Consider the following 72,089-nt stretch of genomic DNA (forward strand, 5'->3'; position numbering starts at 1 on the left):
GAGGGAACTTCAACTGAGAAAATGTCCCCTATAAGACTGGCCTGTGCGGCATTTTCTTGATTAGTGATGGCCGTAGGAGGACCCAACCTATTGTGGGTGGTGCCACTCCTGGGCAGGTGTCTCAGGGATGGTATAAGAAGAAAGCACGAGGAACAAGCCACTGAGCAGCGACGTTCTAAGACTCCTGCTTCCAAGTTCCTGTGCCTTCCCCTCAGTGATGGGAGTGTGACCTAAGAGTGGAAGAGGAAATACATCCTTTTCTCCCTAAGTTGCTTTCGGTGATAGTGTCTTATCCCAACAATAGAAACTCTTAAGTCATCCTTTAAAAACATTTCTGTGTGCCAGGAGTGGTGGCGCACGCCTTTAATTCCAGCACTTGGAAGGCAGAAGCAGGTGAATCTGAGTTCGAGGCCAGCTTGGTCTAAAAATAAATAAATAAATGTGATAAATAAGTAAATAAATAAATAAAAGTGAGTTCCGGGACAGCCAAAGATACACAGAGAAACCCTGTCTCGAAAAACCAAACAAACAGCAAAGATATTTCTGTGGAAACACGCGAGCAAAGCTTGAAAACAATGACTGAGGCTGCTGTTCTATGGGTCTCCGCACGGCGACCCAAAGAACAGAGACCATCTTCTGGAATTTGGGTTTTCAGGGAGGGAGGCTAGGAAATGAGAGCGACGGAGGTATTCGGGGCACAAGACTCGCTGGGCATCCTGGCTTCACATCCCAGGAGTGCTCGCCGAAGCGCTGAAATCCGTGGCGAGCGCCAGTCTTCTGAGCTCTCCGTCGCGCGGCTGACCATGACACCGGATCTGATCGTTGTCAACTCTAACCAGTCCGTAAAAACTCACCTGCCGGCGGTCCGGGGGACCCTGCGACCGCAGAGTCACCACGAGACCTCGGCAGCCGGCGCGCGCCCTCCCGGATCGCTCTCCGCGCCGGGCGCGCTGGGAGGTGGAGGCTCCCTCTCCAGGCATGCGCGCTGGGGCCAGTGGCGCGACCCGTCAGGCACTGCGGTAGGCACCTCCGGGTCCTCTAGGACCCTATCCCCAGCATGGCGGCGCCCAGCGGAGTGGCCCCGGCAGTCCTCGGTGAGGGCGATGGCGGGGGTTTTGGCTCCTGGTTGGACGGACGGTTGGAGGCGCTGGGAGTGGACCGAGCCGTTTATGGCGCTTACATCCTTGGTGTCCTGAAGGAGGAGGAGGAGGAAGAGAAGCTGGACGCCCTGCAAGGTATCCTCTCTGCTTTCCTGGTGAGTAGAGTAGTCCGGGCACATTCCATCAACCTCACCGAGACATGGCATACTTCACAGCTCTGTTCTCCCGTTGCTGTCACGAAGGCTTAGTGGGTTTATCGGGGGAAGTGGGTTGCTGCTCCCCAGCCAGATTTGGGGATGCCTGAAGGTTGCAGGTGCATGGAGAGGAATGGGATTCCCGTTTTCCTGGCAGCAAGGCTCCCTGGGGTGCCTTTGGGTGTGCTGGATAGTGTTCTGAAGCCACTGAGATGTGTGAGTGTTAGTTTGAGCATAAACGTCAAACAGTTCCATTCCCGTCAGTTTGCAGTTTGCTCTTGAGATGTCTGCCCATTAGGGGGTAGTATTAGGCCTGTCCTGTGACAAAAGCCAGTAGGAAGTTCCCTCTTGGCTCCGGTTTCAGAGATGAGTCTTCAAGAGGTAAGCTGGTAGTGAAGATCTTTTCATGATAAGCAGTATTTGGAAATTCAGTAATTACTGATGGGTGTTGGGTGAGGCAGTTTGATGAGACAGGCAGGAAAAGCAGATAAAGCACTTAGCTTCTTAGAAGCAGATTCATGAACTGGGCGTGGTGGTGCACGCTTTTAATCTCAGCTCTCAGGAGGCAGAGGCAGGCAATCTTTGTGATCTATATATTGAGTTCAGGACAGCCAGAGCACAGAGAAACACTGTCTCAAAAATCCAAAAGCAGATTCATGCCACGGTGCTTGGGATGCATGCCTGTTATCCCAGCGCTGGGGAGGACAGCAAGTTGGAGGCCAACTTTGGGTTTACAAAATAAGACCCTATCTGGGTGTTGGCCCTAAAGCCCCACCAAGGAGGAGGTTGCCCCAAGAGACACTCTCAGCACGGTTAATGCAATAGCAAGAGAAATTTTTATTCTGCCACGGCAGAGGTCCCTCAGCCTCGAGAGGAGAAGGATCCCTGCTTTGTCTATTACAAGTTCTTTTAAAGAAAAAAAAAGTCACAGAATCAGGGAGGGGGTAGTACAGAATCAAAGGAAAAGTCCAGAAATCATTTGTCAACCATTTTGACTAGTTCATCCAACGGTCAGCTAACTCTAATTGATCAGTGCTATGGCGGTTACAAGCAGGAACACCTGCAGGTCGTCTCACCCCAGTTCCGGGGTCCGGGTCTATAGAAGAAAGATTACAATGGGGAGGGAAAGTACTCAGAACTCCAGTGCACTCGTGGTTGGTTACCTGGGTCCTGGTTCCCAGGAAGGGGGGTGCAGTAGTGCTAAGGTGCCCCAAAGTCTTTCACAGGCAGTGGTGATGTACGACTTTAATCCCAGCACTTGGGAGGCAGAGGCAGGCCTGTGAGTTCGAGACCAACCTGGTCTACAGAGCGAGTTCCAGGACAGGCTCCAAAGTTAGAGAAATGCTGTCTCCAAAAAAAAAAAAAAAAGAAAGAAAAGAAAAGAAAAAGAAAAGAAAAGAAAAAACAACAACAAAATGAGACCCCCGGAAAGCAAAACAGGCAGACTCACTCATGTAGAAATTTGTCCTTCAAAGCCGTGTTTATGTATCAAGTGGGCAAGATGCCCACTTTTCTAATCTGATCATTTGTGTAGAGTTCATCCCAACAGGGACAACTAATTAGATTGGATGCATAGATTAGATCCCCTACCTGTGTTGTCTGTGACTGTCCTGCAGTGTTTTCTTTTAATATAATTGCCTCAGGGGCTGGAGAGATGGCTCAGTGGGTAAGAGCACTTGACACTCTTACAAAGGACCCGAGTCCCATTCCCAGCACCCACAGGGTGGCTCACAATCATCTGTAATTCTAGTTTCAGGGAACCAGATGCCCTCTTCTGACCTCTCTGGGTAACAGGCACGCATGAGGTACACAGATATACATGCAGGCAAAATATCTATAGTATATAAAACAAAATAAATAAAAATCTAATAAATGAATAAATACTATCAGCTCTAAAGTAAAATTTGCTGTGTCTTCACTAAGTCCCACAGAAATTGTTGCCCTCACACAAGGTTTAGGGGAGCTCTTGAAAACTTAACTGTTACTATGGGAGTCTCCAGCTCATCAGAGCCTTTGCTTTGTGGTGTCTATCACAATGAGCAGGTTTGGAGAATGGGTTCATCTGTTTTCCTTAAAGTCAATATTCAAGGGGCTAGAGAGATGGCTCAGTGGTTAAGAGCATCGCCTGCTCTTCCAAAGGTCCTGAGTTCAATTCCCAGCAACCACATGGTGGCTCACAACCATCTGTAATGAGGCCTGGTACCCTCTTCTGGCCTGCAGGCATATACACAGACAGAATGTTGTATACATAATAAAAATAAATATTTTTAAAAAAAGTCAATATTCAAGAACTACTAAGAATCAGAGGGTGTTGTGAGCATAGATATAAATATGCATGTCCATCCTTTATATAGACAGATAGAAGGCAGAGTTTTGATTTTCATCCTGAAAAGTAATCTTTGGATAAGGGGCACATGCTGGAGACACACCCTGAAGTCCAGTCCATTGATGAGAACATGCTGGAAATAAAACACTGCAGCTGTCCCTGCTCCCACTGGCAAGAAACCTTGGTCTATAAATGGAAAAGAGCTAACGCAGCTTGGGAGGCAGCTTGGAGGTTCAGTGGGAATGCAGCACAGTAAGTTCTTTCCTTCGACCCTGAATTGCAGATTGTAAGAAGGAAGAATAAGAGGCAAGGACTTTGGGGTGTTATTTCCAACTGTGAGGTTTGTAAGGACTCCAGGAATAAGTGAGTTTGATACTTAGTATTTTCCATGGTGATGGTGATGGAGTCTGTGTCTGTTGCTAAGGAGAAGCAAGTGATTGTTCTAGACTCTTGTTAGAAGAGGCAGCATTATCAAGACAATTATTTGGTTCTTAGCTTCCTCTGTATAAACTGCAGAAGACAAAAATCACTTTAACCGTGATTTCCCCCCCTGCCAAATTCACATCTCATGTGTAATTTTCTCACCGTTTTCTGAAAGCCCACCTGTATATAAACTGTCTCTGGTCGAGTGCCAGGAATTGTAGCGGGGCAAGAGTCCTGGCATGAAGCAACTGAGAGCATCCTACAGAGAATATGGCTTCTGCAGAGAGTATTTTACATGCCTGGTTCTGTTTGACTGCTTGTAATGCCAGAGGCCCTTGTCTTTTGCAGAAATCTCATTCTTGGAGAAACAAAATGGATTCGCTGTTAGGGATTAGGACATTTGTTAGCAAGAACTTGAGGTAAGATCAAGATAGTATACAATCAGGAGTAAATAGAAACTCCTCCCCCCTTCCTGCATTTTCCTCACATGTGCTACTGGTGTTGAATGATTGACTCACATATCATATATGTATTTTTTTTAAATCCATGGAATTACTTTCTCCCTGACACTGCTTGAAGTGCTTGGGGGAATAAAATAAAAACCGCTGCCATTGTGGGAGTACTGGTCTAGAAAGAGAAAGGAGAGCCTTTGCCACTAAGTTGCTGTGATGATAGGTGATGAACTAAGACTGATGTAATCCAATCATCCCACAGCATAAACAAGGTCGCAGGCCTGGTGGGATCTAGGTCTGAAGGGGGGTGGAGGGTGGGGGTATGCTGTAAATGGTCAGGTGTGGAGGGAGAAGCTGCAGCTTCAGGTAAGATCATCAGGATGTCGTGTTTATGGGAGCTGAAATCTTTGGTGTCCTGACGACAAGTGTGTGTTAGTAACCTCAGCACTTGGGAGGTAACAGGAGGAGGATTGCTGAAGATTAAGGCCAGCCTGCACTACAGAGTGTGACCCTGTCTAAACACTAACAAAACACGTGGGTGTGATGATGCTTGCCTTTGATCCCAGCACTTGGAAAGATGGTGGTAAGAGAATCAAGACTTCATGGCTAACCTCAGCTACTTTTTTTTTCCAAGACAGGGTTTCTCTGTAGCTCTGGAGCCTGTCCTGGAACTAGCTCTTGTAGACCAGGTTGGTCTCGAACTCACAGAGATTCACCTGCCTCCGCCTCCTGAGTGCTAGGATTAAAGGCACGTGCCACCACCACCCGGCTAACCTCAGCTACTTAACAAGTTGGAGGCTAGCCTGGGCTACAAAAACTTAAAAAATACAGAACCAATGAGACAAAATAAAGATTTAGGCAAAGGAGATGCACTTTAGCAATCTGTAGCATGGAATGGAAGCTATCATGCATAACAATGTAATAATATATTGTGTGTTTCAAAGACTAGATATTAAGTGATTCCCTACAAAAAACTGGTAAGTAGTGAATTAGAGAAATTATTGGTTAGATTGATTTAACCATTCCTCAGTATGTACATATCAGGCCTGTGGTTTGGGTCAACAGGCAAAGGTACTTTCCGCCAAGCTTGATTCCTGAGACCCATGTGGTGGAAGGAGGGAACCATCTCCCGCAATGGACCTCGGACTCCATAGGAGTCAGAGCACATACACACTGTGCTATATACCACACACGCCATAAACACACACACTAAAAACAAAAAACTAATGGTAATATATTGTTTCCCAAGAATAGACAATATAAACAATTATCAATTTAAAAAACGAAACATTTTCTTCTTTAATAATGAAGAATGAGGACCGGGTGGTGGTGGTGCACTCTTTAATCCCAGCACTCAGAGGCAGAGGCAGGAGGATCTCTGTGAGTTCAAGGCCAGCTCGTCTGCAGAGCGAGTTCCAGATCAGGCTCCAAGTGCACAGTAAAACTTGTCCTGGAAAACAAAACAAAAAAAAAAAACAACAAAAAAAAGAAGACCGAGGAGGGCTACCCTAGGTTAGCAGCAGGCAGAGTGCACACTCCAGACCCAGAGGGTGTCAATTCTGGGACACTTAAAATTACTTGGATGAGTCAGGCACACGCCTTTAATCCCAGGGAGGCAGAGGCAGGCGGATCTCTGTGAATTTGAGGCCAACCTGGTCTACAAGAGCCTGTTCCAGGACAGGCTCCAAAGCTACAGAGAAACCCTGTCTCCAAACAAACAAACAAAAAACCAAAAACAGCAACAACAAAAATCCCCCAAAAATTACTCCGATGAGCACTCTTCTGGGGCCTAAGTCGTCCCAGGGTTTCTCCTCGTGCCCAGTGGGGAGAGCAGTGTTCTTGGCTTGCTGTTGGTTTTGAAGCCTTTTCAGGAAATTAACTGGTGTGCTTTTCCCACTAGGAAGAAGAGTCCCTCCTTGATATATGTAAGGAAATTGTAGAACGCTGGTCAGAAACGCAAAATGTCATCACCAAAGTGAAAAAAGAAGGTAGCATTGGCCTTTGTTTTTGAAAAATATTTATATTTCTCTGTATCCTGTGGTGGGTAGTGTGTGTGTGTGTGTGTGTTCCTGGGGTGTATGAGGGTCAGGACAACTTTCAGGATTTGGATCTGTCTTTCCATCTTGTGGGTTGTAAGGATCAAATTCAGACCATGAGGATGGCCTCTCCTCACCAAGCCATCTTGCTAGTCTCAGTTACTGTTTTGGGTCCAATTCCCAGGGCCTATTCCTATATAGTTGTTAAGGAACAAGAGTTTCATTTTCTTTCTTTTTTTTTTAAGATTTATTTATTTATTATATATACAATGTTCTGCCTGCATGCGTCCCTGCAAGGCCAGAAATTGGCACCAGATCTTATTGCAGGTGGTTGTGAGCCACCATGTGGTTGCTGGGAATTGAACTCAGGACCCCTGGAAGAACAATCAGTGCTCTTAACCTCTGAACCATCTCTCCAGCCCTGAGTTTCATTTTCTTTGAGAACTCACTCTTCCGAAGATAATTAGCAAACACTCAGAGGCTCACTTTAAGGTTTTACTAACCATGGATTTCCATTTGTGTCTTTCCAATCCACCCTGACCACAGTCATCTTCATTGTGGTGTAGGTGTGTGTTTCTTTCCTTGTGTTTTTGAAGCAAAGTCTCAATGTATAGCCCATGCTTGCCTGGAACTTTTTTTTTTCTTTTTTTTTTTTTTTGAGACAAGGTTTATCTGTGTATGTAACCTTGGCTATCCTGGAACTCACTCTAGACCAGGCTGGCCTTGAGCTCAGAAATCCACTTGCCTCTGCCCCAAGTACTGAGATTAAAGGTGTGCACCAGTTCGCCTGGAACTCTTCATGTAGCCCCTGCTTGCCTTGAATTGCTAACTCTTTTGCCTCCGCCTCCTACATGCTACAGGTATGCATCACAATCCCTGAATCTTTCTGGTCTTTATTTTCCTCCCATCCTATGCCCCTAGTAGATTTGTATCACACAGACAGGGTCAGCTATAGTCTTCCAAACTCAAGCTGACAATAGTCCTAAAAGCCAGAGCCTTCACCCGCTGAGCCATGGCACTGGCTCATCCACTTTTTTCATATTCTCATTACATAGCATAATTTATGGTTGAGGCTCTGCTTCATTTGACTGAATCCTTCACCCTTGAAAATGAAAGAGGAGCCGGGCGGTTGTGGTGCACAACTTTAATCCCAGCACTCGGGAGGCAGAGGCAGGCGGATCTCTGTGAGTTCGAGGCCAACCTGGTCTAGAAGAGCTAGTTCCAGGACAGGCTCCAAAGCTACAGAGAAGCCCTGTCTCTAAAAAAACCAAAAAAAGGGCTGGAGAGATGGTTCAGAGGTTAAGAGCATTGTCTGCTCCTCCAAAGGTCCTGAGTTCAATTCCCAGCAACCACATGGTGGCTCACAACCATCTGTAATGGGGTCTGGTGTCCTCTTCTGGCCTGTAGGCATACACACAGACAGAATATTGTATACATAATAAATAAATATTAAAAAAACGAGAGAGAGAGAGAGAGAGAGAGAGAGAAATGGGCTTATATGTTCATTAGGATGATAAATTAGCTACAGAGAACTCAAAGTATAGAAGCTAAACTTGAGTAGAATCTAATCTAAATTATACACTGTTAAGGCAGATTGATCTCTGTGAGTTCAAGGCCAACCTGGTCTTCAGAGTGAGTTCTAGGACATCCAAAGCTACACAGAGAAACCCTGTCTTAGGGGGGAAAAAAAATTGTACACATTTACAGTGTACAGTCTTGAATATACAATAGGATCACATGATTTACTTGGTTTGGGCCCCAGGTATTTGTGTTTTGTTTTGCCTTTGGTTTGTTTTGTTGTAATTAAAGGCATGGTATTAAGGGCTGGGGAGATGGCTCAGTGGTTAAGAGCACTGGCTGCTCTTCTAGAGGAGCCGGGTTCAATTTCCAGCACCCACATGGCAGCTCACAACTGTCTGTTAACTCCAGTTTGAGGGAATCCGACATCCTCACACAGACATACATGCAGGTAAACCATCAATGCACATAAAATAAGTAATATTTTTTAAAAGGCACGGAATTGGAAGCTGTTTTTTTAAGATCAGTTTCTTCTATTTTACTGTGTATATGTGTGGGTGTGCGCGTGTGAGTGGAGGGGCCCACAGAGGCATTGGATCTCCTCAGGCTGCAGCTACAGGTGCCTATAAGACATCTTATTTGGGTGCTGGGAACTGCACTCAGGTCCTCTGCACTCTTCAGCACTGAGCCATCTCTAGCCCAGGCATTGATGTTCTTAAAAAAGTTCCTCTAGGCAGGTGAGATGGGTCAATAAGTAAAAGGTGCCTAGTACACAAGCCTGGGGTCCCGGAAAAGAGAGAACTGGCTCCCCACAGTCGTTCTCTAGACCTCAGTGCACACGCAACCCCAGTAAGTAAACGTAATCCAAATCATGCTTGAGAAGCCCTGAAGCCTGGATAGCTTTGCCTTGTCTCTGGATGACTTTGCGTCCTCAGAGACCAGCACCGACTGGGGGGAGTGGTTAGTGATTTGGGGACTTGTCTTCACCCATATGCTTCTTTCGTGTCTCCCTCTGCCTTGCAGATGAGGTTCAGGCCATTGCCACCTTGATTGAGAAGCAAGCACAGATCGTGGTGAAGCCCAGGATGGTTTCAGAAGAGGAAAAGCAGAGGAAAGCTGCCCTGCTGGCCCAGTATGCTGATGTGACAGACGAAGAGGAATATCCTTTTTGAAGACTCAGCACCATTTTCCGATGCTCATGCTAAGAATGTCGAACAGTCTGTGTCACCCCTAAGAAGTTCCAACCCCCATCTCTAGCTTAGTTTTCACTTTCAAACGGCAGTAATCCTGAGCCTTTGTTGTTGGGCTGGGCAATGGCAGCTCTCTGTGAGTTCAAGGCCAACCTGGTGTACAGAATAAGTTCTAGGACAGCCAAGGCTATGCAAAGAAACCCTGTGTCAAAAGACAAAACAAAACCCCAACAACAAAATGATGTTAAAATAATTGACGTGGGACTTATATTTTCAATGCATAATTGATATACTCAAGAAAAGTTCAGTGTAAGACAAATAATGCCTTTAATGGACTGTCGCTATTATTCCTAGAGTAAGAAGCTGCTGTGGTTCCTTGCACCTGGTGACACTGCATTGGTTACTTTTCTTACTGCTGTCACCAAATACAAAGAAGAAATGAGGCGATGGCTATTTTGGCTTACAGTTTGAACTGATGCCTTCCATCATGGCGGGGAAGGCATGGCGGCGGGGAAGCTATGGTGGCAGGAGCAGGCGGCACCTGGTCACCTTGCAGCCACAGTCAGGAGAGGCAGAGAGAAATCAGTGTTGCTGTGAACCAGTCTTTCCTTTTATCCAGTCTGGGACTGCAGCCCAGGGAATGGTTGTCTTCTGCGTCACAGACATCCCAGAGGTTTGTGTCTGCGATGACCCCAACTCCTGTCATCTGACAGCCAAGATGACCCATCACGGATACTTTTGTGCACAGCACCACACTTCCTTTTTTCCAAAAATAACCTTTTTTGGACATAGAGTCTCATTGTGTAGATCAGGCTAGCCTCAAACTCAGAAAGATCCACCTAACTCCACCTTCTGCCACTGAGCTTCCGAGGTGTGCATCATTCACACCTGCCTTCCAAAAAAGGCTTTCGAAATACGAGATCTCTCTCCTGAGGTTAAAACACAGATTTCTGGTTGTTTCCTGAGTTTCTGATCTAAAGTAGGCTCAAGATAAGAGTCCATGGCTGTGGACTTCTTGAAAGTTCCTAGAGGCTCCGAGAGTTGCAGTGTTTGTACACATGTGTGCATGCCTGTTCTCATGCTGCCCAGGTGGCACTGAACTCCTAATCTTGGTGCCTCCACCTCCCGAATGTTGGAACTGTGCTGTCTCAGTCTGTCTCACCCCTGCTTATGGGTAATGTTAATGTAGGGTCTTCCAGATCACCTGACCTTTCCTTTTAGCCTCTAGGAGTGGGTCTTGTAGAAGCTTGAGACATCTTCCCCCCCACCCCAAGTTAGGGTTTTTAGAAATGGCTGTCTGGGGTTTACCTTCACTCCTATGACCCCCATCCTCACTGCATTCTGCTTGTTTCTCTTACCCATGTCTGTTGGCTGGTTTTCAAACTCAATTTGGGATGTGTGAGACCTTTTTTTCAATCTGGTTTTCCTTAACGTCACTCACCGAAGCAGATGAGAAAGATGATCCGGGTACTTTGACAGCAAACATCGGTTCTGACAAATGTATCCTTTTCTTTGTTCATTCCTTGTTGTTCTCCAAGGTCCTTCTGGAGAGCAGTTGTCATTTTACTGTCACTGCTGTAGGTTCCCTCTTATCTCCAGGGATTTCATGTCTTGCCAGTATTGGGACCCCCATGCCCAGCCCTGGTAGTCAACTTACATACACTGTAACACAGAAAACAAGTTAACACATGCTAGGTGCTAGTCTCCAGCTTGCTAGGATGACTTTGAATTCCTAGTCTCTGGTTCCACCTCCAAGTATGTCATTAAAAGCATGTGTCACACCCACCAAAGGGGGTGGCAGGATGTTCTGTTTGTTTGTGAGATGGGGTCATACTATGTAGTCCTGACTGGCCTGGAACTCTCGAGTGCTATGCTTCAAGGAATGCACCACCACACCTGGCTTGTTGCTGCGTTTTAGTTTTGGTTTTTGAGACAGAGTCTTTCTGTGTTGTCTTGGATGGTCTGGAACTCGCTTTGTAGACCAGCCTGGCCATGACCTGTCAGAGATTTCCCGTCTCTGCCTCCCCAAGTACTGGGATTAAGTCGTGGGCCACCACACTGGATCTCACTTGGCTTGGTTTTTGTTTTTTTGAGACAAGAGTTTCTTTTAGCCCATGCTAAACTCAAACTGGCTCTATCAGAGGCTGTTCTTGAATTGCCTTTTTCTCTTGTAGGGCATGAGCCACCACACCTAGCTAGAAGGATTTCCAAGAGAAAAATAAAAAGCTAAATTCCCCAGAGCTATTATAGGAGGGGCTGCTTGTTGGTTCCCAGCCGCCCAGCTAGCTTAGACCTGAAATAATCACACAGAAACTGCATTAATTAAATCACTGCTTGGCCCATTAGCTCTAGCTTCTTATTGACTAGCTCTTACATATTAATTTAACCCATTTTTATTAATCTGTATATTGCAGCATGTCTGTGGCTTACCGGGTAAAGTTCCCAGCATCTATCTCCAGAGGCTCCATGGCTTCTCTCTGACTCCACCCGTCTGTCTCCCAGCGTTCAGTTTAGTTTTTCCTGCCTACCTAAGTTCTGCCCTGCTATAGGTGCAAAGCAGCTTCTTTATTCATTAATGGTAATCACAGCATACAGAGGGGACTCCCACGTCACAGAGCTCTGTTGCCCAGGACTAGGGAGGGGAAATTAAAATGTTTAAATTTTATCTTTACTTTCAAAGACCTCGTCATTGGAAGGAGAACATAAGATTCTAAATATTTGAAGCTCAAAATATGATCAGTATTGAAATGCGTGTTGAGGAAGGTCTTCACTAGCAGGTCACTCTGAGATGTTCCTAAGAAGGTAAATTTAGAAATTCACCTCCCAGGTGAGGACTTATAATGAGCTATCAGATATTGTCTCAGGGGTTCAGTTTTGGTGTGAGGGTTTGACCCCAAGGCCCTGGGTATGCTTAGATAAGTGCTTTGTCGCTGAGACTTTTGTAGCCTAATCTAGAAAAAAGTCATGTTTCAAGAGTATAAAGGAGATTGCCTGGAATGTTTTATCTTTCTAGTGCCTGCATGTATGTATGTGTACCATCCATGTGTGTGCTTGTTGCCCCCAGAGGCCAAAAGAGTGCATCAGATTTCCTAGAACTGGAGTTACAGATGGTTGTGAACCACTTGTGGATTCTGGGAATGGAACCCCAGTCCTCTGGAAGAGCAACCAGTGCTCTTAACTGCTGAGCCATCTCTCCAGTTCTTGATACTTTGTTTTTAAAGTTAAAAGAAGTAAGGAATAAAATTTTTGGCTGTTTTCTCACTTTTGTCATGTCTCATAAGTTCAGTGTTGAAAATATAACATGTTTTTCTCTTAAATGCTAATCTAGAAAAGGTCAAATTAACAAAATTCAGTAAGAATAAACCTTAATTACTTGAAAGCATTTTAATAGTGCCACATGCGTAAGCATTTTCCAGCCAGTGATACTCTCTTTATTGACTTACCCTGGGCTCAGCAGCCAAACAGTATTCTGGAATACTGTTTGGACTTAGCTTGGAGTGAAATTTTATTTTAAATGAATTGACGTTATTTGTAAGTATAAACTTTATTTGTATTTTATAGACCCTTTGTTAATGAAGTACATTTTTATAAAATATTTCAAAGTTCAGGTTTAGTTGTCCAAATGAGATTTTGTTGTTGTTGTTTTGTTTTGGTTTGGTTTTTTGAGACAGGGTTTCTCTGTGAAACAGCTCTGACTATCCTGAAACTCAGTTTTATGTGTATTGGTATTTTGCCATGGGTGTCAGGTTCCCTGGAACTGGAATTATAGACAGTTGTGAGCCACCATGTGGTTGCTGAGAATTGAACCCAGGTCCTCTGGAAGAGCAGTCAGTGCTCTTAACCACTGAGTCATATTTCCAGCCCCCATGGAACTCATTTTGTAGACCAAAGAATCCACCTGCCTCTGCCTCCTGAGTGCTGGGATTAAAGGCATGTGCTACCACGACCCAGCCCAAATGAGATCTTTTTTAATCCTTTAGAAGTTCCCATCAAACCAAGGATTCTTTTTTTCCCCCTAACATATGAGTGTTTGCCTGCACACACACCTCATGTCTAGTGCCCACAGAGGCCAGAAGAGGGCACTAAATCCCCTGGAACTGGAGTTGTGTATGGGAATGAGCCACTGTCTGGGACTGAACCTCTGCTAGAGCAAGTGCTTATGATCACTGAACCCAAATCAAAGATCCTTTTTTTTTTTTTTTGTACTAGGAATGCCCTGAGTGCATTTAGGACTCGGTGTGTAGAGAAGGGACATCCAGACTGAGAACCTGCAGGATTGTTGCTTGTGGAATGTGTACCTTAATCCCTTAACTCACTGGTAGTTCTGTTCAGAAACACCAATGTGGAAGATGTTCTCAATGCTCGGAAATTGGAACGAGACTCGCTTCGGGATGAGTCCCAAAGGAAGAAGGAACAGGACAAGCTGCAGCGGGAGAAGGACAAGCTAGCCAAGCAGGAGCGCAAGGAGAAGGAAAAGAAAAGGACACAGAGAGGGGAACGCAAGCGATAACCTCAGCCCACTCCGTTCCTTCCACCCAGGAATTGATTGTGTGTCTGTCTATTTAAGAGACTGAGACTAATGCATTTCCCAAAATTTCCTGAGGCTTTCCCCCGTGTTTACATGTTCAAAAGGAAAATCACAATCACTTGTAATTACAGAATGTGCCATGTTTTGGTAGTGTGGGCAATCAATTATAGTATCTTTACCAAAGATCTGGAATTAGGGTAACCTTTCTATTTTAGTACTGAAATCCTGTGCTCTTCTGGCTTGTTTTTAAAAAAGGTCTTCCCTCACTTTGTATATTAGCCAGATTCAGAAAGCCAACATCCTGAAGGAAACATGACCATTCCTTCTGAGATTTAAAAAAAAAAAGTGTAAATTGCTCCTGAGGCAATATTTGCCTCAAAATGTAGTGGGTTTTTTATTTGAAATTTAATTTTAATTTTAAATTTGAATTTTAAATTCTGTAGTCTAGACTGACCTTGAGCTTGAATTTCTCAGTTTTAGGATTATGGGCATAGATGGCTACACCTGGCTTGTAGTAGCAGTATTTTATGGCTGAAGTAACTAATGAAGAGCCCTATCTAGATCCAGATTGTATATGACATCAAATAGGAAAGTGGAAGGTGGGTATTTGGGGTGTGATAGATCTAAGAATTTTTTTATTTATTTTTTGATGTGTCAACTTGGGCTCAAGCTGTAGCTGTGTTGAGTGCCTACTTCGCATATAAGGCCCTGGGACTGATCCCCAGTACTGAAGAAAAACTTAACCTATGGGAGAATCAAATATCTTTTAAACTAGAGAGCTACATACTTTTCAAATAGTCCGTGGCTTTAAGAAGGATGTGTCAGTTTGGGGTATAAGGTTATCACTGTTAGCTAGATAAATCATGAATTCCCTTGAATCCCCTCTTGATTTTAATCTTGATTTATTCTGCAGGCATGTCCAGCCTTTTGATGTTGTGGCATGACTTTTTTTAAAACTTGCAAAAAAAAATCATGTTTTTAAAGTAAGTTTATGATTTTGTATTAGGCTGAATTTACAGCTATCCTAGCCACAGGTTGTACACACCTGCAACATGGGTATTAAGACCTAATAATTCCTGGTTTAGAGAAACTGAAGGAATTACTCCTTTAGAGAGAAACACTGGAAATTTTGCTAACAACAAGATATTTAAGTATATATAGTTGGTGGTTAACAAACTTATGAGTGGAAAAACTGGGAGAGTCAAGGGTGAGCAGAAACTCTCCAATTCTACTTCTGCCACAGCTGCATCCAGCTGTAAACAAGGTCCTTCTTTACTTTGGGCAACAGCTGTCTAAAGCCTCAGAACAATTTCTCTGATGTGATACAGTAGATATTTTTTTACCAGGGATTAGAAGACTACCACTCACAGGCCAAGTTTGGTCCAGTCCTTTTTTGTATGGGGCAAACTAAAATGTTTTTTTACATTTTTAAAAGGTTAATAAAGAAAGACATTCATGATTTGAGACCATATGTGGCCTATAAAACCTAGTAGTTACTAGCATTTGGAGAAAGTCTTCTGACTTGTTTTTGTATCATTAGCTACCTTTGTGCAGAAGAAAAAAAAAACATGGTTAAGGAGATAAAGCTGCCTCTTTATCCTACAACCATGACACTGCAAAAATAACCACCTTTTCCTTTTTTTAAATAAACTTATTTAAGTCAGAGTCGTCTGCCTTGTTTTTGCCAGGTGTGTATGGCTGGTTCCTTGGGAATGGTCTTCATTGTCTGGTCAGCTCTGTAGACACACTCTGCAAGTGAAACGTCTTCTCCCTTAAATTTGCAAGTTTCCTGTGAAGTAAAGATTATCTCAGAGGATTACCTTGTTTTTTGGAGCCTGAGTAAATTGGCTTTGAAGTCCTATGAGGTACTGCTGGTCTTGATCCTTTATGTGGTGGTAGCAATGAGCCACAGCTCTGAAGAGTATGGGAAAGAACCTGTTTTAATTTAGTAATCCTTATTTAGGGCTTCCTTCTAACCTTGATTTTGGCTTCTGAAGGAATCAAGGTTATATCCATCCCTTAAGGATATTTATTTCAATTTGCTAGTTTTTTGTTTTGAGACAGGGTTTCTTTGTGTAGTCTTGACTGTCCTAGCTCTATAGACCAGGCTGACCTCAAACTTACAGAGATCCACCTGCTTCCCAAGTGCTGGTGTTAAAGATATGCACCACCACAATCCAGCTAAACATTAAATTTTTATTCATATGTGTATGAGTACATGCAGTGCTATTGAAGGCCAGAAGAGGGATCCCCTGGGACTGGAAGTACAAGTGGCTGTGAGCCACTCTGTGGGTGCTGGGAATCAAACCTGGAACTAAATCCTCTGAAGAGTGGCTGGTGCTCTTAACTGTTGAGCCATCTCTCTGGCCCTCAGTGGGATTTTAATCATAGTAGTAATTCCTCCAAAACTTTTCTGTAACCATTTATTCAAATGGAAAGGTACTGATAGAATGATTAATTTTCTCTTTTGTTTTGTTGGTTTTGTTTTTCAAGACAGGGTTTCTCTGTGTAGCTTTGGAGCCTGTCCTGGAAAACTCTCTGTAGACCAGGCTGGTCTTGAACGCACAGAGATCTGCTTGCCTCTGCCTCCCGTGTGCTGGGATTAAAAGCATGCACCACCACTGCCTTAATTAAGGTAATTTTCAAATAACTTCATATAAATTGTGTGTCGTGTCTTCCTTGATCTCTCCATCTAATTAAAAAACATTTATTTTATTCTCTGTGTTTATGTGTGCTTACTAACACACAGACATACACATAAGTAAATCTTTTAAAGAAAAACAAAGCAAAATAAAAACATGGGCTAGGTCAGTTGAGTGGATAAAGGCATGTGCTACCAGTTCTGATGAGTTCAGTCTCCAGGACCCACATCCAGACACAAAGTTGTCCTCTGATCCTACATCCACTGTTGTCATATGTGTGTGCATGTACACACAAATATTAAAAAAACTTATTTCTTTGAATTAGAGACTATCACCTTTACCAGTTTCACTGCAGATTTTGTGTGATAATTTTAAATATTTTTTAAGCTGCAATTTAGAAATATGTAAGAATTTATAGGGTGTAGTGGTACATGCCTGTAATACCAGTTCTGGAGAGGCAGGAACAGCAGGTTCACTGCAAGCCTAGGACAAGGACAATTTCCAGGACAGCTAGGAAACCAGAGGGAAAGAGCCATCTTTACCAGTGGTTCTCACCTTTGTAATGCTGCAGCCCTCTAGCGCAGTTCCTCATGTTATGCTGACTGACCCTCGACCATAAAGTATTTTCATTGCTATTTCATAACAGTAAATTTGCTACTGTTAAGAAATGTAATTTAGCCAGACAATGGTGGCACACGCTTTTTTAATCACTGCTCTGAGGGAGGCAGAGGCAGGCTGTGAGTTCAACGCCAGCCTGGTCTACAGAGAAAGTTCCAGGACAGGATCCAAAGCTACAGAGATACCCTGTCTCGAAAAAGAAACAAACAAAAATTGTAATTTAAATACTTTTTGGACAACTGCTCTATACTATAGAAAATGCCACTAAGGCAAAATTTCAGAAATCTTGTGACAGGACAGCCCCAGCTGGCTTTTGTTATTTAGCTGAGGCTGGTCTTTAACTTCTGATTCTCCTACCTTGACCTCCCAACTAGCCTTAAAAATTTTGTCACTGATGATAGCTTTGACTTTCTGGTCCTCCTGCCCTCACCCCACTAGTGCTGGATTGCAGGCATGCACCACACATGTTTTATATAGTGCCCTGGAGCAACCCAGAGTCTGTCTCCTGAGTACTCTGTAAGCATGCATCCATTTGAACTTTATCCCCAGCCCAGCGTTTGGTTTTCCTTAACAGACCGGTATTTATTAATTTGTGACCACTGTCCTGTAAAGGTCTTCCTAGTTTTTTGTTTTGTTTTGTTTGTTTTGTTTTTTGTTTTTTTTTTTTAATTCAGCAAGGCAAAGTAAGTTTCATCTTTGAAAGAGGTCAGGTGGAATCTTACCTGAATCACAATCACCTACCAATATTCTTATGTGTTAAGAATAAAATTTAAACCAGAATGGCTTTTTCTTTTTTTTTTTTTTTTATTTTCGAGACAGGGTTTCTCTGTGAGTTTTGGTGCCCGTCCTGAAACTAGCTCTAGTAGACCAGGCTGGCCTCGAACTCACAAAGATCCGCCTGCCTCTGCCTCCCGAGTGCTGGGAATAAAGGCGTGCGCCACCACCGCCCAGCCAACCAGAATGGCTCTTATCAGCTAAATGAAATTCATGTGATTTTTTTCAGACAAATAATACATTAGAAATTAACACAAATGTAAAAATGAAACCAAATATTTTCAACAAAGTAATTTATTTTTTTCCTGAGAGACTAAATTCAGTACAATATTTGTTTTCATAACATTCAACATGTGTTATGTCAACCTTAACCACTTTCTATGCAGTGACTGTGGTGGAGTGGTCTAGTTTATTTCACTACCCTCAGTGTAAATTCATTTGGTAGTTCTAAGCATATCAGTGATCAAAATGTTTCTCCCTACAGTTACTCCTGCATTCTCAATCAGTTTCTTCTGAACATCATCTAAAGAAAATTTATTTGGTGTGATTACACTCTTTCTTTTTATATATATACCAGGATTTCTAAAGCTAAGAAAAAACACTAACATTAAAAACATCAGTGTTTCTAGTCAAGGATATTTCAATTAAATTTCATCAGTACATTATATTATCGTTTAACTCATGCTAGAAACTTTAAAACCCAAGATCTTCTGAGTCACATAATATCAACATTTCATATTAACGAATAAATTATTCGGGTTCTAATACAAAGATATTAAGTGATGATAAACAGAAAAAGCCAAGCTTTCAAGTGTTTTTAAAAAATACAGAAACAAACGAATGAACATAACTACACAAAATATACACTAACTAATTGGCAAAACTAAACTAGTTAAAGATTAACCTAAAAAATACATTTTAGAACTTCGTGATACCCTCATCAAAGACAGCAAACTAAGGGTATTAAAACAAGAGTCATTATTTTAGTTACTAGGCATCGAGTCTAAAAGATCCAGATAAAGGAATGTTTTATTTTGATTCAATTAAATACTTTGAAATTGGAAATATTTAATAATTGATAGTATAATTAAAATTTAAAGAATATACACTAATGATTTGAACAGGTTTTATATTCAGTAACTTGCATGGTTTTCACACTGGCACTTTTATCACTAATCTAGGAGAATCAGATGCATTTCCTTCCATATACTTAGGCACTAAGATTTCAAATTTATAAATATGGTAGTATTTTAAATATTAAATTTTACATGAATATTGGGTTTATCCTTGTTTTCCTTGTTTCCTAGGTATTATCCAGTTTCATAAGGAAAATACTTTAAATCACAATCAAAACTTGTCTTGGTTACTAAACTGTAGCCATAATTGGGTTACAGTCACATTATTTGGAATTATACTTACTAAGGCAGAACTAAATGAAACTTATCTCCTAGAAGAATTTCACATTTGCATTTACCTGCACTGAAGAATGGATTTAAGCAATTTTTAGCTGTAAGAGGATCGCTAATTAAATAAACTTGCTATCTTTGACTACTCAGAACTCCTGGAGTAATCAACTTTACCTTTGAGTTCACTTTAAACTGTATCTGATTCATTCCAAGCAGATTTTTAAATAGAAGTTAGACTTCATTGAAGTATTAACTTTAAATCTGAAAGAAAATTAATGTACTGAAAGTTTGACAAGTTCATTAAAAATTTTAGCACATCTTGATACATTTACTTATCAGCTTTTTAACTCTTCCTTCTGCTGGCATTTCCTTAATGCTTATTTGTTTCACCTCTCTGGTTCATTGGATTGCTACTATTTATGCTTTCATGGACTTTATCTTCACAGTTTACTAGATCTTGGAAAGCCTTTTCCATGTCAGCTTGGCCCGATGTACTTGCTGTTTTTGGCAAGGTCATCTGCAGTGCACACCATAGGGTAGTGCGTGCTTTCCGAGTAGCTACACACATCTCTTTAATTGCTGTAGCAAGAGCAAAAACATCTGTAAAATAAATAAAGTTATTTTTTATTATTCACTCAAATACCCCCTACATCTTAAGTCACTCAGTGCTGTTGCTACTAAATGATCAAACTTTTTTTTTTTTGCTTAGATTTACAGTCTAACGCTTTACTCAGCCATTTTACCTATGTTCGTTAATCGCTGTATTCTCTACCAATCATAAAGACATCAGGACTCTATATCCTCTATTTGGAGCCCGAGCAAGAATTTTTACAAAAATGGTGATGGCTAAGCTAATGAAGTACTTTGTTTTTTAAAATACTTAAAAGTATTGTTACTTTCTTTTATCTGTATAGCAATAACTATGCTTTGGTAAAAGAGACTGTATCGTAAGACATATATAATTAAGTGTATAAAATTAACAAAAGAGAACAAAGTACTTTGGGAATAAATAATGTGATCATTTGCTAATTTGTTCTTTAAATAAATATTAATTTTAGAAATCCAATCTTTTGGGCTGGGGAGATGGCTCAGAGGTTAACAGCACTGACTGATCCTCCAGAGATCCTGAGTTCAATTCCCAGCAACCACATGATGGCTCACAACCATCTATAAGAGATCTGGTGCCCTCTTCTGGCCTGCAGGCATCCAATCTGTTAATTTCAAGTATGACTTTATTAATATTCAAATTATTACACTGCTTTATCAAAAGAGTTTGCATTAACATTTGTACCTCTGGGGCTAGAGAGATGGCTCAGCAGTTAAGAGCACTGGTTGCCCTTCCAGAGGTCCTGAGTTCAATTCTCAGCAACCACAGGGAGACTCACAACTATAATAGGATATGATGCCCTATTTTATGTATGAACAGTCATACATAAAATAAAAATAAATAAAATATTAAAACAAACCACAAATCATTTGTACCTCTGTCATCTTGGCACCGAGGCACTCCTTGTCTTTGTCGATTTGAAGCATTAACAATTTCATCCTTTCTTCGTGACTGTACAATGTGAATTGACTCCAAGTGTCTATCAAGTGCAGTAGAGATATTAGCATGAAGGGGAGAGCTTCGAAGACGTTCCATTTTGCCTAGTAAAGTCACAACCTGAAGGAAACATTTAAACCTTGATAAGGCAAACGAGTCTTTAATGGAAGACAGCAGAGATGAAAGCAACAATAATTGTTCAGCAAATAAACGAATGCTTACTGTGTCCTAACACTATGCTAGGGGAAAGAAATTAGCTTGTGTATGTTAGTTTTAAAAGTTGGAGTTGATTACTGAGAACAAACAATAATAAAAAAATAAATATTAAACACAGTCATGTTACTGACTGTGCAAAGATAAGATTTGATATGTTTTTTTGGCAAGTCTATAAATAGAGCACTGTTAGTAAGAACCACCTAAAGGAGAATTTGAGTTAAAGGGACAACTACAGCTGGGCGTGATGACATGCACCTTAAACCCAGCACCTGGGAGACAGGCAGGCAGATCTTTGTAAATTCAAGGCCAGCCTAGTTTACAAAGCAAGTTCAAGGACAACCAGGGCTACCTGTCTGGAGCAGGGGAGACATAGACCACACAACAACAACAACAACAACAAAACACCCCACAAAACATAAAGATGACACCAGGGAGATGGATTGTTAAAGTGTGTTTTCATACGAGTTCAAAAACCAAAGTTCAGATCCCCCACACTCATATGTAAATCTTGGCAACCTGCCTATAATACCAGCACTCCACAGACAGAGACAAGATCCCCTGGGCAAACTGGTTAGCTAGATTAGCCAAACTGGTGAGCTATGGGTTCAAGTGAGAGACCCTGCTTCAATAAATACGGTGGGGAGCGAACAAGGAAGATATTCAATACCAACCTCTGGCCTCTACAGGTCCTTGCACATACATACATATTAACCCCCACATGTGGGCCTACAGATGTAAATTACATACATACATATATATGCATGTATATGCATGTAAACCACACTCTCATACATGTGCAAAACTAAAATGTCACTGGGTATGTTTAATTAGTATGGGGAGTATGTTTAATATGCCTAGCATGTTTCAAAATTTAAACAGTGCAAATTAAAGAACTTTTTGATTAATCAACATGTGACTATCAAGTAAGTAGAATAATTATCATTGGAAACTAATTAACAAGTCTGTTCTCAGTCTTAAATATTTTTCTTCTATTATACACCGGTTAGATCATTGAGGGGTAAATAGATAAAAGGAAAAAAAGTATGCAAAAACTCCAGTGAACTAAAATTTATGTTTCTAAATAGGGAAGGTTCAAAAGGGTAATGGAGGTAAGAAAGACATTGTTTTAATCATGTGGAATCTGGATTTAAGAAATTACTTAAAGGGAAAAGTGGACAAAGAAGGTAATGGGGCAGGTAATGAGCAATGAACAGTAAAATGTATTATGGAAATGTCATAATTTTAATTTTTTAAATATTTTTTAAAGATTTGTTTGTGTGTGTGTGTGTGTGTGTGTGTGTATTCATGTACATGGGGGTTATGTGCATGTGAATGCAGGTGCCCTTGGAAGTCAGAAAAGGGGACTGGATTTCCTGTTGTTGGAATTGATGGATATGCTGGCTTATGAGGGTGCTGTGAACTGAACTTGAGTCTTTTTCAAGGACAACACATGCTCTTAACCACTGAATCACCTCTCCAGCTCCTACACATTTTTCTATGTATGTATGTGGATATACATATGCATGACCCCATTATGTTAAAATTCAGGTAATAACCTACAGGAGTTGGTTTTCTTCTTACACCCACCATGTGGGTTCTAGAGATCAAATTTAGGTCATCAACCTTGGCATTAAGCACCTTTACACACTGAGCCGTCTTTCATGCTTTAAAGCACTTTAAAGTGTTGGATTTTAAAACTATTCTTTCCATTGGGGATTATTTGCCAAGATGAGTTTGAAGTGGGATTCTTTTTTAAAAAAATTTATTTTTTATTTATTTTTTCAAGACAGGGTTTGTCTATCCATCCAACAGTCCTAGCTGTCATGGAACTCGCTCTTGTACACCAGGCTGGTCTCGAACTCACAGAGATCCGCCTGCCTCTGCCTCCCGAGTGCTGGGATTAAAGGCTTGCACTACCACCGCCCAGCTGAAGTAGGATTCTTTTTTTTTTTAATTTATTTATTATGTGTGTAGTGTTCTGGGCACCAGATCTCATTATAGATGAGTGTGAGCCATCATGTGGTTGCTGGGAATTGAATTCAGGACCTCCAGAACAACAGTCAGTTCTCTTAACCTCTGAGCCATCTCTCCATCCCTGAAGTAGGATTTTTTAAATTACTAAAATATTATGTTATGGTGCTGAGGATGAAACTCAAGGACTTCACACATTAGGGATAAGTGTTTGACACTGATGGACAGCTATCTCTAGCCCACTCAAATTACTTACTAAATGATTACAAATTAAAAGACTAAATAGAACTATTCTTGCCTTTCTCTAATATTCATCATAGTTATAGAACCAAAGATGAATGTATTTGAGTTGTATTGGAGATTGAGTTGTGTTGGGGAGGTGGCTCAGTCAGTAAAGTGCTAGCTGAGCAAGCATGCAACCCTGAGTTCAGAACCCCAGCACTCCTGCTTTTTATTTTTATTTTTTAATGTTTTTTCTTAAAGCCAAACACAGTGGTGTGTACCTGTAATTCCAGTGCTGAGGAAGTGGAGACAAGAGAATACCTAAGTTTTGCTAGTAAACTAATCTAATTTGAATCCTAACTGGTCTTAATAATAAAAATCTCAAGTCAGATATTAGGGGGTGAAAGCTGAAAGATCAGAGAAGCAAAGCAGCCAGCCACTAGCTCTTACCTCTACAAAATCCTCAGACTGTCTCTACAAGTACTCAGACTGAATGCCTTGAGCTCCTGTCTCCTCCTGCCTTATATTCCTCTCTCTGGCCAACCAAATCCTTTCCTGGCTCCACCTCCCTAGTGTTGGGATTAAAGGTCTGTGACTCCCAAGTACTGGCATTAAAGGTATGAGACATCACCATCTGGCTCTGTTTCTCTTTGAGACTGGATCAATCTAGTGTAGCCCAGGGTGGTCTTGAACTCAACAGAGATCCGTTTACCTCTTCCTCCCGAGTGCCTAGTCTCTATGGCTAACTAGTGGCTTGCTCCACACTCTGATCCTCAGGCAAGCTTTGTTATAGCACAAATAAAATATCACCACAGAACTAGCCTAGATAAATCAGTGAGCTCCAGGTTCAGTGACTCAAAAAATTGAGGTGGAAAGCAATTAAGGAAGACACCCAGTGTCGACCTGTGGCCTCAATATCCATACACACACACATACACATACACATACACACACACACACACACACACACACACACACACACTAATTTTTTCAGCTATATGTAAGTGATTTTACAGTGTTTTTTGTTTGTCTTGAACCCAGGTTGTTCTCAGACTCACTAATATAACTGAGGCTGGCCTTAAAACTTTGTCCTCCTGCTTCCACCTCCCAAATGCAGAGATTTCATATGTATGCCATCACACCTGGCTGTAAATGTGATAATAAAATTCTTCACAACTCTAACTTGCTAAACTCCTTTAAATTTTTATCAAGTAATTTAAAAAAGACCATTATTGGACGTTTTTACAGCTTACTCTGGCTTGTTCTCGAAGTTCATCCACAATTAAGCGATCAACTCTAGATGGGTTGGAAGTCAATCTTGGAATTGGAGTATTATTAGTACTGGATACTTTTTTTCCTGGATAATTCTTGGCAAGGGCTAATTCAGTCTGTAAAATAATTTTTAGATACTAGATTTTAAAAAGTGGATAATATCTTTCACAGCTTTAAGAAACAGAAAAATTTTCCCTTTAAATAAAATTGTTTGGGTATCAAAATACAACTAATATAAACAACATTCATATGCTAACTTAGAAAATGAAAAACTGAGCTGGGCAGTGGTGGTACACACCTTTAATCCCAGCACCTGACAGGAAGAAGCAGGAGGATCTCTATGTTTGAGGCCAGCCTGATCTACAGAGCGAGTTCCAGGACAACCAGAGCTACACAGAGAAACCCTGTCTCAAAAAAATAAAACAACAAAAAAAGATAAACCCAAATATAAATCACAATACCATAATATTTTCCCCATATTTATATACACTTTAATATTCTCCAACAATTTAATACTTTAAAAAAGAAAATCTACTTCATAGAAAATTTTAAAAGAGTTCAGATTAACGATTGTTTCAAAACCCTGGTCTTTCTATCTTTAAATGACCCAGCTAAGTCCTTACATCAATGGTATAATTTAAATACATCACAGAATTCAGCTTAGAAATAAATACTCTTAAACCACACTGGGTAAACAAAGACAAGCAGATGGAACACACTGTTACTTCTACATGAATAGTTCTGTGATACCTTTTTTCTCTCTTTTTCCAATGCTCTCCATTGTTCATAGCACTCTTCTAGACGAATATGAAGTTCACTAGCTGGTCCACTGCGGGTTTTAATTGGTCTTTGAAATCCAAACGTTGGCACAAAACCAGAAAAGGAATTATCACCATACATCATATCATTAAAATAAGGATATAAATGGCTTAAGTCATCATAAGAAAACAAATCATAGGAATCCAACAGTGGAACAACTGAGTGGCCAAATGGGTGGGTAGATCTTAGGGGAAACCCATTTGAACCAAGTTGTTGAAACCCCTGATTATGTCGTAAATCTCCCATCATATAATTATTAGAAAAGCATGAGGCCTGTGTGCGATTCACACGGCTATTTATATTGCTGTCTCCACTTCCTTGTCTGTGGCTATTAAAATGACCCTGTGACTCTAACAGATCTTGATATGCATTTTGTGGTAACCCATCAAAATGCTTTGGGATGTCTTCAGGATCATAATGTCCACTTTGGGGCTTGGCCTGAAAATTATGTTTGTTTACATTTTCTATTATCCCATACTGTGATGCTGAATAGCTATCACAAAATCCATTCGGCTGCTTTATTTTTTTCTCTGTAACCGATTCAAAGAGATTGTCTTCTCCAGTTTTTGTTAGTCCTTCCATGTGATTCACAGATTGAATTCTTTCTGCACCATTGTAACTAAAATCAAAACTAGAAAATGCTGAAGGGTTTTCTTGGCAATACTTCTGAAATAAATTGCTATTTGAGGTTAAATTTGTAGATGATAGTTGGGGGAAATCTGAAGAATGGCTAGAACCTTTTGAAGCTGCACTTAAATGACTATTTAATTTCATCAAGTTACCTTGATTTCGATATGGAATAGGAAGGTTATTTTTTGTTTGAACATTTATCCAAGTTGGTCTGTTTAAGCTGATACCTCCTGAAGATGTTGCTGAATTTGAGAATAAATTCACTGATTTAAAATATTCAGAATTTAGAGGATCAGGCTTAGCAAATTGTTGTTTTTCAGTGACATTAGCAAAATCATTATTAGCTGGACAAGCTGTGTGAGACTTTAGTCCATATTCTGATTTTAAGCCAAAATCAGCAGTGAATGTTGCTTCCTTTGCAAACTGTTTTTCTGTCAGATGTGGTGTTGTTTTCGGAAATGCAAAATTCTGTTGGTCAGGTATTGTCTCCTCCATTTTTTTCTGATTTGCTGGTTTCACTTGAAATAACTTTGTATAGGCTTCTGCTTCCACAGTTGGTGTTTCAGGTGTACCATTGGCTAATTTTTTACCATCTTGAACATTAAAATTTGAACATTTGTTAAGCTTTGCCTTATTAGGATGAGCATATTCTGGGTATCTACAATAATCAGCATTTTCATTATATCTATTGAATTGGGAAAGAAATATCTCTGCCCTTTTATGCTGCAATGGTGTTTCAAGACCTTTAGCACATATTTTCTCTCTTCCATAAGAGTAAGTATCAATTCCTGATTCTTTCATGATATCAGACAGACCTGTTTGTGGTGTAAAACAGTTTTTGATAAATGGATATTCTTGGAAAGTTGCCTTAACTGTATCATTTGTCTGAATATTGTAACAATTAGAATGATCACTTCTTGAGAGGTACAACCATTGTTCTTCAAGGTCTAAACCGGTATATCCATGATAAAGTTCATCTATTTTTTGTTGTGGTGTGAGATTATTATTATGCAAGTATTGCTTTTCCACTGCTGACACAGATTCACCACTATAAAAAGCTTGCTGAGAGATAGTTGTATCTATTGGCCTTTTGGTTTCTGTTAAGAGGTCATGGTGATCTACAAATCTGCTTGTGTTCATTGGCCAAACTGACTTTAAATTGGAGGAGCAGGTCCTAGAACAAGTAAACACATTTAATTACAATTTAAGTCTTAGAGATTTATTGCCTCTGTAAACATTAGGGAAGATTCAAAAAACAAAACAAAACAAAAACCATTTCTCTTACCCAACACCACAAATCTTTCCCAACCTTTTCTTTTCTTTTTTAAAGACTTATTTATTATGTATACAGTATTCTGTCTGCATGGATGCCTACGGGTCAGAAGAGGGTACCAGATCTCATACAAATGGTTGTGAGCTACCATGTGGTTGCTGGGAATTGAACTCAAGACCTCTGGAAGAGCAGCCAGTGCTCTTAACCACTGAGTCATCTCTCCAGCCTCCCCTCAACCTTTTCTTATAAACTATCACTGCTTCCAAACAAGTCAATCATACGGAATGTGCTATCTACTCTAAGAGTTGTGTGCCAGGGGCTGGAGAGATGGCTTAGAAATTAAGAGCACTGGCAGCTCTTCCCAGTAACCACATGGTGGCTCACAACCATCTATAATGAGATCTCGTGACATCTTCTGGCCTGCAGGAATAAATGCAGACAGACACTGTACACATAATAAATAAATCTTTTTAAAAAAAGGAGTTGTGTGTCAAATAAATGTGAAGCAGTAACAGAACATAGTGGCATAGTGATGCTGGTGTAAACAAGTTTACTGCACTGCTAGTTGTTTAATAGTATATGACACAGCTATGTGTAATATATAATATTAGGTGATGATAATGACTATGTTACTAGTTTATGCACTTACTGTAGTATACTTAAATTTTTCAGATTTGTCTTTGTTATTTTTAATTATGTTTATGTGTATGTATCTGCATGTGGGTATGTCCATGTGTGTTGTTTCCTCAGAGGTCAAAGGCATTAAATCCTCTAAAGCTGAAGATACAAAAGGTGATGAACCATCTCATATGGATGCTGAAGAATGAACTTAGATTCGTTGAAAGAACAGCAAGTACTCTTAACCACTGTGGCATCTTTCCAGCACCTCTATATTTTTATTGTCTTTTATTTAAAAAAAAGTTAACTGTAAAATGGTCATTACACTAGCAGCAGCCCTATGTATTTTATGGTTACACTGTCTCTCATCTCTCTTTGACTTTTGTTTGTATATTTGTAGACAGTGTCTTGTTATACAGCCAAAGCCAACTTCAAATACTTAAACCCTCTAGGTAGCCCAGGATGGCCTTCTACTCTGGATTGTACTCTTCAGCCCAAACTGAGATTACAGACATGTGCACCCACTCAGACCACTTCACAGTTACTGTGTCTTTTGACTATATCAAGAAGTTACACTGAATGGTTGGCCTATACCATTTAGCTTTGGGTAAGGGCTATTCCAGTAACAGTGAAATAGTTTAATAATGCATTTCTTGGAACCTGTCACCATCATTAAGCAGTGCATGAGTATATGCATTTTAATTTTAATATCTTCACCACACTTTTCCAAAAGTCATTAACCAAGGTCTGAGGTGGTCTTTAGGGTCTTACATGAATTGTTTAAACTAAGCAGATAGTAAGTTTTTCCTTTGAATAGATTATTATATAATTCAAAAGTGTGTTTTTAAATTTTTAATGAAAAAAGATGTGTCTTGCTTAAAATATTTTTGAACCTAAGTATTTCAACTGGTTACACATGTATGACATATTTTCTTATTAATAGGGCACTTGGGTACTATGGACTCCACACCCATTTAAAACAATTAGAACATTTTAAAACCTCTACTGCATGAATAAAATCTGTATGTATTTCTGCACTGAGTTTTATCCTTCAAGGTCTAAGTTTAATGCTTCTTGGAACTTATGTTCTGAAGCCAAACTTTAGCTCATGAACTCAAGGGAAATAACTATGAATTATGCAACAGTATTTTTTCAAATCAACATTTTTAAGCAAATAAAATATTAGAATGAACTTTCAATTGTATGGAAAGTTCTTCAGCAAAATCAAGGCTCCTAGAAACAAATACTTTAAAATACCTACTATTCTATGATCCACTGTTAAATAAAAATAAAATTTAGAAAAGAAGGTAACCTAATATATGTCAATGAAAAGGTCCATTATACACTATAAAGCTTATATACTAACCCTTCAGCAAAATATGGCTGTGATTTATCCTGTTCTTCCAAAATGTTAGACACAAGTCCATATAAGTCTGTTTCACTGCCATAGTCATTTCTTTCGGTCTGAATCCTAAAAATGAATATCATATATAAACGATCTTATTTATTAAAATCAATTTCTCCTTCCATACATATTCCATTCTTTTTCTTTCTTATTCATTTTTCTTTCATGGTGCTAAAGATCAAAACAGGACCTCATTCATGCTAGACAAGTATTCTAATCCTGAGTTACATTTCCATCCCCTCTTATCATCTTTCCTGTAAAATACTTAGAATGACTCTATACATCATTTCAAACAAGGAAAAGACAAGAACATTTTCAAAGTTTAGTATATTATCTAGCATACATAAATATTTCTCCATTTCAAATCCTATGTCTAGTTTACATAATGTTTATTTTTCATTTCTCTATAACATATGCTATTAAGTGACCAAGACACAAATTTCTGACTTAGCGTGTTAAAAAAAAATGCTTAGTACCACACCTGAAAGTATGTCTAGTTCAATTATACATCATTCTAAACCTGTTAAGTTTTTTTATTTGTTATTTGAAAACTAAATAAAGATGAGCTAGTGGCACACTGCTTCAATGCCAGCACTCTGGGGGTGGAGGAAGGCAGACATCTATGACTTCAAGCCTAGTCTGGTCTACATAGTAATTCCAGAGCAGCCAGGATTAAGTAGAGAGAGGGTCTCAGAACAACAAAAACTTGTTTGAGGCCAGCTTAGGTAACCTGCCTGAACCAACAAGAGATAATATATTTTTCTTTCCAACACTTCAGATTGGTGGGATATTTTAGAATTTAAAATATATTTGGCTAACACTAAATATTTAATTGAGAAAGGTAAACATTAGTAATCATCTAGTTATCTGTTGAATGGATAATAATTTGAAGTATTAAAATTATATTACAAGAATATGTGACTTACAAACTGAACAAACACTGGTGCCATCAAATCCAATACTCTTTTCCACTACACAGTATAAATTTATATATACAATGTTAATTTATAAAGATTCAATATGAAATTCTCTTTGTATATATAGATCTAGAAAATTTTTGATTCAATATTTGCCAAACCATTAATATTTATCATCGTGGAAGAAAAGACAGATTGGTCAAGATAACATTTCACTTTTCTTTTTTATTTTATTTATTTATTTTTGGTTTTTCAAGACAGGGTTTCTCTGTGGCTTTGGAGCCTGTCCTTGTTTCACTTTAACACAAATTTCTGAGAAGTTTGAATTCTCTCTCTCTCTCTCTCTTTTGACATGTACATCACTGTGGCTCTGGCTTTTCTGGAGCTCACTATGTAGACCTGGCTAGCCTTGAACTCACAGAAATCTGCCTATCTCTGCCTCCTAAGTGCTGGGATTTAAGGACTGTGCCACAACACCTGGCCCTTGAATTTTTTAATGGTATCTATTATCTATTGACTTCAATTATTTTTGAAGAATTGTGTATTATATAGTCTAATATTGCATTACCTATAGCTTTAATTTTTCAATGTTTTTAATTAGTAGGATTCAACAAATATCTGCTTCCTTCTTAAACTGAAGATGCATCAAACTTCCATTAATAGCTCTCTCATATGTAATTAAAATAAATGTAAAACATCACTCCTAAGCTAATCCTTCTAACAGTTTTCTGTAATGTTATGTATATATGTTTCTATATATTTTATATTTTTGGTTATGAGCCTAGTCTTTAATGACTGATCCATCTCTCTAGCCCATACATACACACACACTTATATGTGTATATACACACATGTGTATATATATGAATACCAGACTGTCCTTGAACCCAGAGTTCAAGGATTAAAGGCAAGTACCATCACACCTGGCCTTGCTCTCTTTTTTAATTTTCACTTGCAAGTCCCTAGTATGTTATTATTGTTGTTATCTTAATTACTTGCAAGATTAAATAATATTCACTGTATTAGTTCTATTTCCCCAAGTAAATGAATATTTGGCATGTAGTAAGCTCTTATCGTTTGCAGGATAGAAAATACTTTAAAAGTTTCATATTGCATAAAACACTACTTGTTGTATAAGGAAAACCAGTGAAAACTTAAAATTGGATAAAAATTAGATCTAAATAGTTAAAAATTTGTATTTATGTAAGGATTTTATGAGTATAAGTGCTTTATCTGCATGTAGGCCTGCATTCCAGAAGAGAGCATCAGCCCCCATTACAGATGGTTGTGAGCTGCCATATGGTTGCTGGGAATTGAACTCAGAATCACTGGAAGAGCAGCCAGTGCAACAACTGAGCCATCTCTCCAGTTCCCTAACCCTAAACATTTTAAGTTTAATTACATTTAGGGTTAGCAAGAAGGCTCAGTGGGAAAAGGTGCTTACCACAAAGCCTGAGCTCCATCCCTAGGGCCTGCATGGTAGAAGAGAACCAACTCTCTCAAGTTGTCCTCTGACTTCTATGTCCTATGACTTCTATACCACACATGGGTGCACATACAAACACATTTCTTAAATATTAAAGATATTATCTTTAAAAAGAAGAACGTAAGAAGCCTGTGTTTTGGGGCCTGAGAAGTGGTTCAGTGCTGAAGAACACTTGTTGCTCTTATAGAGGACTCAGGTTCAGTTATCAGCACCCACAGAAAATAATCTAAAAATCTTTTTAAAGAAATTTGAGACTAAGTATTACCACAATCCCAGCACTCAAGAGGTAAAGGCAGAAAAACAACAAATAAGTAATGAATCACTGTCTAAAAACATTAACTAAAAATTATACACAAATAACTGCCTGGTTTAAGCTTTCTTAAAACTTTGATGAAGATAAAATTATATTCTGACTATATTAAAATAGAAAAGAAAGAAATCCAATAAACTTTGATCGTTATGAAATCATACTTAAAAAAAAACCCAACCATTTAGCCTGAGAAAACTATTCATATTTACCTGTTCTTTACACTGATCTGAGAACTAGAAGGTTGTTTAATATCATCTCCGTAAGTAGACCACGGCGCGTAGAAGAGTGAGGAGTCTATAGAGCTTGCGTACTCTGTTGATGAAGAGAGTGGAGTGCAGGTCTGTCTTAGGTCTACATTGTCTTCATTCTAAAATTTTAAAGAAATTTTTGTACATCAGAGAGACCAAAATTTCATTTATTGGAGAGTATTAGGAAAATAATAAGAAAACATAATAATGCAGGCATTACAACATTCAACTTTAGAACATAATTATCTTAGCTACTCAGGAACTCTGCCAAAAGCTGGAATATAAACCTTTGTTGGCTATTACAGTCGACTGAAATGCCTCAACTCTGCTACCACACTGATGCTGAGCAACTACAGACGTTATGTAAACAAATGAACATGTTTGTGTTGCAATAAATTTTTATATACAAAAAGTTATTGATCAGATCTAGAGCTTTTGTTAAACTAAAGATAAAATCTCCATTAATAGCTCCCTTATATTAGAAACAAGGGGATCGGCAGGTGAAATGGATCAGAGGGTAAAAGTGCTTGTTCTTGAAAGCCTGCTGGACTTGAGTTCTATATCTGGAACCCACAATGGAAGAACAAAACTCCAAAAGTCCAAAACACCTCTATAAGTGTGCCATAGAATGTGTGCACTTATACTCACATGTACACATTATATATAATAATTTTAATATTAATGTTATTTTAAGTTAGAAAATAGAAAAAGACATCATTCCTTTAGGTTTCTTTCTCTTTGCAACAACCTATTGATAGCTATAATTGCTGTAGATCTAATATTATAAACACAGAAGACTTTGCATAGATAGTAGTATTATTTTAAGTAAATTATACACAAAATTCACTTTTTTTCCTAGATAGAGAATCATGTAGTCCAGACTGGCCTTGAACTCACCAAAAATGGCCTAAAATTTTTGATCTTCCTTCCTTCATCTCTCAAGATCTGGTATTATAGGAGTGCATCACCATTCAGAGCTTTACAAAATTTATTAAATGGAAAACATACAACTATTTAAAACTCTAATTTTCATATAAATTCCACATACATTATTTTGGTTAGTCAACTTAGGAAATGAATACTCTCTGTTGTTGTTGAGATAGGGTCTTACTCTGTAGCTCAGGCTGGTTTGGAACCCACTTTATAGACCAAGCTGGTCTTGAACTCACAGCAATCCTCCTGTCTCTGATTCCCAAACATTGGGATTACAGGCACAGTCCCACCTGGCTTCTCTATTTTAAAACAAAGAATTGAGTCGAGAAAATAGCTCAGTGGCATAAAACTACCCTATCATCACAAAAAAAAACCACCAAAAAACAAACAAACAAAAAAAACAACCAAAAAACAAGGCTACAGATTACTCAGCAAATACATGATGAAATTAAGCCAAAACTCAAGATCTTACTCCTAACCAAGGTCTTTTCCACAACTTTTGAATTTTGAACCTACTCTGTATTTCCAAGAGATATTGTAAAATAAATAATAAAAAGATAAATATGTCTCAGAAATTTTAAAACTATTACTACAATTAGAAGGAAATACAAGCAGCTGGGTGTAATGGTACTCATCTGCACTCCCAGCACTTGTGAGATGGAGGCAGGACGATTAGTACAAGGTTAGCCTAAACTATATGATGAGTTCAAGACAAACCTGGTCAGTATCAAACTCTGTCTCAAAAACTGAAGATGACCTTGAATGTCTGCTCATTCATTCTCACCTTTCCAGCAGGAGGACTACAGGTCTGTACCACCATACCCACTTTATTCAGTGCTAGGTATCACACTCAGAGCTCTGTGTGTGCTAGGCAAGCACTCTACCAACTAAGCTATAGCCCCAAGTCCAAGCAAGTACTTTTTGATAAAAACAATCAACTAAAATAATATAGTGGGAAATATACGGACTGTTTTCTGTTAAGATATTTATGAAAGTTTGGTAATATTTAAAATATTTGGATAAATGTTAATTGCTTATATACTTCATATAAATAATTAAATGGATTAAAGCCAGCATCACTTAACCTGGGTATGGTGGCCATACCAATACTCTCACCTCTGGAGAAGTGGAGACAGGAAGCTCAAAAGTGCACTGTCATATCCAGCTACATGGCGAGTTAAAGGCCAGTCTGAGTTATGAGACGATTTTAAAAGAGAAAAAGAAGGGCTGGAGAGATGGCTCAGAGGATAAGAGCACTGACTGTTCTTCCAGAAGTCCGGAGTTCAATTCCCAGCAACCACATGGTGGCTCACAACCATCTATGATAAGATCTGGTGCCCTCTTCTGGCATGTGTATACATAATAAATTAATTAATTAAAAAAAAAAGAAAGAAAAAGAAGAGAGAGAAGAAAAGATCCAGGTTCTATATAAGGCATAAATCAAGCTACTGAGCTTCAATTTCTCAACCTGCAAATGGATATATTATAGTAAGTTATAATTCAGATTAAATTATTCCTATGTATTGTTATAACTGAAAGTATACCAATATTGATGACCTGCTTAAAATTTTTCAAATAAAGAGAACTTGGGTTTGGGGATTTAGCTCAGTGGTAGAGCGCTTGCCTAGCATGCGCAAGGCCCTGGGTTCAGTCCTCAGCATTGAGAAAAAAAAGACAAAATAAAGAGAATTTGCAGGGGCCAAGAGAGATGTCTCAGCAGTTAAGGGTATTTGTTGCTCTTGGAGAGGACCCAGTTCAACCCTCAGCCCCCACATGGTGGCTCACAACCTTCTGTAACTCCAATTTCAGGGATGCAGTCCTCATTTGGCCTCCACAGGCAAGCACATTGTGCACATACACACATGCAGATGAAAACACTCATGTACATTAAACAGCAACAAAACAATAAAGAATTTATTCTATGCCTGATTAACAAAACTGTCTTGCCAGGACTTGTGGCACATGCCTTTAACCCCAGCACTTGGGAGACAGATCTCTGAGTTCAAGGCCAGTCTGGACTACAGAGCCCATTCCAAGGCACCCACGGTACACAGGGAAGAGAAACCCTGTCTTGAAAGCCAAAACAAACAAACAAAAAACAAAACAACACATTTCAGTGAGGTAATTAAAGACACAATAAAGAAAATTAAAGGTATAAAATTTTTATATTTTAATTGTTTGAAATTAAAAACTAAAAAAGTGCTTGCAATAAAAGCTTACTATAAAACAATATCTTCTTACTAAATAAGCATGAAATTTCTTACATTACTGATATGTTATATTAAGAACAGGATGGAAATGAGCCAATGAAAAATGTTTTCTTAGGGTGTATGCTATGGTATGTTTGTCACACACACACACACAAAATCTAGTTAAAAATATTTGGGTTCTATATAGGACAATATAAAAGTAATAAAAAATTAAAAACAAAACCCTGTTTCCATGTGGAGCTTTTTCAACATATGTGGGACAAAACTTGTAGCTCTGATGTATAGAACATAGCAAGTGCCATGTCCTGGACTTGAGCTCTTATTTAAAACAAAACAAACAAAAAAACAAAACAAAACAAAAAAGAAGGAAAGGAAAGAAAATTCTTTTTTGGGGCTGAAAAGATGACTCAGTGGTAAGAGCACTGGCTGCTCTTCCAATGGCGGCATACATGTCAGGTGATCTGATGCCCTCTTCTGGTCTCCAGAGGTGGTGCGCTGCCATACACGCTGGAAAAGCTATCATACGTAACAAAATTTTCTTCTTCTTTTTTTTTGTTGTTGTTTTTAAGATTTATTTACTTTCTTTACAGTGTACTGTCTGCATTTGTGCCTAGAGGCCAGAAGAGGGCACCAGATTTCTTTACAGATGGTTGTGAGCCACCATGTGGTTGCTGGGAATTGAACTCAGGACCTCTGGAAGAACAATCAGTGTTCTTAACCTCTGAACCATCTCTCCAGCCCCATAACAAAATTTTCAAAATTAAAAAAAAAATCCTCTCTTATTTCCAAGGCCAGCTGTGTATTATGCAAAATCTATTTAAAATGTTTTCCTCTGAACCAGTTAGATGGCTTTGGGGAGGGGACTATGGTATTTGCTGCTATTTCTGAGGACCTGAGTTCAAAGTCCCGGACTCACATGATGGAGGGCGAGAAATCTCTGAAAAGTCCTCTGACCTCCACATGTACGCCATGCATGTTTCCATCCCACCAAAAATGTAATTTTAAAAATTTGGGTTCTATATATGTAATTTTTTAAATATTAAAAGAAAAAAACCAGTTTCCCCCAGTTTTCTGATTCTGTTCAACTTTTTCAATCTATACAGGACTGGAGTTGTAGCTTGGATGTACCAGGTCCTGGGTTTGAGCTAGAGCACCGACAGGAGGGGAGGGGTGGGTGAAGGGAGAGGGAAGGGCAGGGAAGGGAGGGAGGGGAGGGAGGGGGAAGGGAAGGGAAGGGGCTGGCAGGGAGGGAAGGGAGGTGGTGGCGCATGCCTTTAATCCCAGCACTCGGAAGGCAGAGGCAGGCGGATCTCTTTGAGTTCGAGGCCAGTCTGGTCTACAAGAGCTAGTTCCAGGACAGGCTCCAAAGCTACAAAGAAACCCTGTCTCGAAGAAAAAAGAAAAAAGAAAAGGGAAGGGACGGGAGGGAGGGGCAGGGAGGAACAGGGAGGGGCAGGGAGGGCAGGCGTCGGGTCTGGTCATGGACCTGGGGTTTGTAGCAGTCGTAGAAGGACGTGGAGCCGGTCAGCATCATGCTGTTGAACACGTCGGACAGCCGACTGCTGGTGTCCACGCTGAGGTTCCAGCACCGGTTCGCACCTCCCCGGAACGCCACCTTCGGCTGCTCGGGACAAGGAAACGCCAGGTCACCACCGAGCAGGTCCTGAGGGAACCCTGACTCGGGGGTCCCCGGCTCTCCTCGTTCCCCCCGCCCCGCTGCGCACCAACCCCCTGAAGCCGTCCCTCGACGGCTCTGACAGGCGCCAGCTGCCGCGGGGCCACAGCGCCTCAACGCCACAGCTAGCCAGGCGTCGCCGAGAGACCCGCCTCCCCACCCGCCACCGGCCATCTCCTCAGCGTCGCTCCCGGGGCGCCATCCTCGAAGCCCCGCCGGTTACCTCAGGTCCCTCCCTCAGGCCTTGGGGGTGACGGGGCCGGCAGGTGTCTCCGGAGCTCACCTCCATGAGGGTCCCCCGGTTCCTCCTGGCCGAGCTCCAGCTCCGGAGGGGACGGGGATGAGGGAGGACGTCGAGGCCCGGCTCCCTCAGCCCGCACCCCACCTCGGCGCCGCCTGGAGCCGCTCTGTGGCTGGGGGGCCGAGAGGGTGCGACGGGCGAGGAGCCGTTACATTGCTGTCCGAGCCTCGCGACTAGGCACCGGCCGCCGGCGCCCCGCCCAGCCCACGCCTAGGAGGCCCGGCGCCCCTCATCCCGCACCCCTCATTGGCCCGTCGCCCAGCCAATGGGCGGCCGCCTCCGGGGTCTGTTACCCCCCCCTGGGACAGGGCGAAGAAGGAGCAGTTAGCCGACTTCGCTCAGGGCTTGCTCAGGCCGCTTCGGCGATTTTTCCCGCCCAAAGCAAGCTCGTTTGGGATTGGCCGGAGTGGATGCGCACCGGCCCGCTGATTGGCTGAGAAGAGGCACGCGCCTACGGGCTCGGGAGCGGTGCTAGGAAGATTAGGGAAATTGCACAGCAACTGGCGAGGACCCTGAAGCCCTCCGCCCTGCACTCTGTGTCAACATCTTCATGTGGTGTCCTGGTCCCCCTCCCCTAATTCCCAGGATTCCCCCGCGTTGCCAGCCCCATAGACTGCTGTGGCCATTTTCTGAGGGCGAGGAAATGAAACCCTTGTAGAGTTAGGTGGTTGGGAGCAAGCTGCTCAGGTTTCCTTCATGGCCAAGGTATTTTGAGTCTTAATTGTGGGTGTGACTTTTTGAACAAACTTCACCCTGAATTTGTTTTTTATCGTTTTAATTTTTTTAAAAAATTTTATATTTTTGTTGTCGCTGTTGTTTCAAAGCTATTCCAGGGACCCTACGAGCACTTGACATCGGGGTATGATGGTCTCAGAAAATGCAAGATCCGCCCCACGGCAAGCCTCAAAATGTGTGCGCGCGAGCATGAGCGCATCCTGAAATAGTAAAGAAGTAAATAAACACAGGCGTTTTAGGGTGTTTGCACTTAAAATCAAAATTTGCGAAGTGCCCGGTTAAGCAGACACTCGTTTCGCTCAGGCACTAATGGGAGACGACAAATTTGGCGACCTAAGTAGGCCTGACAGCTCTTTCAGACTCACAACCATCTTGTAATTTAAGAAGGCGAGGGATAGAGGAAATACAGAACATCAAAATTCTGGTCTCTGCATGCACACAAATGGGCAAGCGTGCACGCACACACACTTGCACACAACACAACAAACACAAATTAGAAAAAGACTTGGGGCCAGGTGGTGGTGGCGCACGCCTTTAATCCCAGCACTTGGGAGGCAGAGGCAGGCGAATCTCTGAGTTCGAGGCCAGCCTGATTTACAGAGTGAGTTTCAGAACAGCCAGGGCTACACAGAGAAACCCTGTCTCACTAAAAAAAAAAAAAAAAAAAAAAAAAAAAAAAAGGCAAAGAGAGAAAGCTCTGTCAGTACTGTCTTTAAGTGTAAGCTCCTGCATGAGTTTCATCCCCAGAACCCATGTCAAAAAACCAGGCGTTATAATTCAAATTTGTAATCCCAGCACTGGGGAGGTACATACAGGCAGATCACTGGGCCTAGGCAGTCAGCCAGCCTACTTACTTGGTGAATTCCAGTGAAGAAAGGCCCTGTCTCAAAAGACAAGATGGGACCAGTATGATGGCTCGATGGCTAAAAGCACTTGTCACCAAGACTGATGGCCTGAGTTTGGTCCATTATGGAAGGAGAAAATCACCTCTGCTAATTTATTCTCTGGCCTCCACATGTGTTCTGTTATACATACGTGTCCATACAATACATGCACACAATAAATAAGTAAATAAATAAATAAGCAAAAATGATTTTTTTGGGGACTTAGTAATTCTGCACAGCCGTAGATGTTCTGGTACTGACGGTATAGACCAGGCTGGTCTTGAACTCACAGAGATCTGCCTGCTTCTGCCTTCCCAGTGCTAGGATTTTCGACTTGCACTACCATGCCTGGCTCTGAATTAATTTTTAATTAATTAATTTTTATTTTATGTGCCTTAGTGTTTTGCCTACATGTTTGTCTGTGTGAGAGTATTGGGTACTCTAAAACTGAAGTTACAGGCAGTTGTGAGTCAGCCTGTGGGTACTGGGAAGTGGACCCTGGTTCTCTGAAAGAGCAGTCAGTGCTCTTAACCGCTGATCCTTCTCTCCAGCCCCCCGACTTAATTCTGTAATTTAAAAACTGGTGGATGGGCAAGGACAGTTCTCTGAGTTCAAGGCCAGCCTGGTCTACAGAGCCAGCACCAGGACTGCCAAGACTACACAGAGAAACCCTGTCTCAAAAAAACAAAATAAAAGAATCTTTAAAAAGATGGAAGGCATCTGGATTTTGACACCTGAAGCAGACGTCTGGCCTCCACATGTGTACGGCTATGTAACAGTTTCCTGGGAGATTGAAACATTCTCTGTCCAGAAGGCCTTAAGCCGCAAGGCAGAAGCTGTTAGGGAAGTCCCTGAAACTGACCAGATCCACTAGGCCGCTCCCTGACAAATGAAGCGATAAAAACTGAGAGCTCTTCTCAGAAGAGCAGCCAAAGCTGCTAAAAGGCAAACCAAACCAAACCGAACAAACCGACAAAACGAATAAACAAGAAATAAGCCAGCTGAGGAGACTGGAAAAGGCTTAGACCAACTGAGGCACAGGGAAAGGACACTCTCCAACCTGCTGTGCAGTGTGCTCCAGGTTCCCGGCTTTGTGACCTGTCACCCATGCTGGGGTGGGCTTTGGTGATGCAGCTGTCTGAGGATGCAGTCTGAGGGTACAGGCTGAGGATGTGGTCTGAGGCAGCAGTCTGAGGACAGGATCACCCCTTTGGTCTGAGCACTGGTAGAGGCAAGAATCTAGTGGTTGGCCACTCTGCTTCTCTGATTCTTCAGCTTTCACCCCAAAAGCTGATTTCAAATTTTTATTAAGACCAATTATAATTTATGCTACACTTTCCCCTCACACAGGCATGCGGGCAAGCGGACACCTACACTCCCAAAAATATTTTTTAATAAATAATACAGTTTCCAGAAATATTTTTTCTGTTTTGTTTATATTTTTAATGCTGGGGCTAGAACTTAGGTCAACATGAATGAAATGATAGGTAAGTCAGTGCTAGAAAACTTGACTCACTGTGTAGCCCAGGCTGGTCAGGAGCGCCTGCCTCTGCCTCCCTAATGCTAGAATTTAAGGCATCATATTCAGCTTTTTTGTGCTTCTATTAATTATTATTATTATTATTACTATTAGAAGGAGGAGGAGGAGAGAGAGTGCTTGTGTGTGTGTGTGTGTGTGTGTGTGACATGAACACACACATTGTGGAGGTCAGAGGACAACTTTCAGGGTCAAATCTCAGCTAACATTTATTTCTATATGGGCCATGAGCTAAGAATGATTTTAACTTGTAATAGTTAAAATTAAACATTTTTAAATATAATAAAGCGGGTACCAGGTCATGGAGGTATAGGCCTTTAATTCCATCATTTACAGGGGCAGCAAGCAAAGGTGACAGATCTCTTTGAGGCCCGGGCCAGCCTGGTATAAACAGTGAGTTCCAGGATATCCAGGGCTACATAGTAGTGAGACATCTGTCTCAAAAAGGGTCAGGGGAGAAGAGGAGGAAGAGGAGGAAGAGGAGGAAGAGGAGGGGAATAACCTTTGGTCTTTTTCACAGATACTTTTATATGTGCTATGCACTTGTAGACACACTCAGCACAGACATAACAAAAGGCACATGTCAACCCAGTCTGCTTTAGCATGGCAAATTAGTCATAATTTAGTATGGTAATAGTCATCATCTCCATAAGATGGTGCTCAAAGACTGACTTTACTATATTTTTATTATACCGTATTTCTATGGGGGCATATGGGCACGCCAATGTGTAAAAACAGGAAGACCCTGTTCTCTCTCTCCACTGTGTGGGTTCCCTGGTCTAGTTTAAGTCACCAGGCTTGGGGCAAGAGCTCTTACCTGCTGAGCCATACCTGGCCCCCTGTAAACTTGGGTTTTCTGTGTGACTCTGGCTGTCTGGGACTCACTCTGTAGGCCAGGCTGGCCTCGAACTCAGTCAGAGATCCACCTGCCTCTGCCTCCCAAGTTCTGGGATCAAAGGCAAGGGCCACCACGTCCGGCTGAAGCACATACCTTTAACGACTGAGCCATCTCTCAGCTCCTTATCTGTATTTTTAAACCACTAATGAAATTAAACGTATTTCAGATTTATCAACCAGTTATTCCTTGATAAGTTATCCAGTTGTTCATTTCCCCCAGAATTCATGGGTGTTTTCTTTGTTTCTCTCCTGTGAGTGTGTGTCAGGTGCCAGGGATCAAACCCAGGGTTCCATAAATGTTGTGCAAGACCTCCACCACAGTCACAGCACCAGCTCCTACCTGTTCCTATGGACTGAAGAAATTTCTGTGTGTTAGAGAAATCAGCAAATCTGCCAGAAGAGCCACATATCCCGGCATGTTGTTTATCTTGCAACCTTGCTCATAACTTCTGTCAACTAGACAGAAGCTGGCTGACGGCAGAGGCTGGGAGATGGCTGATATTGTCTTGTCAAATGTACACATCTTTCCATTTTTACCTCTGGAGCTCATGTCAAACTTAGAAAAAAAATACCTTTTATAACTCAGGGTTATACACAGTATTCTTGTGGTTCCAAGTTTTCTACATTTAATATGTCATACTTGTGGGTTTATAAAAAATTTGATTATTTATTTTATGTGTTTAATATCTAATAGGGCTACTCCTTTAAAATACTACTTTTATACTTTCACAAATTTGTTAATTGATGTGAATTTGATATAGCATAAATTTATTCATTCAGAATCATTCAATATGTCCACAGTAACACAACCCTTACCTCCATTTGGTTCCAAAGCATTTCATCACGCCACAAGGAAACTGCATATCCACTAAGGAGTTTTCTCTCTATTTCACTTTCTCTGCATGTCTTTATTTTATGTTTTGTTTATATGTAAGTGTGTGCATCTCTGTATCTGCCATGTGTATGTGGGTGTCCACAGAAGCCACAAGAAGGCATCCCCTGAAGCTGGAGTTACAGGCAGCTGTAAGTGGTACAGGTGGGTACTGGGAACCAAACTTGGATCCTCTGGAAGAGCAATAATCACTCTTTGTAGCCAGAGACTGCTCTTTTGTTCCCAGTTGCCCAGACACAGAAACTATATTAATTACAACCCTGCTTGGTTGATAGCTTAGGTGTATTTCTAGCTACCTCTGACATCTTAAATTAACCCATTTTATTCATCTGTGCATCACTACAAGGCTGTGGCCTACGGATAAGGGTTCCGACATCTGTTTCCTTCGGCAGCTACATGGTGTCTCTTTGACTCGGCCTATTCTTGCTATATATCTCTGTTCGGATTTGGCACTTTATTTCCCAGCTTTATTCTGCCCTGCCATAGGCCAAAGCTGCTTCTTTATTAACCAGTGGTAATAAAACATATTCACACCATTCAGAGAGGAATCCTACATCAACTCTTAACCACTGAATCATCTTTCCATCTTTCTACACAAGTTTTTAATACACACATACACACACACACACATACACACATGTGTGTGAGTGTGTACATATGCAAACTTGTATTATAAAATATAGGACTGGAGTTCCAGAGTATCTGGTACCTTCCTCTGGCATGGAAGACACCAGACACACATGATGCACAGACATACATTCAGACAAAACAGTCATCATTCTTACATATAAAATGAATGATACTTTTTTAAATTAAAAAAGCAAAACGAAACATAGGCAGTGGTGACACAAACCTTTAATCCCAACACTTGGGAGGCATAGGCAGGTGGATCTCTGAATTCCAGAACAACCAGGGCTACACAGAGAAACCCTGTCAAAAAAAAAAAAAAACACAATCAAACAACCAAAAACAAAATTACAAAACTAAAACCACAACTAGTCTTAGGGCTGGAGAGATGGCTCAGTGGTTAAGAGCACTGGTTGCTCTTCCAGAGTACTCAGGGTTCAATTCTCAGCACCTTCATGGTGACTCACAAGCATCTATTAACTTCAGTTCCAGGGGATTTGATGCTCTCTTCTGGCCTCCATTGGCACCAAACACATACATAGTACATAGACCTACATGCACCAGCCACATAAAATTTAAAAAAAAATTAAAAACAAACCAGTCAGGTGTGGTGGCTCATGCCATCTTCTAACCCCAGCACTCAGGAAACAGGGAGGTGGCTCTCTGTGAGTCTGAGGCCAGCCTGATCTACAGAGTGAGTTCAGGCCAGCCAAGGTTATACAGTGAGATGAGACCCTGTCTCAAACCACTCAAAACAAACCTAGGCTTCAGGCTCATTAAACACTAAGAACTCTTACAATTCAAATTCAAGAATCCTCCTGATATTTTTCCCTGATCGAGATCATTCTCCAGTACAGATTGTGCATTCGTGGGGCCAAAGGCTTAATGTTGGGTCTGGCTGATCCACAGCTAAATTGTGCTGTGGTTTTCTCAAGCACCTCTGACTGCTGTCCTGTCTCTTCAACAGCCTTGTAAGCCCGCAGCGACAGCTTTTTTGGTTGTTTTGTTTGTTCATTTTTAAAACACTATTTCAGGGGACTGGAGAGATGACTAAGCGGTTAAAGAACATTGCCTGCTCTTCCAAAGTCCTGAGTTCAATTCCCAGCAACCACATGGTGGCTCTCAACCATCTGTAATGAGGCCTGGTGCCCTCTTCAGGCATGCACGTAGACAGAATGTTGTATACATAATAAATAAAGAAACATTAAATAAATAAATAAATAAATAAAACACTATTTCAGGGAGGGAGGATCACGCTGCTGTATGTGAGCAAAGGTCAGAAAGCAGTGTGCTGGGGTTGCTTCTCTTCAACCATAAGTGGATTCTGGGGATTGAACTCAGGTCGTCAGGCTCGGGGACCCATCTGGCCAGTCCCTACTACAATTTTCATTTTCTCCAGTTCAGCCCTAACAGCATCTGCTGATGGCTTTAGACCATCACATTCTCATTTAGTTACTGTAGATTATTGACCCCGACGGGTGCCGGAAGACTGCTTGGATCATAGTTTAAACAACAGTGAAAAGAGAATTCAACACCCAGAGTTTTATTTCAGATAATGTGATGCTACTCACTGTTATTTATTAACTGTTTATCAACTGCCACACCACACATCTTGTCTTCTTTAATTCTTTGTTTTTTAAAAAAGGGTTTCTTTGTGTAACCCTGGCTGTTCTGGAACTAGCTCTGTAGACCAGATTGGTCTCGAACTAACAGAGATCTGCTTGCCTTTTGCCTTCCAAGCTGGTGTATGCTGCCACTTCATTTAATTAATTAAATTAGCTGCCAGGCTCATTTAATTCTTAAGACACCCACCAGATGTGGGTGCTGGGAACTGAACCCAGGTTTTCTTGAAGAACAGTATGTGCTTTTAACTGCTGAGCTGTCTGTCCAGCCCCTAACCTCCTTCCTCTTAATAGATAAGTAAAATTTTAAGGACCAAGTAGCCTGTTTGGTCACAGAGATCCCAGTGGCATTGGTGTGTCATGAACTCATGCTTTCTGATTCCACAGACACCCTCAGACCAAGGGCCACTCATTCCAGAGGTGGTCTGTCTTTCCACAGCTGTGAGGGAAAGTCTGGGCTGGGTGTGCCTGACTGATTAGGCCTTGCCAAAACATTCCAACCCTGCTTTCATATTTAGGAATCCATCTGGTCTTTGTCCTGTGTGTTTTCCTTTCCATTTTAAAATGTGAGAGTCTTTTCTGAGGAAGAGCTGATGCATGTGTTTTTGATTCATTTAAGCTTAATTTCTCCAAAAAAAGGGGCAGACATCCCTGAGCGTCGCACATTTTCAAATGACAGGAAACACAGAGAAGCCAAGTGTGGGGACACTGTGTGGGGACAGTGGGCAGAGACAGACCTCAGGCGCTCATCAGGCTCTCCTGTTTCAGGAAAATGATGTCACTCAACCCTACAGTGGATGCTGAGCCTGGCTTCACTCCCTTGTTCCAGTGCCAACTCAAGCCAAGCGACAGTTACAGCACTTGGGGCAGCAGCCTGCACTAAGGATATTATAAAGCGGCGGATGAACCTGATGCTTGGGAGCTTGGCTGGCGTGTGCAGTACGGGTCACGGGGAAGAGAAGCAGCAATGGCTCTTCGGTACTTCCTGGCTATTGGGGTTTAAATTAAAACAAACAAATGACAGTGAACAGGGTCTCACTATGAAGATAGGCTGGCCGTGAACTCACAGAGGCCCATCTACCTCTGCAGGCCGAGCGATAGGATTAAGGCAAATATCACCATACCTGCCCTTGCCTGTTAGAGTTTGAACCTGAAATATCTCACACTGGCTTGTGTTTGCAAAACTTTTTCTCCCATGCTGGTGGCATTATTTCGGGAGGCTGAGTAACCTGTAGGAGACCAGGCAGGTCTAGCTGGCAGAAGCAGGTAAATAGGGCCAGGCCTTCCTTTGACTATAGTCTGGTCCTGGTTTATTAAAGTTGGTCTGCCAGCTTCCAGTTTCACTGGGATGTGAACAGCCTGTGTGACGTCACCTTCTCCCACTGCTGTGAAGGGGGCTGCTCCTCTGCATCTCTGACAACGGGATGGCCTGAAAGGCTCTCCAGAGCAGAACCAGACAAAGCTTCCTTTAGCCTGTTGCCTCTTCTGTCGGGAAGTTTGTCACAGCAGCATGAAAGTGACTAATACACCGATTGTCCAATTATGTAACCCAGCAGGAGCTCCCTCTAAATATACCTCTTACAATGAACGATGAAGTTCAAACACAGACTGGGGTAACTTGGGAGAGAGAACATCCTCTCTGATGAAGGAGAGAATAATGGAGACAATGTAAGCTTGTGGAACGTGCTGCAGTCAGGCAAACCTGGGGTGAAAGCTTGGATCCGGCAGTTAGGCGCAGGAACTTGATATGAGCATCGTCAACAAACCGTTACAAAGAGTGCTTCAAGAGAACCTGTGTTCAGTTCCCAGCACCCACATCTGGTGGCTTACTACTTCTCGTAACTCCAGCTCAGGGGGAATCAACACCTCTAGCCTCTGGGGGGTACCAGTGCTCATGCACAAACACACACACACACACACATACACACACACACACACACATACAAATAATCAAAAATAAGTATCGGGACTGGAGAGATGGCTCAACAGTTGTGAGAATTGGCTGCTCTTCCAGAGGACCCGAGTTCAGTTCCCAGCACCCACACGGCCACTCACATCTGTAACTCCAATTCTAGGGGATCTGATACTCTCTTCTGTCCATGGCAGGCACCAGGTATGCATGTGGTGCACGGACATACATGCAGACAAAGCACACATGCACATCAAATAAGTAAAATAAAAATAAGTCCTTTTAGAAAAGACTAGAATGAGGTTGAGGAATCTAGTTCTAATTAAACTTTTTTTTTTGAGGAAACACAGCTAAGTGCAAACGATAAAGCTGAAACTCAGATTTTAATTCATTTACCATGAGGAGAGAGAGAAACAGAGAGACAGACAGACAGACAGACAGACAGACAGAGCACACAAGCAAAGAAAGCCCAGGAGCTTAAGTCATCCTCCTCGGCTAACAAATAACAACCTTGACTTTCTCTTTGGTCCACAGCCTGGCACACAGGAGCTCAATACAACCTTGGGGTTTTCCGCCTCCTGTACCATATCGGCTTCTCTGAGAAACACATTTCCACAGAGAGAATGGTAATTAGCATGGTGCCCTCACCTCCTAAGACCTTAACTGAAAACTTCTTGTCCTCGAGCCTCTCATCCCAGAGTCCTTCCAGAGTTCAGGACCCCTGCTTCTCACCCATTTCCAGTTAGTAGCACAGAGACCCTGACTCAGGATGCCCCGGGGCTCTCCCGTATTCTGTACCTCTCTGAGTTGTCTCCCACTGAAACTCCCCTTCCTCCTGCCTCCACGCCTGCTTCCTCTGTCCATCCTTGCTTCAGTTCATGCTGTGCCAATTAAGAAATGTGTTTCAACCAGGCAGTGGTGAATTCCAGCACTCAGAGAGGGAGAGGCAGGCAGATCTCTGTGAGTTCAAGGCCAGCCTGGTCTAAAGAGTAAGTTCCAGAACAGCCAAGGCTACACAGTGAAACCCTGTCTCAAAAAAACAAAAGAAAAAAGAAATATATATTTTAGGGGCTTGCAAGATAGGCCAACAGGTAAAAGGTTAATGCTGCCAAAGTTGAGTTTGATTCCCAGAACTCATATAGTAGAAGGACAGAATCAAACCTACAAAGTTATCCTCTGACCTTCATAGGTATGCTATGGCTTCTGCACACTCAAAGAGAGGAAAGGAAGGAGGGAGGGAGGGCGGGCAGAGTGTAGAAATGGTTCAGCTTTAAGAGCATGTGTGCCTTTTGCAGAGGGAGTTCTGCTCACAGGAACCATATCAGGTGGCTCACAACCAAGTGCAACTTCTGGGGCATGCAACACCATCCACAGGGCATTTGTATGCCAACGTCCATACCCACCAACACACACACCTTTACATAACTAAAAATAAAAAATAAAAAAACAAATCCCATGGAAAGGAAGGAAGGAAGACACTTCCTGAGGACTGTCTAAACCAGAACACTTAGATTAGAACCTCAGAAAGGCTCGTTGGAATATAACTATTACTTTTTTCTTCAGTGTTTTTTTTCTTATTATTTTATGTGCATTGTTGTTTTGCCTGTATGTCTGTGTGAGGGTCTTAGATCTTGGAGTTACAGACAGTTGTTAGCTGCCATGTAAGTGTTGGGAATTGAACTCGGATCCTCTAGAAGAGCAGTTGGTACTCTTAATCATTGAGCCATCTCTCTAGCCCCTTTTTCTTCAGTTTTTTGTTGTTTTTTTTTTGAGACAGGGCCTCAAGTAGCCAAGGCTAGCCTTAAACACCTGCTCCTCCTACGTGCTGGGGTTACAGGTAAGCATCCACCAGCTCTGGCTTAGAAGAATCATTACTGCTCACTAGTTGGATGTTTTGGGCCAAGCGCGTCTTCTCTCTAGTTTCTTTCCCTGTGAGATGACGAGGAGGCGAGCACCTACCAAACCCCTATACACAAAGTCCGTGGACATTGCACATTGAGAAGTCAGCAATGGGAGATGCTTCTGTGGCATGCAGTGTGGGTCAGATTCAGTACAGGGGTTTTATAGATCCCTGTTCACTTAATCCCCACCAAAGTCCTATGAAAAATGCTTTTATTGTCAACCCTGGTTTCACGTATGTGAAATACGAGTTGCCAAATTAAATAATTTACCCTGGATACCCCCAGATGGTGGGTGGTGGAGCTGGACTTCAAATACTGGCCATTCTGGCCCGAGTCCCCACCTTTACCACCACCCTCTTATTGCCTCATAAAGTGAGAGCGGATAGTTAAAAATAATCCCTTAGCTTTAATGGCACTTTTCTCATTCTGAAGCACTGTTCATGTTCGCGCCTTATTTGATCTTCACAACAACCCTAAGGGTAGGTATTATTAGCCCAATTTATGGGGCAAGAACAGAGACTTATTAAGAGGATCACGTGTCCCAAGGCACGCAGCTGGCAAAGGCAATCGGCACTCTACCCTGGACTACCCGCTCCCAGCATGTCCAGAGCGTCCCGTCCATCCTTTCTAGCTCCAGCACCGTCCACGGTTCTTTTCTCTACATCTTTCTTTAAAGAGGCCCTGGTCTGCTCTTTGCTTTGTCACCCGTGAACCTGGATCTGCCAAGCAGCAACGCTCCACAAGCAGGGGGTGCTGCGCACTAACTCCCGAGTCTGGCGCGGCAGAAGCCCCTGTGGAAGGAGACAAAATCGTCCTCCTGACATTCTTTTTGTTGTTGTTGTTTCAATGTTTATAAGTATTACTTGTGCATAGTATGCATTCTTGAAGGTATAAATGAGCCCACAATGTACCAGCTCCCCAGCTCCCCAGCTCCCCAGTTCCCTTAGTGTTGCATTCTAGAAGTAATGTAGTATGTAATGTATTACTAGAAGTAATGTAATACGAGCAAACATATATTTTCCACGCAGATGGTACCACGCAAACACCCTCACTTTATCTTTTACTTTTCATGCAAATTTATATTATACAATAATCACTATTCTTACTTCAGATATTTCAAGATTATTTGTCTTCTATGCATTTATTTTTGCTAGTGAGACAGGATTTCATGTAGTCCAGGCTGTCCTCAAACTCACTATGTAGTTGAGGATGACTTTGAAATTCTAGCCAGGAGGTGGTAGCACATACCCTTCAATACCAGCTCTCGGGAAGCAGAAGGAAGCGGATCTCTGAGTTTGAGGCCAGTCTGATCTGCAGCATGAGTTCCAGGACAGCCAGGACTACACACACACACACACACACACACACACACACACACACACACTCACTCACACACACACAGCAAAGGAAAGGAAAGGAAAGGAAAGGAAGGGGAAAAAGGAAAAGAAAAGAAAAGAAAGGAAAAGAAAAAGAAATTCTAATTTTTTCACGCAGTTTCTATGTACCAGTATCTATCAGACACATGTGCTAGGCAAGCACTCTCCCAACTGAGCTACACCTCCAGCCCAAGGGAACTACCGTGCAGATCATCCCATGTCATAATTTACAACACTTAATCAAACGGACGAGCCAGAAGCCTTGACCAGCTCCTCTTGCACAGTTACAACTGAAGCTGCAATAGATGCACTGGTGCCTCGGTACTTTGCGCATGTGCATTTCGGAAGGATGGCTTCCCAGAAGTGAGGTTGTTTCCCCGCAATTTATAATGTCAGTCAATATTGCTAAGTTCTGTACACAAATGGTGCTTGCAGCTGTATGTATCCGTGGTCACGTGGGAATGTTCCATACACCCTCACCAAACCAGAGACTTAACGGGTGGTTTCTGACCTTGGCTTGTCCCATAGGTGGGACGATGGCTTCCCACTGTGATTTTCATTGAATGTCTCTGATAATGAGTCCCTGACCTCTGAAATTCGTCCATATGGTACAGTCAGCAGGGCCTCTTCATGCTAGGTTCTGTTGTGGTTTCTTCTCCCCAATTAGCCCTAGCCCAATATTCTTTCTTTAAGTGCATCTATCCATCTCTCTCTCTCTCTCTCTCTCTCTCTCTCTCTCTCTCTCTCTCTCTCTCTCTCATCTATCTATCATCTATCTATCTATCATCTATCTGTCTATCTGTCTGTTTATCTATCTATCTATTTATCTATCATCTATCTATCTCTGTCTATCTATCTATCTATCTATCTATCATCTATCTGTCTGTCTATCCATCTATCTATCTATCTATCTATCTATCTATCTATCTATCTATCATCTCTCTGTCTGTCGATCAGCTATCTATTTATCTGTCTATCTATCTATCTATTTATCTATCATCTATCTGTCTATCTATCATCTTTCTATTTATCTGTCTATCTATCTATCATCTATCTGTCTATCTGTCTGTTTATCTATCTATCTATTTATCTATCATCTATCTGTCTATCTATCATCTATTTATCTGTCTATCTATCTATCTATCTATCTATCTATCTATCTATCATCTATCTGTCTATCTGTCTGTCTATCTATCATCTCTGTCTGTCGATCAGCTATCTATTTATCTGTCGTCTATCTATCTATCTATCTATCATCTATCTGTCTATCTGTCTATCTGTCTATCTATCTATCTATCTATCATCTCTCTGTCTGTCGATCACCTATCTATTTCTGTCTGTCTCTCTGTTTGTCTGTCTATCTATCTATTCATCCATCCTTCCTTCCTTCCATCCAACCATCCTCCCATCTATCTATTTGGGTTGTGGGGAGAGACATGCCATCACCCATGTGTGGAGGTCAAAGAACAACTTTCTCACCCTCCACCATGTGGGTCCCAGGGATTGAACTCAAGTCATCAAACTTGGCTGTAAATACCTTTACCCACTTTCCCATCTTGCTGGCCCCTTTCTAGCCCAACTTTCATTTCATTTCTTGCCTGATGTCTATCATCCTACTTTATTGCATCACATAAGAAGCCATTTTCATTGCCTGACCATCCTCCCGGGTGAAGCAGGGGTGACCTTGCCTTTAGAGGCTTAAATGGGAGGAAAATGTGGTGGGGTTTTATATGTTTGTTGTCTTTTCCTTGTTTCTCAAGATTCGTTTGTAAAACCCAATGAAGCAGAGCTCAGAAGTGTTGGACGGTTAGGGTTGGCCCTGAGTCCTTGTGGTTCCGAGCCCCACAGGCCAAGGGGTCTCCAGTCCCCAGTCCATGTGGGATGTTTGAAAGGTAGATGTGTTACAGAAACTGTGACCTCATCTATTGTCAAGGGACACTGTTTACTTCGTGACTAGCTATTTGGAACTTCATCCTTAGAAATTTAGAAGCCAGGTGAACATAAAATATGCCTGGGGCTTGTAGTACAGGTCTAGAATCCCAGGTATTTCATCAGCTAAGACAAGCAGATCATAAATTCAAGGCCAGCCTTGTGAACTTAGACCCTGACCTCAAGAAAGAAAGAAAGAAAAAAAGAAAGAAAGAAAGAAAGAAAGAAAGAAAGAAAGAAAGAAAGAGGACAGGATACCACTGAATGGGAGAATATTTCCTAGTGTTCAGAGGACCCTAGGTTCTGTTCCCTGTACTGCCCAAAACAGACATAGGCCATGAAATATAAAATGTGTTCGCCTGCAATATTATTTTGATTGGTTGGTAGGTTAGGAGGTTTAGTTTTGTTTGGTTTGAGACAGGATCTCAATACATGGCTCTAGCTTTCGTGGAATTCACTTTGCACTCAATATATAGAGCAGGCTAGTCTTGAACTCACAGAGTTCGGCCTGCTTTTGCCTCTTGAACACTAGGAATAAAAGTATGTGCAAACATGACCCACTATTATTTTTTTAAACACGGGTATGCATGTCGAAATGCATGCAGGTGCTTGTGTGTGAGCACGCATGTGGAGGACAGGGGTTGAACGTATTCCTTGACCACACCCCACCTAACATATTGAGACAAAGTCTCTCAACTGAATACTCAGCTCATCAATTTGGTTCGTCTAGCTGGCCACCTTGCCCCTGTCTCCATCTCTTGCACACTCTGAGTTACAGGTAGGCCATCTGCCAGCGTCACTTGCAGCTCTTTCAGGGGACCTGAGTTTAGTTCCCAGCACCCACAAGGTAGCTTCTATCTGTAACTCCAGTTCCAGGGGATCTGACACCATCTTCTGACCTTTGTGGGTACCAGACACACATGTAGCACACATTTCATACACAAAACCAAATATTCATGCACATGAAATAAAATAAACCTAAAAACATATTTTAAAGAATTTATTATTTTTATTTGCACTGGTGTTTTACCTGCATGTCTGTCTGTGTGAGGGTGCCAGATCCCTTGGAACTGGAGTTACAGACCGTTGTGAGCTGCTATGTGGGGACTGAAAATTGAACCTGGGCCTTCTGGAAGAGCAGCCAGTGCTCTTAACTGCTTAGCCATCTCTCCAGCCCCTAAAAGGAACATTTTAAGTGGAACTTACTTAACAGAAAGGTATGACCGGGAGGTGGTGGCACAAGCCTTTAATCCCAGCACTTAGGAGGCAGAGGCAGGCAGAACTCTGTGAGTTCGAGGCCAGCCTGGTCTACAGAGTGAGTTCCAGGACAGTCAGGACTGCACAGAGAGACCCTGTCTTGAAAAAGAAAAGAATGAAAAGGTTAGGATCCCAGTGCCCTTTCCCATGTGGAAGCTCTGAGCCATTCCTCAAGTCTCTCTTTCTTCGCAGCCCCAGAAAGCTTCACCCACAGGTGAGTCCTGACCACCGCGCAGACTGGTGCTCCTTAAACTGCTGTCTCCATTCACCTGAGAAGCACCCAGAGGCCTCCCTTTTGTCCCTGTCTCCTCAGACAAAGTAGGAATCATCATATGGACATTTGTCGTGGTTTTATTACTATTTATTTAAATGGCATATTTTGTAGCCCAGGCTACTCAAACTCACCGAGTAACTGAGGATGACCCTGTCCTTGTCACCCTCATGCCTCCATCCCCTGATCGCTGGGGTTGTAAGCCTGTACCACCATGCCTGGTCTCAGTAGCGCCGAAGGTTGAAACCAAAGCTTCAGAAAAGCCGGGCAAGCACTCTAACTACTGAGCCACATTCCTGATCCCACGTGGGACTTTCAAGTGGGTTTCTTTCTGTCTTCCAGTTTCTGAGAATCTGTCCTTCAGGAACCCCATCTCCTCCTGTGGTGGCCTCACTAACCAGGCCTCCCATGCACACTGCCGGGGCTGCCCTGCCATGCTCTCCTAAAGCACACGTCCAATCCAGGCGTCTGTGGCGGTTCCCCAAGGCCCACTAAAGGAAGTGCAAATTCTTTAGTTTGGAATTTAAGGGCCCTGTGATATGGCTCCTGTCTGCTTTTCTGATCCCTTTTCCACTGCCTCACATTCTAGCCACAGCGACTTACTCCTCAAGTCTCTGTACCCACACGGGTGCTCTGCCTGCGCTGTGTAGCCTCAGCCCAGAGCCCACTCATCCCCTGCGCTCACACTCTTCTCTACCTTGCTTTTCCCACAGGGCCCTTGTTTGGAAAGGAGAGGGAGAGGTAACACATTGTCTCAGTTAGGGTTTCCTGCTGCTGCGATGAAACACCCTTGCCACAAAGCAAGCTGGGGAGAAAAGGCCTTATTTGCCTTACACTTCCAGATCATAGTCCAACTGGAGAAAAGCAGAAAAGGAACCCAAGCAGGGCAGGATCCCGGGGGCAGGAACTGAGGCAGAGGCCACGGAGGGAGCTGTTTATTGGCTTGCTATCCATGGCTTGCTCATCAGCCTGCTTTCTTACAGAACCCAGGACCACCAGCCCACGGATGGCACCACCCACCATGGGCTGGGCCCTCCCCCACGGATCACTAATGGAGAAAATGCTTGACAGCTGGATCTCATGGAGGCGTTTTCTCAACTGAGGCTCTTTCTCTGATGACTCTAGCTCGTGCCAAGTTGACACACAAAACCGGCCAGCACGTACATATTTTATCTATCTATCTATCTATTTTGATTTTTCAAGACAGGGTTTCTCAGTAGCTAAGGAGCCAGACCTGGCACTCGCTCTGTAGACCAGGCTGGCCTCGAACTCACAGAGATCTGCCTGTCTCTGCCTCCCAAGTGCTGGGATTAAAGTCGTGAACTGCCACCACCCAGCTTCATTTTGTTTTGTTATTTGGGTTTTATGGGATATGATCTTATGCAGCCCTAGCTGGCCTCAGACTTGCTACGTAGCAGATGACCGTCAACTCCTGATCTCCTACAGCCTCCCAAATGCTGTGGTTACAGGCACCATACCTGGCTCAATACTTGTAAAAAAGTTATTCTTGTGTATGTGCGGGCATGCGTGCGTGTGTGTGTGTGTGTGTGCGTGTGCGTGTGCGTGTGCGTGTGTGTGTGTGTGTGTGTACGAGGCCTGCAAAGAACAGAGACATCAGATTTCCCATAGAGCTGTAAAACTACATGAGGGTTCTGGGGACAGAACTCCTGGCATCTGGAAGAATAGTAAGTTAAAGCACTTAGCTGTTGAGCTGTTTCTTCAGCCCTTAAGATTTTATTTTATTATACTTTTATTCGTATGTGTATCTGTATTTTTGTCTGCACTTATCTTCCATATGCATGCAGTGCTGGCATAGGCCAGAAGAGGGCATCAGCTCACCGGAAACTGGAGTTCCAGATGTTTGTGAGATGCCAAGTGAATACTGGAAACCCACCATGGATCCTTTGAAAGAGTGGCCAGTGCTCCTAACGACTGAGCCCTCTCTCCAGCCCCTGTTTTGATTTTTAATTATGTGTGTGCTTGTATGTCTAGGTGGGGGCATGTGCACGGCAGGCTGGGATCACAGATGCATGCCACTAACCCCGACTTTTACGGAGGTACTAGAATTTTGAAGTCAGGTCCTCATATTTGCCTGGCGAGCACATCATTGACTGAGCTCTTCCTAGACTCTACCTTTTGGGTTTTATTTGTCTGAGGCAGGGTCTCATCATGTCGTCTGACTAGCTGGCCGAGAACTGCCTATGTAGATCACGCTGGCCTTGAACTCAAAAGCGCTCTCTGCTTGCCTCTGTCTCTCAAGTTCTGGAACTAAAGGGATGTGCCACTATTCCTAGCTATTTTTAATATTCTTAATTAGTTGTACATGTCTGTGTATGAATTTATGCTTGGCAGGCTAGAGGTGTCAGATGCTCCTGGAGCCGGAAGCACATGTAGTTTTGAGTTGAGACACCTGAAGTGGGTGCTGGGAATCAAACTCTGAGCCTCTGGAAGAACAGAATAGTTCCTGAACCATCTCTCCAGTCCAGGTCAGCCTGATATATCTACATAGTGAGTTCCAGGATAGCCAGGGCTACACAGTGAGACCCTACCTCAAAAATAAAATAAAATAAAATAAAATACAGCATTACTGAGGCCTGGAGCTTCCTCTCCTCCGTCTCAACTTCCCTATAGTAGCTGGGAGTATAAGCCCATGCCACCAAGCCCTGTGTGGTACATCCATGCTAGGTAAGCACTCTACCTCTAAAGCCACATCCCAATGTCTCTAAAAATGGACTGTTTGGGGCTTGTCACATCCCCTGCTACAGCCACCCCTTCAGATTCCTGGGAAGTCAGGAGAAGATGCAGGTCTGAGCCCCACCCAATACTCCCCTGCAAACACCCTACAGAGCGCAGTATACAGATCTGCCTAGCCGGGGAGACAGCTTCCCCCTGTGTGAGCCAAGGCACCTCGCATGTGTGTCTAACCGACTGGGAGGAAGAGCAGTTATTTACTTGCAGAACTTGATGCAGCTGGAAAGAGAAATGGCAAGCTGTCTGTTCCCCCCCCCCCCCCCCGAGGCCCTGGTGTCCCCCGAGTGAGCAGATGGGCAAAGACCTGTCGGCATGATGGGGGGTGGTCCATGTGCTGACGGAGCAGGGCGAAGCAGAAGGGCTGGCCCTTTTCCACACTTCCTCCCAGCACATCTGCTAGCGGAGAGTGAGATCCCGGAGTTAGGAGACTACTTCTCCCTCTAACAGCATGATGCTCTGGATCAGGCTCCTTAGTCCCTCTTTCCTAAAAGCAGAGGTCACTGTACCTTTGCTGTACCTCTGTGTGGGCATCCAAAGAGAAAACGTACACAAGAGCGCCTTGCGAATTATATTCTAAAGATATTTATATCTTGCCTTGCTGTGGGATGGATTTCCAGAGAGTTAAAAAGTATGTAAGATGTGAAAATAGCGCAAATGGGAAAATGGGCATTTAAACAACAACAACAACAACAACAACAACAACGAGCCAGGAAGGAAGGCAGACACGTCCACTGGTGTGTGTGGATTTCCACGTGATGGGGTGCTGCAAAGTGTATCCTGAATCAGAGCATAAGGTCACTTGAGGCGATGGCGTTTCAGGGTATCTGGGAAGGAGGCTGAGCATTCTAAGAAAAGCTGACTAAGTCGGAATAGGCTGTGGGTCTGAGAGCGGGAACTGGTTTCCATCTTGCCCTCTGCCAGATGTTACTCCTAGAGTCCAGATCCGGATGTATTCAGACCTGGGGGCAGCAGATCCTTCTAACCGTTTTACCCATCCCCCACTCACCCTATCAGGGAACCCTTCAGGGACTACCTTCTACTCAGGCGCTCCAGGCTCTAGGACCTGAGATGTAGCACAGTTGGTAGAGCGCTTTCCCAGCATGCTCAAAGTCCTAGATGGAGCCTCAGCACAGTGTGAATAGAGGAAGGGGGGCATGCATCTGTAATCTCAGCATTTGGGAGGTGGAGATGGGAGGATCAAAAATTCAAGGTCAGGGGCTGGAGAGATGGCTCAGTGGTTAAGAGCATTGCCTGCTCTTCTAGAGGTCCTGAATTCAATTCCCGGCAACCACATGGTGGCTCTCAGCCATCTGTAATGGGATCTGGTGCCCTCTTCTGGCCTGAAGACAGACAGACAGACAGACAGACAGACACACACACACACACACACACACACATAACAAACAAACAAACAAATAAATATATAAATATTTTTTTAAAAAATTCAAGGTCATCCTCAGCTACTTAGTGAGCTTGAGAACCACCTAGGCTATATGTGACCCTGTCTCAAAACAACAAAGAATTTTATATTTGTACACATATATGTATTTATGCATGTATGAATGTATAATAAATGTCATAAAGTTAATTGTTCCATTTATTTTCTGAGAGGGGTCTCTATATTGCCTAGGGTGGCCTGGAACTCTTCCTCTTTAGTAGTTGGGACTATAGGAAGATAGCTTCATCTTTAAAGAAAAAAAGTTTATTTATGTATGCATGTGCATGCCTGCATGAGTTATGTGTTCCACATTCATGCAGCTGCCCTCAGAGGCCAGAAAGCATCAGATGACCCTGGAATTAGAGTTCCAGGCAGTTGTGAATCATCTCTTAATGTAGGTGCTGGGAACCGAACCTGAGTCCTCTGCAAAAGCGGTCAGTGCTCTTAACTGCTGAGCCGTTGCTCCAGCCCCGATTCAGGCTTTTAAAATGTATGTGTCAGGGTTTTTTCTTCTTAAGTATACAAACATACTTAACATCTTGTGCCAACGCCACCTCAATCCGCTCTTTGCCACACAGGCTCAGCACTTTGTCCTTAGCTTTCCTCCTGCCCTCATTCTTAATCCTGCAAGAATTTTGGATCTAAGTTTTGGAACAATTGCCTTATATCTCAGCATTCCCCACCTCTCTCGGCTCCCTCTCTTTGGCAGTGTTCCCCCTTAGATCAACCATACTGAAAGTAATGACGATCCGGGAACCATGAGGCTCCCTGGGGACTGTAAGGTCAAGGGGCACCCTATGAGAGTTCAGGCTGCTTGAGGCTCTGGGCAAGACCAGCCGCGGGGAGCAGGGAGTGGCAACTCTTGATAGATAACATCGCTAGACTGTGACTCACCCCTGTGGCAGTCTGGAAGCACAATCCTCAGCACTCAGAGCCTTCAAAGGACTGCACATGGCCCTCTGAGGCCCTGTCAGCAAGCGGGAGTTCAGGCCGTCTCATTCCTGAAGCGGACACATCATCCCCCCCTTTACTCCATCTTGAGAGCCCCACTAGTTAACAGTTTATGTGTTGGAGCTGGGTGTGTTGGAGTTCCCCTATAATCTCAGCACTCAGGAGGCTGATGCAGGAGAATTGGGGCCAGACTGGGAAGTCTTTGAAGAAATAAATAAAAGGAAATGTGTGTGGTGGGAACCTGAAGAGAGAAAGAAGCCTGTCCTCTTGGTGGGAGAAGAGGGCACTGGTCTCATCCAACCAGAGACTTGGCACCTGAGACTTGACTCACTGTAGGGACCCTATCCCAGGTTCTAGAGTTAGAACCAAGCAGGATTCACTCAGGGTCACACAGTTCTGTTCTCACATTCTTGAGGCAGGACCTGACTGGAGCTAGTGGTCTAGAACTCCCTCTGTGAGGGGAGACAGAACTCCCTTGTGAAGGGAGACATAACTAGTCTCTCAGAACTCCCCATCTGGTGGAGCAATTTAAGCTAAAACAATAAGGAAGTCTTTCACAAAGCACTATTGTTTCCAGTTGTGAATCTTACAAAGACTGAAGTTGCAGAGAATGGTTGGCATTGTGGCAGGGCTCTCCAGGAGCATGCGCTGAGCCATTCTGAATCACAGAGGGTCCCCACGATGCTTCAAAGAGTCCTTTCCAGGGTCGGGGAATAACTCAGTAATAGAATGCTTGCCTGGAACCTGAAGGCCTGAATTTCACTTCTGCCACTGGCGAAAATCTTTCATATAAAACCAACACAGGCGTATGGGTCACACGCAAAGCCAAACGTCAGTGTTGGACTGACTGAGGAAGCAGTCATCAGGTTAGATGTCCTTAGGATAAGAAAGGCCCCAAACCCAGGACCCCACTGCCTCCAGCTACCGCACTGACTTCAGATGATGTGAGGACCACTGAGTGTTCCTGGGGCGGAGATGATGGTGCTGGGAAGGGAGACAGCTTGGATATGGGAGATCTATTCTACCTAATGAGGACACAGGGATGGAGGAGTCGGGTACACCAAATGGAGTAGAGGGGAAGGCCAGGGGAGATCAGTCACTCACTTGCCAGCCATGGCAGTAGTATGACCATCTGCTTTCCCAAACTCTCCAGGCATCTGCCCCAAACCCAACCATCCTGCAAGGTATTGCTACCAACACCCATATTTTTCCTTTCTTCTTCTTCCCTGCCCCACCCCGTTCTCCTTGCCTAGATGGCCTACAGAGGGGTGCTGTTCCTTGCACAAAGAGGTATTTCATGTTTCTGTGGGTAGGTTTTGCCTACCTGTATGTCTGCCTGTGCATCACGTACATGTCTGGTGCCTGTGGAAGTCAGAAGAGGACATCAGAGCTCTGGAACCGAAACTGCCGATGGTTGTGAGTCACCATGTGGGTGCTGGGACCTGAACCCAGGACCTCTAGAAGAGCAGCAAATGCTCTTAACCACTCAGCCATCTCTCCAGCCCCTTCTTTTTTTCTTATAGTACTGGGGATCGAACCTAAGCCTCATCCCTTGCTAGGCAAGCACTCTGCCACTGAACTGCATACACAGTCCTTTTAAAAACTTTTTTTTTTTAAAAAAAAACTTTTATTTGTTTTGTTTTTGTTTTCTGAGACAGGGTTTCTCTGTGTAACTCTAGCTATCCTGGAACTCACTCTGTAGACCAGGCTGGCCTCAAACTCACAGAGATCCACCTGCCTCTGCTTCCCAAGTACTAAGAATAAAGGCATGCGACACCACCACCCGGTTTAACTTTTGTTTTTAAACTTAAAAAAAAAAAATAAAGTTTGAGTCAGGCTTGGTGATGAATGCCTTTAGTCTCAGCACTCAGGGAGCAGAGGGAGGTGGATCTCTATAAGTTTGTGATCAACCTGATCTACATAGTGAGTTCCAGGACAGCCAGAGTTACATAGTAAAACCTTGTCTTGAGAGAGAAGCGTGAGGGCGGGGAGGGAGTAGGACTGGAGCATTGGCTCCTCTTCGAGAAGACCTGGGTTCAAGTCCCAGTACCAGTTAACAACTCTGTAACTCCGGTCCTAGGAAGTCAGATGCCCTCTTCTGTTCTCCGTGGGCACAGACACGCAGGCAAACAAAACATCCATACAAGTAGCAATAAATAATAATTAAAAAAAATAGAGGAGGGCAAGAGGTTTGACTCCGCAGTTAAGAGCATTGGCTGCTACTGCAGAGGACCCAGGTTTGATTCCCAGCACCCACATGGCTGATCACAGCTGTCTGTGGCTCTAGTTACAAGGGATCTGACACACTCTTGGTTTTCACAGGCACCAGGCACCCATGTGATACACAGACATACATGCAGGCAAAACATTCATACACATAAATTAAATTAAAATAATTAAAAAATACTTTATTGCTATTTTGGGGAGTTTTTGTTTGGGTTTTCTTTTTCGGTATATTATGGAGTTTTGGTTTTTTGTTTGTTTGTTTATCTTTTAAGACAGGGTTTCTCTGTAGCTTTGGAGCCTATCCTGGAACTAGCTCTTGTAGACCAGGCTGGTCTGTATCCACGTGCCTCTGCCTCAGGAGTGCTGAAATTGAAGGCATGAGCTACCACTACCCGACATTTATTTATTTATTTATTTATTTATTTTGAGGCAGGGTTTCTCTTTGTAGCTCTGGCTGTATTGGAATTTATTCTGTAGACCAGGCTGACCTTGAACTTGGAGATCTGCCTGTCTCTGCTTCTAGAGTACTAGGACTAAAGGTGTGTCCTTCCATGCCGAGCAATACTTTTTTTTTTTTTAAATTCAGAGATGGGGTCTTGCCAAGTTGCCGAGGGTGATCTTGACCTTTCAGTCTTACTTTCTCAGCCTCCCACAGGATCCCTCTTGTTTTCAAAGTGAGGCTCCAAGGATGAAACTACTGACACCTCGCTCATGTCGACTATGTTTTCTGCTCTTAGGCCTGGGAGCTGACCCACTATGCGCTCTTGTCACCCCATCAGGCTGGTGTTCCTGGTCAGTACTGATCCTCTGGTCCCCACTCTATGGCCCTATCAGTTGCCCAAGCAATTGTTTCTGCCCAGTGTTTGGGACAAAAAGAAAAGCCATCCACAGGGCTGCTGGAGGGCAGCTCTCAGGGGTGCCTCCCTTCCCCTTCCCCTTCCCCAGCCCGCTTAGCCCAGCTAACTCAAGGCTAGGGAAGTGAGGCGAGGCCAGGGGCTTTTCTTTCCTACTGAGAAGAAACGGCTAAAATTCTGCCATGTCCCATAGAAGGCGGAGGCACTTCTGGGATTCCTGTTGCTCCCAACGCGGGCCAGATAATTGGAGACAGATTTGGGGGCTTGGATTGGGAGGCGAGGCTTGAAATACAGTCATCAAGCCTCCTGTGGGCCTCTGTGTGATTGCACATGTGTAGTTTTGTGTGGTTTCTTGGTGTGTGTGTACACATGCATGTATGTGTATCAGTGTGGTATGTGTATCTACTGTGTGCATGAGAAGCATGCTTATGTTTCTTATATTCTTTGTTAGTGTGCTGGACTCTGCGTTGGGTGTGTACGTACACATGCATGTATGTGTATCAGTGTGGTATGTGTATCTACTGTGTGCATGAGAAACATGCTTATTTTCCTTATATTCTTTGTTAGTGTGCTGGACTCTGCGTGGGGTATGTGTGCAAGAGTGTGGGGTGGGGTATGTGATTGGGGGTGGAGGTTGTGTATGGGGGTGGAGGTTGTGGGGAGTGTGTGGGTGTGTGGTTGTATATGAGATGTGTGTATCTATGGTGTGTGTGTGACAGTGTGGTTTGTGCATCTACTGTGCGAATAAGAAGCATGCCTATATTCCTTGTACTCTTTTTTCTTTTTTCTTTCTTTCTTTTTTTTTTTTTTGGTTTTTCGAGACAGTGTTTCTCTGTGTAACAGTCCTGACTGTCCTGGAACTCACTCTGTAGACCAGACTGGCCTTTAACTCACTGAGATCTGCCTGCCTCTGCCTCCCAAGTGCTGGGATCAAAGACTTGCACCACCACGGCCCGGCTGTTCCTTGTGTTCTTTGTTAGTGTGCTGGACTCTGTGTAGTATGGCGTGGTGTGATGTGGTATGGACTGTGTGCACATATGGTGTGTGTGGATGTGTGAGTGTATGTGTGAGTGTGTGTGTGAGGGTGTGTGTGTGTGTGTGTGTGTGTGTGTCTGAGCCTCTGCGAGAAGCTTCTTGATTTGATTGTTTTCCTATGTGAAATTCAGTGCAGCTTGACAAGACCTCATCAACCCTTTTAGGATCCTATTACCTAAGACTTGATGAGTAAATGTAAAACAGTAATTAAGATAAAGAAACAAAAAAAAAAATCAGGAAGGCAGATGGCCTTCAGGGAGAGGATGTAAAGGAGACATCCAAGCAGAGAAGAATGACAGCTAAGGGGATCTCATGCAGGACTACGGAACTCCTTTAAATGATGACAAAATCCACCCCTTCCCTCGCTGTTGAAGGACAGCACAAACCTCCAGACTGATTCAGCAATGTTGAGCCTCCCAAGGCCACAGAGAAGAGGGGCCCTATTGCCTTCCAACCTGAACCTCAGACCCAGAAGGAGAGTCCAGCCCTTTCCTCACAGTCCCTCTAAACACATTTGTGAATGTAAATGTTAGAAACTGGAGCCAAACTAGTTGCAAAGTCATTGGGTGCGGTGTACCCGCTAAGTGTCAGGCCCTAGGCTGGCTACTTCACAAACAGATTGGTGAACTTCTGGTTTTGTTTCTTAGGCGCTGGAGGATCCTAATCTGGTGAAAGCTAGGCAAATGCTCTACCAATGAGCTTTATCCCAAGCTCCACAGTTTTTTACGTGTATGTGTGTACACGTGTGTGTGCATGTGTGTGCAAAACAATTATGAATAAGCTAGATACTACTGTTCTGCAGAGGAAATTGAGGCTTATGATAGAACAAGGACCTTAACCTCCTATAGTTGCCCTGAGTGATGATGTATCTATTCACACCACCAGCATGTGTGGCACCTGGGGCTGTACAAAGCTGGCATGCATGCAAGAGACCCAGGATTCGAACCCTGGCATCACCAGGTCTGATGACACATGCCTGTAATCCCAACACTTAGGAGGCAGAGGCAGGAAGATCAGAATTTCAAAGTTACTCTCAGCTACACAGTGAGCTGGGGGCCAGCATGGGACAGACATGAGACACTATCTTAAAACAAAGCAAAAACAAAAAACCTTATCTGCCTTGGGCATAATGTGTGGCACGGAGATGGGTAAGATGCAGGCCCTGCCCTCACAGAATCACCCCACCAGACGGCATCAATAATGCTCCAAGGATAAACTTGCCACTCTTTACCTTGGCTGACTGTTCTCAATACAAACACTGTTGTGCCTGGGCTGAGAACATAAAGCTATGTTCCCCAAATCAATGTTTCCTTATAAAGACCTTTGCTGGAAGGACCGGGTGTGGAGAAGGCTACAGAGTGGGAAATAGACGTGCGTTCTGGGGCTTGAGAGTGAACAAGACATAGCATAGCAACAGCCTGCCTGTCCACCCTGACTTCTTTGTAGCTTGGCATTTGCTAGGTGCCTTTAGATGGTAGGAGGAAGGAGGGGAGCAGGGAAGACACACACATTTGGTCTGTCTGGGCTGGTCTCTGATGTCCCGAAGTGGCTGGTTGGGTGGGGATAGGGGTGCGAATCCCCTCCTCATTTGTAACAGCCTGACTCAATTCCCCCAGGAGCCGCCAGCCTTCTCCAGCTAAATCGCTTCCAGTTTGTTTAGTCAAACCCTTGGCCCCAACATCAAAGCTCCTCTGGAGTTTCTGGGGGTTGTTGTTCTTGCATGGTGTTTATTTCAGAGATGGGTTGGCTGTCACTGGCTGTGTGGAGTGGGCAGGAGAGACTGATAGTTTCAGAAACACCAGGTCGGAAAGGTGGGACGACAGTTTTCATGACAGCGATGACCCTAAGCACACTATTTCCCCCATGACTGCCCCTGGCTGGGGCATAGGTACAGGAGATGGCAGGCTGCCTCATCCTGCTTATAGAGAGCCTTGCCACTGCCCAGTGAGCCAGCCCCAACTCCTTTCATACCTGAATGCCCTTTCTGCCAAGAGCCCCAATACCTTTCTCTTTGTCCAATTAACTGAACATGCGCTTGGCTACTGGTGCTTTCGTTTGGCCTCATTTGGCTCGGCTCTGGCACCTTTTTTCCCCTGGGAGCTGCTGCAGGTTCCAGCAGATCTGGTCTTTCCCATATGCACCCCAGGTGCCTAGCTCAGAATGAGCACTCAGAGAGAAGACCTCTGTCTAGATACTATGGGTGGGGCAGGATGCTGGTGATGATCCAGGTGAGGTTGAGTTTCTAGGACTCTCTCCAGGAAAAAAGAAAGAAAAAAATCCGCCCTGGGTGAAGAGGAGACAATTCTTGGCCTGAGCCATTCTTTAGAACAAGAACAAAGGAGAGAATGAGTTAGAAACAGGGAACGTGAAGATGCAAGGGAGCCAGGGCTTCATTAACCAACTGAACATAAAGTCTCATGAGTTGCAGCAACAACACGGTCTTGGGCCGACTGCTGGTCCATGGAAACTGGAGGGGTCTCCAGACTTCCCTCACCATCCTTCCAGAGGATTCGGATTCGAATTCCAGTGCCTACATGGCAGCTCACTTCATGTGGCAACTCTCAACTGTCTGTTAATTCTAATTCCAGGGGATCCAACCAGCCTCTTCTGGCTTCCATGGACACCAGGCACGCATGTGGTATACAGACAAACACACAGGCGAAACACCCATGTGCATAATAAAATAATAAAAAAAAATTCAAAACAAAACAAAAACAAAAAAACAGGAGACCAGCTGGATGGTCTTGAATTAGAGCTGACATGGAATTCAAGGTTGGGTATGAATTTAGCTATTGTCCCTGACGCGAGACAATGGGAAAGGCTCGGAGCACACATCCATGAGGCTAGAAGTTGGTCTTTACCCGGAGCTGCCATCTAGGGACTTAGCTAGGCTAACTAAGGTGGGAATTCTGCTCTATATTAGGGTTGAGTCTATCTTGGACTTCTCCCCCACATGGTGTGCACAGTCAGACTTCCCATCTCCAAACCAGTTCCTTTTCCTCTTCCTCGTCCTGCCAACCATCAAACTCAGAACCTCAAGAGTGCTAGGTACTGTACCACTGAGCTACATCCTCAACCCCAAGCCACTGTCCTTAAGACCTTAAGGAACTGGTCCTGGTTGGAGTGAGATGCCCCTTTGAGCCCGTCAAACATGCGCTGTTGTCAGCGCCCAAGCCCTCCTTCAATGTTTATGCCACCTTTGCCTACCAGTTATTGGCCAGCTGCATTCATATGGCTGCAACTGGTGATTAAAACCATTGGTCTGACTGGGGGTAAGCGGCCTACATCCCTGGCATAGTTTGTTAATCCCTTAAAAGTATGTTTTTAATAATCATGGGAGAGGAGGTCAGGGTGGGTGGTCTTGTGATCCAGCCATCTCTACCCGCCTACCCCCGTTCCCATGGTTTCTCCTGGGCAGACACTCTGGGGTGTGTTAGGAGGACTGCCCAACTCGGCAACAGATGGACATGGTGCCTGGTACACAGCTGCCGCTAGCATTCAGGGACAGGACTCTGCCAAGGGCGTGGCTAACTGAAGTGCCCAGGGGTCAAGAGGCTTTTGCCACGTGGAAGGATTAAATATAAGCCCTGCATCGCTCTCAATCCTAAGCCAAAGGCCTGAGGAGGAAGTGTGCACGCCAAGAGTCCCCTTACCAAAGCAACCCCATTCCAGGTTTCTTCACTCTCTTTCCTTAGAAGAGCTTCAAGTCGAAGGAGACTGGTCCTTAGGTTCTTTGAGTCTCCCAATTGTCCCCAACTATTTGATTAATAATTTACTATGTGGGGCGGGGATAGAATTAAAATAATAATAATAATAATAATTTACTATGTGACGGGCACATAGTAAACATAAACTATGTAATAATAAAATGCGTATAATACAATTATTGGGGGATGCATTTTATTGATTGCTTTGGCAGACCCAGTCAGGTGTAGCAGCACTCACCTCTAATCTCAGCATTTAGGAAGCTAAGGCAGAGTTGGTAACTGTAAATTTGAGGCCAGCCTGATCTATATAACAAGTTTTAAGCTAGCGAAGGCTACATAGCAAGATTCTGTCTCAAAACAAAACAAAACAAAACAAAAACAAAACAAAGCAAAATCAGCAAACAACTGGTGCAAACAACTGGGCAATTGTCTATATTTTAAATAAATATTGATTGGCCAGTAGCCAGGCAGGAAGTATAGGTAGGACAAATAGTCAGGAAGTAGAGGTGGGTCAATGAGAACAGGAGAATTCTGGGAAGGAGGAAGCCCATTCCTCCCCAGTCCTGCCCAGACATAGAAGAAGGAAGATGTGACCTGCCCCGCTGAAAAAGGTACCAAGCCATGTGGCTAACATATACTAGAATAATGGGCTGATAGAAGTTATAAGAGTTAATAAGAAGCCTGAGCTAATTGGCCAATTAGTTTATAATTAATATAGACCTCTGTGTGATTTCTTTGGGGCTAAATGGCTGTGGGACCTGGTGGGAGGACAGAAACCCAGACAACAAACAACAAATATAATTATTTAGTTTTATTTTTTTTCTCAACAAGCTGCCAAACAGTCTTTATTGTCCTATTTTATCTTCAAGGCTGGGGATGAAAACCAGGACTCATGTTAGATAAGCCCTCCACTGTGGAGCTCTATTTCCAGCCCTGTTATCCTGCTTCATTTATGAGAAATCTGAGACTCCGAAAGTCTAACTTACTCAAAGACGCATAGCTGGTAAGATACAGGGTCAACATCAGCCCCAGATCTCTGGCCAACTTCAAACAGACGTTTCTAACTTTGATGTTATACCATAGAGAAGATGAGGAATAAAAATAATATATAATCATCACTTCCAAAATTCAGATAATCAGGTTGGGTGTGGTGGCTTTAGGTAGGAGGATCTCTGCAAGTTCGAGGCCAGTCTGGTCTACAAGAGCTAGTTCCAGGACAACTAGGGCTGTTACACAGAGAAACCCCATCATGAAAAGTAAAAAAGAAGAAGGAGAAGAAGAAGAAGAAGAAGAAGAAGAAGAAGAAGAAGAAGAAGAAGAAGAAGAAGAAGAAGAGAGAGAGAGAAAGAAAGAAAGAAAGGTGGCTTTTTTTTAAAGAGGCCTGCTTACAAGATATTAGAAGACAAACATCTTACAGTAGGCTTCAGTAAGGCAGCCTGATACACTCACCACCACTAAATTCCAGTCTGTCTGTGTTGTTTTCTCATCTCCGTGACAGAAGCACCTTAAGGGAGGAAGGGTTTATTATGGTCTATTTATTATGATTTATTTTGGTTTCAGTCCACATAGTGGGAAAGAGATGGCAGAGCAACTCAGTCCATGGTGGTGGGAATATGGCCTAAGCTGTTCACATCACAGTGGACCAGGAAGTGGAGGGCACAGGAGGAATCAAGAAGGCCAGGCTGTTGCCCTAGTGACCTTCTTCCCATCATGAGCCTCCCAAAATAGTGCTGCTAGTTGGTGAACAAGTGTTCAAGACAGGCGTGGGGAAGGGGTATTTCAGATTTAACATTACACCAATCTCTGAAGTCTTCAGTGACTTCCATCTCTAAACCTTCAAGTACCACTCTCAAGGCTCCCAGCTACAATGCCCTTGAAAGGTATGTTAGTGTATGTATATTCATCTTGTCCGGGGAGCCAGGTCATTTGCTTTTTGGTCTGTTTGTTTTGTTTTTGCTTTTTATTTTGTTAGAGACGGGTCTCTTTATACAGACCAGGCTGGCCTCTGACTCACAGAGATCCACCTGTCTCTGCCTCCAGTGTGCTAGGATTAAAGGCGTGCACTATCACCACCTGGCTTAACTTTTCTTTTTAATGTGAATGAGCGTTTTTCCTACATACATGTTTGTGTGCCATGTTTCACCTGGTCCCCATAGAGGGAAGAAGAGGGCATCAGAGCCCCTGGAACTGAAGTTACCATGAGCTGCCCTGTGTGTGTGCTGGGGCCTTAACAAGTCCCATGGAAGAGCAACCAGTGCTTTTAACTGCTGAGTCATCTCGACAGCCCTGCCTCCTCCTAACATTCGCAGGACTTAGGACAAGACTCCAAATAAAAGTCATAGACAAGAAGTTACACATATTTAAAGATTAGAAGTCAAGAAAACCATCCAATAGAGCGTTCACCTGGAAACACGCCTCCCTGGCGACTTGGAACTTTGAACTGGAGTGTGGTGGTGAGCGTGGTGGTGCTGCCCCATCTTCTGGCATCCCTGCCTTCTCTCTCGTCACACTAGCAGTTTCCCTTGGTTCCATTCCTATGAGACTTCTCTAGTCTATCTGTGCACATCTGTCGACTCCCAGACGTCTTTCAACAGCCATTACTGCCCTCAAGAGGATGGAAGGGGCTGTGGCTCCATAGGCCTTGAGAATAGGCTCAGATCACCTGGACAGAGGATTTGGGGGACTGAGAAAGAACCAGAACTAGGTCAGATGAGTTCTTACCTCGGGCATTTAATTTAAGGCATGCTAAAATCTCAGTCACAAAAAATAATATTAAATTACAAGATTTGAAAAAATCAGAATTCGGGGCTGGAGATGGAGGAAGGAAGAGGGTCAGGAACTCAGGGTCCTCCTTGGCTACACACTGCACTCCACCAGGCTGGACTGCCTCAGAAAAAGAAAGTAAAAATAAAAGTCAGAATTAATGGGAAAATGTCATATTAAAAAAAATTAACTTTGGAGACTGAAGAGCTAGCTCAGCAGCTAGGAGTCCATACACGCTCCTGCAAAGGAGCAGAGTTCAGCTCCCAGCACCTATATGGGGGAGACTCACACTCTCCTGAAACTATGACTCCAGGGTGATCCAAAACCTCTGGCCTCCACAGGTCCTTGCCTTCCTGTCTACAAACCCACACACAGACTCACACCCATATACGTAATTAGGAATTAAAAAATAAATATTTTTTTAAAAAAGAAGAAATCAACTTTTAAAACAGCCAATATTTCTTTTAAAAGACCAATATTGCTTTCCTTTTCTTTTGTTGATTTATTTATTTAGCCTCAGACTCCACGTGATTCCATATACCTCTGGAGCAGGACCCCAGAGCACAGTGTGGAAGGGAGAGTTAGTGAGGACGCAGCTGGAGCAGGATGACGAAGCGGGGACAGGACTTAGAGGCTCCTAGGACAGACTCTCTACAGGAATGCTCTTGTCTGGAGCCTCGGAGGGGCAGAAAATGAAAAGTGCACAAGAGCTTCAGCTTCCAGCGGAGCACCCGTTTCCTAGACCCTCAATGAACAGTTCTTGAATGAATGAATGAATAAATGAATAAATAAATAAATAAATAAATAAGCAAGCAAGCAAGCCAGGCGGTGGTGGCCCACACCTTTAATCCCAGCACTCAGGAGGCAGAGGTAGGCGGATCTCTGTGAGTTCGAGGCCAGCCTGGTCTACAAGAGCTAGTTCCAGGACAGGTTTGAAAGCTACAGAGAAACCCTGTCTCGAAAAACTAAAAATAAATAAACAAATAAAATTAACTTTCCAAGGGTTACCAGGAAGGTAGCTCTCAGTATAGCACCAGCATCATGGTGCTGACTGAACCAGGGATGGAGGCAGAAGCAGGCAACCTGTCTAAGGCTTGGAGAAGCAGGAGCAACCATCCTGGGGGAGACTCAGAGGCCAGGCTCTCAGAGACTCAACCAGAGCAGGGTTAAGAAGGCAGAAGGGGGCTGGAGTGTGTGCTCAGTGGCACAGCACTGTGGAAGGCCCTGGGCTCCCTCTGAGAAATACAAAGAAGACAAGAGGAAGGGAACGAGATGTAAGATGATGGTGGGAGGTGGGGGAGGAGGGAAGAAGTGGGGGACAAGTCAAGCCAGGGAACCAGAGAGTAAGCAGGAAAGAGATCTGTGGAGCCTGGCAGGAAGAGCGTGGGGGTCTGAAGGAGCCAGTGGGTTATGCTTCTACACAGTGAATCAGCAGGGTCCTGGGGAGGGAGAATCAAAGGCTCTGAGTGGGGCTCCCAGAAGCCCAGAGCAGAATGGGGCAATTACTCAAGGAAGGGTCTCACAGTTCCCTCCCAACTGACTCAGGGTACACATTAATATTTCCCATTTCAGGCCTAAACCCTCGCCCCATTCCTCTCCCTTTGTCTCTCCCTCCTCCCTCCCGCGTGTCCCCAGAGAAGGTCAAAGACATTTGATTACGAAGTCTTTCTATTTAATGTTTGGGGATCTCACAATGGGTCGGTGTGTGATGGCCGCATCCTCCCAACTCCATCTTACAGAAGTCTGGATGTCTGGAAACGCCTGCCTTTCTGAGATGTCATCGAGGACATGTGGTGAGTGGGGACATCCCTTGGGACATGGGTGAATTTCAGGGCTCAGGTGATGTTCTCTGGGGTTTGAATCAATTTCCTCTTTGCTGCCCAAGTCCCTCCCACTGGTCAGAGAGAGGTTTGAACAACCCCCCCCAAAGATGTGAACCCAAAGGGGAAAGAAATTTGAGTTTTCAATTTTGAAATGTTCCCCTGTGCCAGGCACTGAGCGAGGCTGTTACAAAAATAAACTCAGTTGCCTGGAAAGGTTTCTGTTCTGTTTCCCTCCACTAACGTAGTTATTGTTATTGTTATCATTGGGGGCAGGGGGTGAGGACGATGCACACGCACACGAGAGTGCGGAAGCCAGAAGTCAATGCTGGGTGTCTTCCTCAACCAGGCTTCACCTTCACTTTGTGAGGAGTCTGGACCGGCCTGCCAGCAAACCCTAGCCCTGAGAGCATAGGCAGTCTCCTGTGGGCTCTGGGAATCAAACTCCAGCCCTCTTGTTAGAACAGCAAGCACTTTATTACCCACGGAGCCGTTTCCTCAGCCCACTCCTGGAAGTTTTTGAGATAGATATTGTCAGGCTGATGATCTAAGGAGGCAAAAAAATAAAAAAATAAAATAAACAAGGTTGTTGGTCTTATGACTCGTGTTCATCGTGATCAAGACTTAGGTGGCAGCAGACAGACCTGAGAGCAAAGCCCAGTCCTTGCTTTCCTTACCTCTATGAATGGAACAAGTCTCTGCACCCCTCCTCAGTTCCCCCATCCGCTAGGGAGGGCTGGGAGGCTCTTCACTCAGCAATTAGAGTGGTTAGAGAAACAAAATGTCATACTTGACACATGTGGCAGATGACACAGGGTAGGTGCTGAATTTTATTGTTGCTGGTCTTGGTGAGGTCTAAGCAGTCCCTGGGCACTCCCCCAGAATTCTTATGTTGCAGGCAGGACCCTGGGCCTGTGATGTGGGCTTCTGCTCAATGGTTCAGTGAGCCAGAGGAAGTGTGTCTCCGTGTGTGTGTGTGTGTGTGTGTGTGTGTGTGTGTATACGCGCACGCACACACACATGCAGGGGAGCACTCCCCTCCCCTCCGTTTTCCCAGGAGCCCGGTATAGAAGTACAGATGGTGCAAGCACAACTATGAAAGAGCCTGAAGTCAGGGGCCCTGAGGACACAGACATCCCTCCCACCCACGGGGGTGGGGGGACGACAATCCACTCCACCGCAGTGGGTGGTCTCTCTGGCCCAGAAGCTTTTCCTGTGACTCAAGGAGAAGTGGTTGCCTTGCTGTTGGCCCCGGGCTGCAGCAGGGACTCACACTCCCATTCATACCCCATGTCCATCACTGGCTCTTCTTCCCTCCAACAGCCACGCTTAGAGGCTTGGAACAACGTCTCCTGTGTGCATGAGGGGGTTATAGTCGGGATATAAGAGTGTGGGCACCTGGCATTGTTTGGGCGCCTACGCATCTTATCCTAGAGGGGTGCCTGCGCTCA

The 72,089-nt window shown here is 43.2% G+C and overlaps 2 protein-coding genes across 2 annotated transcripts; one reads left to right on the plus strand and one right to left on the minus strand.

The window, feature by feature from the left end:
• Window positions 1–1,026: 1,026 nt before the first annotated feature.
• On the plus strand, window positions 1,027–15,432 carry Ccdc43 (coiled-coil domain containing 43). The gene is made up of 5 exons (XM_048445825.3): window positions 1,027–1,255; window positions 6,396–6,483; window positions 9,073–9,208; window positions 10,681–10,739; window positions 13,562–15,432. The coding sequence occupies exons 1-5, from the start codon at window positions 1,058–1,060 to the stop codon at window positions 13,747–13,749; spliced, it is 669 nt and encodes a 222-aa protein (XP_048301782.1). The 5' UTR covers window positions 1,027–1,057; the 3' UTR covers window positions 13,750–15,432.
• A 2,645-nt stretch (window positions 15,433–18,077) lies between these two features.
• Meioc (meiosis specific with coiled-coil domain) lies at window positions 18,078–37,329 on the minus strand. The gene is made up of 8 exons (XM_085695859.2): window positions 37,239–37,329; window positions 36,767–36,901; window positions 32,099–32,256; window positions 29,138–29,242; window positions 25,182–27,054; window positions 24,413–24,547; window positions 20,690–20,870; window positions 18,078–19,807 (listed from the first exon to the last, which is right to left on the minus strand). Exons 1-8 carry the CDS (start codon window positions 37,242–37,244, stop codon window positions 19,578–19,580), a joined length of 2,823 nt encoding a protein of 940 aa, XP_085551985.1. The 5' UTR covers window positions 37,245–37,329; the 3' UTR covers window positions 18,078–19,577.
• Between the last annotated feature and the right edge of the window lie 34,760 nt (window positions 37,330–72,089).

This window comes from Myodes glareolus, chromosome 9 (assembly GCF_982192425.1).
Source record: "Myodes glareolus chromosome 9, mMyoGla1.1, whole genome shotgun sequence".
NCBI lineage: Eukaryota > Metazoa > Chordata > Mammalia > Rodentia > Cricetidae > Myodes > Myodes glareolus.

Excerpts from the sequence above, each read along its gene's own strand:
- Ccdc43 (XM_048445825.3), top strand. The coding sequence starts at position 1,058 with ATGGCGGCGCCCAGCGGAGTGGCCCCGGCAGTCCTCGGTGAGGGCGAT. Across the intron at positions 1,256-6,395 it reads GTATCCTCTCTGCTTTCCTG|GAAGAAGAGTCCCTCCTTGA; the intron begins GTGAGTAGAGTA and ends TTTTCCCACTAG. Across the intron at positions 10,740-13,561 it reads AAACATCGGTTCTGACAAAT|TTCTGTTCAGAAACACCAAT; the intron begins GTATCCTTTTCT and ends ACTCACTGGTAG.
- Meioc (XM_085695859.2), bottom strand. Across the intron at positions 29,243-32,098 it reads CAGATCAGTGTAAAGAACAG|GATTCAGACCGAAAGAAATG; the intron begins GTAAATATGAAT and ends ATTCATTTTTAG. Across the intron at positions 19,808-20,689 it reads TCGGTGCCAAGATGACAGAG|ATGTTTTTGCTCTTGCTACA; the intron begins GTACAAATGATT and ends TTTATTTTACAG.